General features: G+C 39.9%; 2 long non-coding RNA genes across 2 annotated transcripts; both read right to left on the bottom strand.

Moving 5' to 3' along the window:
• Positions 1-21,174: 21,174 nt before the first annotated feature.
• LOC124147089 lies at positions 21,175-63,778 on the bottom strand. Its single transcript, XR_006862758.2, has 3 exons — positions 63,625-63,778; positions 22,499-22,812; positions 21,175-21,798 (listed from the first exon to the last, which is right to left on the bottom strand). It is a non-coding gene; the product is annotated as an uncharacterized LOC124147089 (long non-coding RNA).
• Positions 52,485-57,594, bottom strand: LOC124147088. Its single transcript, XR_006862757.2, has 2 exons — positions 53,946-57,594; positions 52,485-53,670 (listed from the first exon to the last, which is right to left on the bottom strand). It is a non-coding gene; the product is annotated as an uncharacterized LOC124147088 (long non-coding RNA).
• Positions 63,779-66,732: the final 2,954 nt, after the last annotated feature.

The raw sequence follows: 66,732 nt of genomic DNA, 5'->3' as shown, positions 1-66,732 counted from the left end.
ATGACTCAAGCTGGGGAGCATGCAAGGAGGTACACTGTGTCCCGCCCTCTCACAGGTAGCTTTCACGTGTCAGATACATCCACCCGGCTGCCCTCGTTTGTAATTTGAGTTGACAGAATAAAATTGTAACCATTTGTGTATGGAAGATATTTTAAAACACAACTGTATTACATTCGGTGTATGACGTTTCGGAAACAATGAAACTCACGTCACATTATATGGTTTCAAATGTAATCATTTTCTCTGATCCAAAACAGAAATGACAAAGGTTTCAGCACAATCAGATTTGAAAGCAGAAATTAAGCACCAGAAAAGCTGAATGAGAGGCACTTGTGCTCCATGATGGGCAAAGAACCTTGTGTAATTATAGAGTTACTGTGCATGCATGAGCGATCCTTCCTCATATCGAGTAGCAACGCCGGGAAACAAAAACTTACACGATTTGCACGTGCATATGATGTTATGATGTCCTAATGCAATAACATGTCACGACATTCGGCTGCCGACTCCATAATATTATTAGGACATTTTGCGCAGTTCAAGTAACGTCCATAGAACGGGGCGTTTAGTTGTAGAAACGGATGATTAATTTGTATAACGTCATCAAGTTATAACCTGATTGGCATGCTTTTTTAACCCACAATAAAATATATCGTATAACAAGTAACGAGGCATTATGTCTGGGGGTGTTAATGAATTAAGGTATGTGAGTGAGTGAGTGAGTGAGTGAGTGAGTGAGTGAGTGAGTGAGTATGGTTTTACGCCGCTGTTAGCAATATTCCAGCAATATCACGACGGGGGACACCAGAAATGGGCTTCACACTGAGTACCTATGTCGAGAATCGAACCCGGGTCTTCGGCGTAACGAGCGAACGCTTTAACCACTAGGCTACCTAGACTGCCCCATCAAGGTATGTAGTTGTGAGATGGCAATTAGAGAATCTCACCCGCGTGTCTTTTCATATCAAATATATCAACACGAGTCGATAAAAGATTAAATCTCCAAGGCTTTATCATCCCAAAACATTCTTCCAACATTTTCTGTTTGTAAACAGAATGTACCAGTGCCCTAGATGGGAAAAGTACAACTAACCAGCTTCAGAGGCAGAAATATTTGTGATGTCATGGTAACCGATGACGTCACAATGGTCTACAAAGTATTTTCATGCAGTTTCAATGTAGCGATATCTCCTAGAAGATTCAACCGAAGCGATATCTCCTATGGAAGCCTGTTTGGGATAATAAATGTTCATTAACGCCAGTCAGCAATATTTCAGCTATATATCACTGCGACCTATACATTATCGAATCTAGGACAGCTAAACCAATAGTTGCAGATTTGTTGGACACACGCATTCACACATAATGATTGACATCATAGAACAATTATTAGACTCCGATTTCTCAAAACAAACTTCAATTCAATAACTGACTTAAGTCTAAGTTTTTAACTCACATTTGAGAAAACTCAGCAAAATGCATTTCTTGAAATAAACTGAGTTTGACTTTGAACTCAAACTGAGCCTACGACTGACTGTTTTTCTTTGAGAGACTGGATTAGAAACTCAGCTGAGTTAAAATCTCAAACTCAGTTTGAGATTTGAGTAAAAACTTAAGATTGTTTCGAGGAATTGGGGCCAGGAGTCGCTGAGGCCAAGCATACTAGGTACACCTGCGCACTTGAGCATGAAGACATTGAGGACCTGAGTGGCCAAAGCAACGGGTAAATCTTAAGGCATTATACCATTGTATCAATTTGATAAAAATAAAAGTTTATCAGTTAATACATTCACGGTGAACAGCGCTGTCTCCTTCATCAAACGTATTTGGAACATGGCTTGCATGTCCATTAAGGTAGCATCTGCTTTTGTATGAATATTCAGGTCCTAATCTTGGCGTATTGTGTCATCTGCATGAAGATCAGATGTTGTATCATGTGTATGGCGTTGTTGTATCGTATGCTTGACGTTTGTGCTTGAAGAGGTTTATGCTGTGCTTGACATTGTATCGTGTGCTTTATGAAGATGTCTTGTGTGTACAAGTCGACATTCCATGTGTACAGCTCTGTGTATCATATGTACAACTCGCTGTGTCATTTGTACAACTCGCTGTGTCATTTGTACATCTGTACATCCACCCTACCCATCCGTCACGCTGCTGGAACACACCTGAATAGGCACACAGAGCCATGGGTAACTGTGGAAACCAATACCAGATTTATTTCGCCCTTGTTGCATTTGCCTTGATTGACGGAGGTCACGTGGCTGAATTGTAATCCATGAAGATATCGCGACGCTGCCCGTCGAAGCAGCAGTCCTGCATATTTATCGCATTTCTTTTGTCCAACATCTCGCATTCCTGGTTTATCAGTCAAGGTGCTCGTCGCCTGTTCCAGTGAGTGTTGAATCTGCAACACCGTTGACTGTTTATCTGCCTCATGTATCTGTTACTCACACTGTGACATATTGTCTTGTAGACAGCTTGCATTTCTCTACCCGATGCTGTGAGACGTCGACGACGAAGTGATGTGAAGTGTCTGTGTGAGGGGCACCTGCATAAGCCCGGGAGAAACTGTCTGGGTAGGTGTGTAAGTCGTCGTCGATGAAGTACCCAGCTGATATTACTCAGTGACGCAGACGCGGATAGACAGGATCAGATGGTAGAATACAGCTGACAGGATCAGATAGTAGAATACAGCTGACAGGATCAGATGGTAGAATGCAGTTGACAGGATCAGATGGTAACCTACAGTTGACAGGATCAGATAGTAAAATGCAGTTGACAGGATAAGATGGTAGAATAAATGTTGACAGATTCAGACGTTAAAATAAATGTTGACAGATTCAGATGTTAGAATACAGTTAACAGAAACACATGATAGAATACAGTTGACAGATTCAGATGGTACAATACAGTAGACGGAAACACATGATAGAATACAGTTGACAGATTCAGATGGTACAATACAGTAGACGGAAACACATGATAGAATACAGTTGACAGATTCAGATGGTACAATACAGTAGACGGAAACACATGATAGAATACAGTTGACAGATTCAGATGGTACAATACAGTAGACGGAAACACATGATAGAATACAGTTGACAGATTAAGATGGTACAATACAGTAGACGGAAACACATGATAGAATACAGTTGACAGATTCAGATGGTACAATACAGTAGACGGAAACACATGATAGAATACAGTTGACAGATTTAGATGGTACAATACAGTAGACGGAAACACATGATAGAATACAGTTGACAGATTCAGATGGTACAATACAGTAGACGGAAACACATGATAGAATACAGTTGACAGATTCAGATGGTACAATACAGTAGACGGAAACACATGATAGAATACAGTTGACAGATTCAGATGGTACAATACAGTAGACGGAAACACATGATAGAATACAGTTGACAGATTCAGATGGTACAATACAGTAGACGGAAACACATGATAGAATACAGTTGACAGATTCAGATGGTACAATACAGTAGACGGAAACACATGATAGAATACAGTTGACAGATTCAGATGGTACAATACAGTAGACGGAAACACATGATAGAATACAGTTGACAGATTCAGATGGTACAATACAGTAGACGGAAACACATGATAGAATACAGTTGACAGATTCAGATGGTACAATACAGTAGACGGAAACACATGATAGAATACAGTTGACAGATTCAGATGGTACAATACAGTAGACGGAAACACATGATAGAATACAGTTGACAGATTTAGATGGTACAATACAGTAGACGGAAACACATGATAGAATACAGTTGACAGATTCAGATGGTACAATACAGTAGACGGAAACACATGATAGAATACAGTTGACAGATTCAGATGGTACAATACAGTAGACGGAAACACATGATAGAATACAGTTGACAGATTCAGATGGTACAATACAGTAGACGGAAACACATGATAGAATACAGTTGACAGATTCAGATGGTACAATACAGTAGACGGAAACACATGATAGAATACAGTTGACAGATTCAGATGGTACAATACAGTAGACGGAAACACATGATAGAATACAGTTGACAGATTCAGATGGTACAATACAGTAGACGGAAACACATGATAGAATACAGTTGACAGATTCAGATGGTACAATACAGTAGACGGAAACACATGATAGAATACAGTTGACAGATTCAGATGGTACAATACAGTAGACGGAAACACATGATAGAATACAGTTGACAGATTCAGATGGTACAATACAGTAGACGGAAACACATGATAGAATACAGTTGACAGATTCAGATGGTACAATACAGTAGACGGAAACACATGATAGAATACAGTTGACAGATTCAGATGGTACAATACAGTAGACGGAAACACATGATAGAATACAGTTGACAGATTCAGATGGTACAATACAGTAGACGGAAACACATGATAGAATACAGTTGACAGATTCAGATGGTACAATACAGTAGACGGAAACACATGATAGAATACAGTTGACAGATTTAGATGGTACAATACAGTAGACGGAAACACATGATAGAATACAGTTGACAGATTCAGATGGTACAATACAGTAGACGGAAACACATGATAGAATACAGTTGACAGATTCAGATGGTACAATACAGTAGACGGAAACACATGATAGAATACAGTTGACAGATTCAGATGGTACAATACAGTAGACGGAAACACATGATAGAATACAGTTGACAGATTCAGATGGTACAATACAGTAGACGGAAACACATGATAGAATACAGTTGACAGATTCAGATGGTACAATACAGTAGACGGAAACACATGATAGAATACAGTTGACAGATTCAGATGGTACAATACAGTAGACGGAAACACATGATAGAATACAGTTGACAGATTCAGATGGTACAATACAGTAGACGGAAACACATGATAGAATACAGTTGACAGATTCAGATGGTACAATACAGTAGACGGAAACACATGATAGAATACAGTTGACAGATTCAGATGGTACAATACAGTAGACGGAAACACATGATAGAATACAGTTGACAGATTCAGATGGTAAAATACAGTAGACGGAAACACATGATAGAATACAGTTGACAGATTCAGATGGTACAATACAGTAGACGGAAACACATGATAGAATACAGTTGACAGATTCAGATGGTACAATACAGTAGACGGAAACACATGATAGAATACAGTTGACAGATTCAGATGGTACAATACAGTAGACGGAAACACATGATAGAATACAGTTGACAGATTTAGATGGTACAATACAGTAGACGGAAACACATGATAGAATACAGTTGACAGATTCAGATGGTACAATACAGTAGACGGAAACACATGATAGAATACAGTTGACAGATTCAGATGGTACAATACAGTAGACGGAAACACATGATAGAATACAGTTGACAGATTTAGATGGTACAATACAGTAGACGGAAACACATGATAGAATACAGTTGACAGATTCAGATGGTACAATACAGTAGACGGAAACACATGATAGAATACAGTTGACAGATTCAGATGGTACAATACAGTAGACGGAAACACATGATAGAATACAGTTGACAGATTTAGATGGTACAATACAGTAGACGGAAACACATGATAGAATACAGTTGACAGATTTAGATGGTACAATACAGTAGACGGAAACACATGATAGAATACAGTTGACAGATTCAGATGGTACAATACAGTAGACGGAAACACATGATAGAATACAGTTGACAGATTCAGATGGTACAATACAGTAGACGGAAACACATGATAGAATACAGTTGACAGATTCAGATGGTACAATACAGTAGACGGAAACACATGATAGAATACAGTTGACAGATTCAGATGGTACAATACAGTAGACGGAAACACATGATAGAATACAGTTGACAGATTCAGATGGTACAATACAGTAGACGGAAACACATGATAGAATACAGTTGACAGATTCAGATGGTACAATACAGTAGACGGAAACACATGATAGAATACAGTTGACAGATTCAGATGGTACAATACAGTAGACGGAAACACATGATAGAATACAGTTGACAGATTCAGATGGTACAATACAGTAGACGGAAACACATGATAGAATACAGTTGACAGATTCAGATGGTACAATACAGTAGACGGAAACACATGATAGAATACAGTTGACAGATTCAGATGGTACAATACAGTAGACGGAAACACATGATAGAATACAGTTGACAGATTCAGATGGTACAATACAGTAGACGGAAACACATGATAGAATACAGTTGACAGATTCAGATGGTACAATACAGTAGACGGAAACACATGATAGAATACAGTTGACAGATTCAGATGGTACAATACAGTAGACGGAAACACATGATAGAATACAGTTGACAGATTCAGATGGTACAATACAGTAGACGGAAACACATGATAGAATACAGTTGACAGATTCAGATGGTACAATACAGTAGACGGAAACACATGATAGAATACAGTTGACAGATTCAGATGGTACAATACAGTAGACGGAAACACATGATAGAATACAGTTGACAGATTCAGATGGTACAATACAGTAGACGGAAACACATGATAGAATACAGTTGACAGATTCAGATGGTACAATACAGTAGACGGAAACACATGATAGAATACAGTTGACAGATTCAGATGGTACAATACAGTAGACGGAAACACATGATAGAATACAGTTGACAGATTCAGATGGTACAATACAGTAGACGGAAACACATGATAGAATACAGTTGACAGATTCAGATGGTACAATACAGTAGACGGAAACACATGATAGAATACAGTTGACAGATTTAGATGGTACAATACAGTAGACGGAAACACATGATAGAATACAGTTGACAGATTCAGATGGTACAATACAGTAGACGGAAACACATGATAGAATATAGTTGATTAAATCCTATGATTGGATACAGTTGACAGAAACTATGGCAGAATACAGTTGACAGAAACTATGGCAGAATACAGTTGACAGAAACAATGGCAGAATAAAGTTGACAGAAACTATGGCAGAATACAGTTGACAGAAACAATGGCAGAATACAGTTGACAGAAACAATGGCAGAATACAGTTGACAGAAACTATGGCAGAATACAGTTGACAGAAACTATGGCAGAATACAGTTGACAGAAACTATGGCAGAATACAGGTGAAAGAAACAATGGCAGAATACAGTTGACAGAAACAATGGCAGAATACAGTTGACAGAAACAATGGCAGAATACAGTTGACAGAAACAATGGCAGAATACAGTTGACAGAAACTATGGCAGAATACAGTTGACAGAAACTATGGCAGAATACAGTTGACAGAAACAATGGCAGAATACAGGTGAAAGAAACAATGGCAGAATACAGTTGACAGAAACTATGGCAGAATACAGTTGACAGAAACTATGGCAGAATACAGTTGACAGAAACAATGGCAGAATACAGGTGAAAGAAACAATGGCAGAATACAGTTGACAGAAACTATGGCAGAATACAGTTGACAGAAACTATGGCAGAATACAGTTGACAGAAACAATGGCAGAATACAGTTGACAGAAACTATGGCAGAATACAGTTGACAGAAACTATGGCAGAATACAGTTGACAGAAACAATGGCAGAATACAGTTGACAGAAACTATGGCAGAATACAGTTGACAGAAACAATGGCAGAATACAGTTGACAGAAACAATGGCAGAATACAGTTGACAGAAACTATGGCAGAATACAGTTGACAGAAACAATGGCAGAATACAGTTGACAGAAACAATGGCAGAATACAGTTGACAGAAACTATGGCAGAATATAGTTGACAGAAACTATGGCAGAATACAGTTGACAGAAACAATGGCAGAATACAGTTGACAGAAACTATGGCAGAATACAGTTGACAGAAACTATGGCAGAATACAGTTGACAGAAACTATGGCAGAATACAGTTGACAGAAACAATGGCAGAATACAGTTGACAGAAACTATGGCAGAATACAGTTGACAGAAACTATGGCAGAATACAGTTGACAGAAACTATGGCAGAATACAGTTGACAGAAACAATGGCAGAATACAGTTGACAGAAACAATGGCAGAATACAGTTGACAGAAACTATGGCAGAATACAGTTGACAGAAACTATGGCAGAATACAGTTGACAGAAACAATGGCAGAATACAGTTGACAGAAACTATGGCAGAATACAGTTGACAGAAACTATGGCAGAATACAGTTGACAGAAACTATGGCAGAATACAGTTGACAGAAACAATGGCAGAATACAGTTGACAGAAACTATGGCAGAATACAGTTGACAGAAACTATGGCAGAATACAGTTGACAGAAACAATGGCAGAATACAGTTGACAGAAACTATGGCAGAATACAGTTGACAGAAACTATGGCAGAATACAGTTGACAGAAACTATGGCAGAATACAGTTGACAGAAACAATGGCAGAATACAGTTGACAGAAACTATGGCAGAATACAGTTGACAGAAACTATGGCAGAATACAGTTGACAGAAACTATGGCAGAATACAGTTGACAGAAACTATGGCAGAATACAGTTGACAGAAACAATGGCAGAATACAGTTGACAGAAACTATGGCAGAATACAGTTGACAGAAACTATGGCAGAATACAGTTGACAGAAACAATGGCAGAATACAGTTGACAGAAACTATGGCAGAATACAGTTGACAGAAACTATGGCAGAATACAGGTGAAAGAAACAATGGCAGAATACAGGTGAAAGAAACAATGGCAGAATAAAGTTGACAGAAACTATGGCAGAATACAGTTGACAGAAACTATGGCAGAATACAGGTGAAAGAAACTATGGCAGAATACAGGTGAAAGAAACAATGGCAGAATACAGTTGAAAGAAACTATGGCAGAATACAAGTGAAAGAAACTATGGCAGAATACAGGTGAAAGAAACAATGGCAGAATACAGTTGAAAGAAACTATGGCAGAATACAAGTGAAAGAAACTATGGCAGAATACAGGTGAAAGAAACAATGGCAGAATACAGTTGACAGAGACAATAGCAGAATACAGTTGAAAGAAACAATGGCAGAATACAGTTGACAGAAACTATGGCAGAATACAGGTGAAAGAAACTATGGCAGAATACAGGTGAAAGAAACAATGGCAGAATACAGTTGACAGAGACAATAGCAGAATACAGTTGACAGAAACAATGGCAGAATACAGTTGACAGAAACTATGGCAGAATACAGTTGACAGAAACTATGGCAGAATACAGTTGACAGAAACTATGGCAGAATATAGTTGACAGAAACTATGGCAGAATACAGTTGACAGAAACAATGGCAGAATAAAGTTGACAGAAACAGTGGCAGAATACAGTTGACAAAAACTATGGCAGAGTACAGGTGAAAGAAACTATGGCAGAATACAGGTGAAAGAAACTATGGCAGAATACAGTTGACAGACACTATGGCAGAATACAGGTGAAAGAAACTATGGCAGAATACAGGTGAAAGAAACTATGGCAGAATACAGGTGAAAGAAACAATGGCAGAATACAGTAGGCAGAAACAATGGCAGAATACAGTTGAAAGAAACAATGGCAGAATACAGTTGACAGAAACAATGGCAGAATACAGTTGACAGAAACTATGGCAGAATACAGTTGACAGAAACTATGGCAGAATACAGGTGAAAGAAACAATGGCAGAATACAGGTGAGAAAACAATGGCAGAATACAGGTGAAAGAAACTATGGCAGAATACAGGTGAAAGAAACAATGGCAGAATACAGTTGACAGATTTAGATGGCGCAATGAGATGACTCTCTGCCATGGCCGCCTACAATATTACTTTTTACCACACAACATTGGAGTACAAGAGAACTGCTACTGTTTTAGTCGGTTCTTGCTTGGGTTGCCTGTGTCTCATTACGGTCGCATTTCACCTGAATCATCATAATCAATTATTAACACAGGCAGGGAAAATTAATCACATCCCCAGCCTCTGTTGTTATTTTAAGACAACGCACCGCCTCACTCCCATACACTGACGCTGGGCACGGGATACTGTGCAGTGATTTCTTCACAACCGATTGCATTGTTTATCGGTATTATCTTACATTTTATGCTTGCTTCAGAGGACCTTAAGCTCTTTTGTATCGATTCTGAAACTTATATAATCTAAGTAAGACATATCTCAATCAAAGTAAGGAATACATCCATCCAACTGGCGACAATTTCCATTAACGTTAGTAATACCTCCACCGAAGCAGGGAATGTATCAGTGTAAGTGGGGAATGCCTTGATATAAGCAGGAACTATCTCAGCCAAAGTTTAGAATACCCTACCTAAGTAAGGAGTGAGTGAGTGAGTGAGTGAGTGAGTTGGGTTTAACGCCGCTTTTAACAGTATTCCAGTTATATCGCTGCGTGTCAGCTTAATGTGGGAGGAAAGCCCGAAGTGATGCAGGTCTCAGACGTTTACCACTTCGGTGTAACCCAAGAGCACGGGTATGGTGCTGTCAAACCTAGAAACATAATCGGGGCGAACCTGGATTCGAACACACAATCATAGGTTTCTGGCGTGTCCAAGGGACGCAACTCTGCACAGCGAATCGCGGCGCCTTAGACGACTGGGCCACCCATGCCCCCTGGCATATCAACATTTGATCCTGACATGTGTTTAATTTGTATACGCGCTATTTCAAATGTTCTGACAGCAGAGCTTATTGCTCTATATTTTTCATGGATCCCTTATTCGTTTCCATCAGTATATGCAGTATAACTGAAAAAGTTCTTTGATCAAAATGGTTATGTCATCCGAGGCCTTGTCGGTAGGAACAACTACTACTTTTCCAGTAGAGCAGCCTCACCTCCGATGACAGCTGTCTGGGACAAAGTTGGTTTAGTCCAATTCTGAGTCCTCTTTTTCAGTTTGTGCATTCAACTAATGGCGACAAGGCCCACCCGAAAGACAATAAACCATGAGGGGCGCAGTTTGGGATTTCGCAAATATTTTCAACTTTCACGTCGATTATCTGTCCTATTGTTCCTAATGCCGATTGTCATATCTCTCGATCGTTCGGCCATTGGGGTTGTCTACGTTGCCCAGCTACATCTATTGCGGACAACTCACTTGACACTTCCCTCTAAAAAAAAACGTCGTCGAATTAACCACGTCAACAAGTTGCGAGCGCATGTTCAAATCTCCAGAAATTACGTCATGATAGAACAATGGTTTATCGTGAAATAACCACGCTTCTTTCAGCATTGTTCTTTGCGATTTATCGCGTAGCTGTCTCATATATTGGCATAAAGCGTATTATTTCTACACAAGCGATAACATATGAGAGGCGTCTTTTGTTCAATATGGTCATCTCCAGAGCAGGCTGGGGGATACATATGTGATTCGTTCTCATTGATCACATTGAATTGCTAAGCTGGTGACGTCTTAAGTTTTTCAGAAAGGTTAGCGCCTGTTTGATATAAAGTAAAGACAAAGTATTGAATCCCAAAAAATTGAAACAACCTACATATGTACATAACATTAAAAGTTTGATGATGACGACTGAATGAGTCACTACACACTGCATATAAAGTCTAAAAAGGAGAGGACTTTATGATTGTTGACACTGGCCTTCACTCACAGCAAAAAGTCTGTAGATATGCTATCAATATTAACTTAATTTGGACTCCTGTCGTCTTCTCTGAGGAAACTTCATTTCAAATTTGAATAATAATTCTATAGTCTCCAATAGTCTTAAAGCATGTCTGGCTTCTTTATATATTTTCCTTGCCCTATTCTCTTATCAAATTATTTAAACTGGACGCAGATTTCCTTTCCAGTTTTTTTTAGCTCTGACATGAATACACTCGGTGACCGAGGATTATTATTGATATATAGGTTAAAGGCGATTAGCGAACCATGGAGATGAGAGCTGGCTGATTATATGTCATGGCAGTCGTGCATTCAAACAACGTGTTCTTTGTACAGAGATCAGACACTGTTATGGCTGACTGTGTCATAGCAGTGTCGTCCTGACTGGTGGCATGGGTGGGAATGCTGGGAACTAGCTGGCTCCTAGGACATGAATTACACACTATTATTTTGTCTTTATGCGTGCTTGTTGAGATAGTCACCCAGCTGCTTCTATTATTTTGTGATACAGTCTATCAACGCTCTAAACGTCATTTTGCCATCTGTCGACTGATTTATATAGACACGCGCTGGAGACTTTAATGTTTGGTCCTGGATACTGCTTTTCTAAATGCAGCTTGAACTACTAGGGTATAACAACACGGTAATCTAAGAGACATTTTATATTCTACTCTAGTCAAGGAATCCCTAATGCTAGCCCCTGTCGAAAACGTTAAAGAAGGAATTTAGTACAATTTCACTTAAATCTGTCATGAAATTATTTTACATTTTTCCTAAACTTCCAAAGAGCAGATAGCTAAATGTTTTTTGTTTGTTTTGTTTGTTTTTGTTTTGTTTGGGGGTTGTCTTGGGGGGATTGTAGTGGAGGAAGTTGCGTAATATATTGTATCTTCATGGTCGAAAAGGGAACATTAATTCGTGTTGCTTATACGTCTAGGTTGAGTCAATATGCCACTATTGTTAAATAGCGTGTTTGGTGTGTTATATATAAGAGTCGAAATATGGTTATATAACTTTGTAATTGTTGTTGATGTCAATAATTGTGATAAAATACTGTTATGCATCATACCAATAATTGTCGTTATTGTAAATGATTGTGATAAAATACGGTAATACATCATAATAATATTAATGTCTGTAAATAATAATAATAATAATAGTCTTCACATTCTCCGAAAAGTTTTGGGTCTGATGATCCTCTTGTGAAGCATGTCAAGACTCATGATGAAAACAAGGCATTCCACAGTTTTCTAAAACGAGCCAAGGATGTGGGACAAAATCTCACTGTCGGTGTTGATTTTGTTGATGGTTCTGTACTGTGGCATATCAAGTCGTCTCAGTTTTTAAAGGAGAGGCTATCTGAACGACCACTGAGTTTATGTGCAGTGTGTTGAGATCAGAAATCATGCAGAGTCCTTTGCTTGATACATGATAAATACAAAATTCTTTGGAATAAGCTTGTAAACAGCCTCTGTCGTATCCAGGCCAACAAACCTGATCCTGTCCTTTTTGATAAATCCAATGAAATCATTTATATCATTGAACTATCTGTCCCTTCACGAATGAGATTGACAAGATTCAGGAAAAACATGGCAAATATGCAGACCTCGCTTTCAAAATGTCACGCTTGCATCCCAAGTACCAAGTTGCCCGACTCCCGATTGTTCTCGGTGCCTTAGGTTTGGTACTTCCCAATCTGTTGACTGACATTGGGAGAGTACCCGGGTTTGATACCAGAAATACAGCCCTTCTAACAATCTGGGTAATGCAGAAGGCTGCAGTGTTGTGGAGTCTTCACATTCTCCGAAAAGTTCTGGGTGGGTTTGACTAGGCAGCGCTTCCTGGGAGAAGTCCGATTCGCTGTCTGGGCTGCGTGTAGAGGGGGCAAAGGCCCTGAGCTGATGATGAGCCTAACCATCGGTGCCTTCGGTTTGGTACCTCACAATCTGTTGACTGACATTGGGAGAGTACCCGGGTTTGTTACCAGAAATACAGCCCTTCTAACAATCTGGGTAATGCAGAAGGCTGCAGTGTTGGGGAGTCTTCACATTCTCCGAAAAGTTCTGGGTGGGTTTGACTAGGCAGCGCTTCCTGGGAGAAGTCCCATTCGCTGTCTGGGCTGCGTGTAGAGGGGGCAAAGGCCCTGAGCTGATGATGAGCCTAACCAGCCTGACTGTGGCAGAATCATTCAAACCCCCTTTGCTGCATTTTTCATTTTAATCTGTAAATAATATCAATAATTAATACAACACTTCACTGAAAATTCCTAAACCTAGTAGAATTCCTCTTGCTGACAAGACATATCAGATCTCGATAGATGCGAAACCAACATTTGATCTTGTATTTCTTGAATTTCTAAAAAGTAATTTGCACTTGAATGACCCTTTGTGTCTCTGTTTCTTATTTCAAAATGTGGTGCAAACAAAGTATATATATGTTTCAGAAACACAGATACGAAATTTACATATATTCAAATACATAGATATAATTTACCCAGCAACATGTTACCACAAAAAATATATGCATCAGTGATGACAACCTATCCAAATAAATATTGCATACAGTTGTCATATTAAAGTGGTTGTATTGTTTGTCATAGTGCAATGTACTGGCCGTGCACCAACGTGTGACAAAGAAAGCATTGTTCTTATGATAACTGAAACAGGCTGCGCGCTGATAAGCTGAGTTGTCTGCCCTTGTGGCATTAGCGCTTGGATAATTCAGGTTGCAGGGTTCGTTGGCTCATTGATCCCGCATGCAAGCTGTAATTAAGGCCCCGTCTTCTTGTAAGTCCTTATCAGATAGATTCATGGTCTGATGATGGCTTAATTGTGTATTGGCTTGTAATATCTCCTTACACCGCCTTCCCGGACACCTGTCCAGATCTGCTGAAATGGTAATTCTGAAGTTGGGCACATGTCCTTTCGTTGTGCCGTCTAACCTGGACACCTGTCAATTCCTGTTTCAGTGGTAAGTCTAAAGTTGGGCGCAGCCATCTTCGTTATACCGCCTACCCCGGACACATGTCCATGTCTGTGGCAGTGATAAGTATAAAGTGGGGAACATGTTTCTTCGTTATACCGCCTACCCCGGACACATGTCCATGTCTATGGCAGTGATAAGTCTAAAGTGGGGCACATGTTTCTTCGTTATACCGCCTACCCCGGACACATGTCCATTTCTGTGGCAGTGATAAGTCTAAAGTGGGGCACATGTTTCTTCGTTATACCGCCTACCCCGGACACATGTCCATGTCTGTGGCAGTGATAAGTCTAAAGTGGGGCACATGTTTCTTCGTTATACCGCCTACCTCGGACACATGTCCATGTCTGTGGCAGTGATAAGGCTGAAGTGGGGAACATGTTTCTTCATTATACCGCCTACCCCGGACACATGTCCAGGCCTGTAACAGTGGAATGTCTGAAGTTGGGCACATGTTTCTTCGTTATACCGCCTACCCGGAACACCTGCGTATGATTTCTCCAGTGGTAATCCTAAGGTGATGGGGACATGTCCCTTCGTTATACCGCCTACCCGGGACACATGTCGATCCCTTCGACAGCGGTAAGTCTGAAGTAGGGGCATATCTAGCTGCGTTATACCACCTACCCTGGATACATGTCTCTCACTTCTACAGTGGAAGGTCTGATATGGGGCAAGGGCACGCCAGAAACCTATGATTGTGGGTTCGAATCCCGGTTCGCTCCGATTATGTTTCTAGGTTTGTCAGCACCATACCCGTGCTCGTCGGTTTCACCGAAGTGGTAAACGTCTGACACCTGCATCACTTCGGGCTTTCCTCCTACATTAAGCCGTCACGCCATGATATAATTGGAATAATGTTAAAAGCTCACTCACTCACTCACTGATATGGGGAAAATTCCCCTCGTTGTATCGCCGTTCAGGGAGCCTTCCATCACTGCTGCAATGGAAGGGCTGACGTGGGAGTACTTCCCCCCTCGTTATAACACCTACCAGGGCCATTCTTCATTGGAAATATTAAGATATTTTCAAAACTAAAAAATAGTTGTTCTTTTGTTGATTGTACAACGCGGATCAATGATACAGAATCAACGCTTTTGTACGAAACGACAAAGATGTAGCAAGTCTACTTTATGCGTGTAAAGTTTCTGTATTGGAGATGTGTCTCCCGAGTACTCTGCTTTTATCCATAGCAGACACATCTATTTCAGATGATTAACTCATATTATTTTCATTGCTGTTTTGCGTTTTACCCCCAGTGGAATCTGTTTCGCCGGGGGTCGGTCGGGTAGCCTTGTGCTTAAAGCGTTCGCTCGTCACGCCGAAGACCCGGGTTAAATTCCCGATATGGGTACAATGTGTGAAGTCCATCGCTGGTGTCCCCCGCCGTGATATTGCCGGAATATTGCTTAAAGCCGCGAAAAATTAAACTCACTCACTCACTGATTCGCCGGACACTCAAGACTGGATATTCTCTGCTGTTGACGTTTGTAAATACTTTAACTTTTCTGTTAAAATACTTTTGTATCTCTGTTTCTAAGTTTAATGAGGGACACTCGCGCGATAATATATTTTATAATCGCCACACGGATAATTCATTTCATGTTTTATTTAATATATGGCATCGATTAACAGGACACAAGTTCCAGAAAATCTTTTCTAGCCGACATTAATCCTTTAGCACCTTGCGCCCCTCCCCATGTTCAACCATTGCACGTTCTCGCTTGTGCCAATTTAAAATAACTTTATTTCAAACATGTTATATCGACCCATGAAGATTCGGGGTAGAACAGGTCTTTAGCAACCCATGCTTGTCTCACCGTGAAGATCCGGGTAGAGAATAGGTCTTTAGCAACCCATGCTTGCCGTAAAAGGCGACTATGCTTGTCGTAAGAGGCGACTAACGGGATCGGGTGGTCAGACTCGCTGACTTGCTTGAGCTTGTTTGATGCATGTCATCGTATCCCAATTACGTAGATCGATGCGCATCATGTCAATCACTGGATTGTCTGGCCCAGACTCGATTATTTACAGACCGCCGTCATATAGCTGAAATGTTGCGGCGTAAAACAACAAACAATCAAACATGTTATATCAGTTATACGAAAACATTATTGTAATGAATCTATTCCTGAAATATAAATATATCTATCACATTAATGATAATGTTTGCGGTATTGAATAAATCATTAACAATTCACAAAAATATTCCTAATCGCTGTGAATACACCAGCTGTCCTGGACGTAGCGACAGTGCACAAGAAACGTCATTATGACCATGTCTTTTGATTTTCATAAATGTGTGAACTAATATTGATGTAAACATGCACCAGCAGTGTTTAGGGCATGTTGTTTGCATCGTGGAGAAAGTAATTTAGTCAGCAATATTCCAACTTTATCACGGCGGCATGTGAATATTTAATTTTGGTCAGTTTATTTTACGTATATATTTACGTTATTGCAAAGCAACAAATAAGTAGTTATAATAGGTTATCAATTGGGTGTGATATAGTATTGTTGGCTATCTTGGATTTTTATTTCACCGTGTTTGTGGTTAACTCCCCTCTCCCAGTGAGACTTGATGGACCCATTATGTCCGTGACGGTTAGGACAAATCATAAGCGCATGAAACAAATATATTTCTGTCTACCTCTATCATACGACCTACAATAAACCAACACGTCCTATTTGGCTTAGGAAATATGAAAAAGTTTATTTCCTTGTATCAGTTAAGATTTCCGTTTTAATGATATATTTACTGTTACTTTGAGACTCTTTAAAGCGTGTTTAACTGCAACGATTCACGGTCGCGTTTATTGTCAAACATAAGAGAACATCGCAGAACAGTTGCATGTTTAAAAATAGACACGTTTAAGCCACACGAGATTCACGTGTAAAATAAACAGATGTCCAATCACAGAAAAGGAAAATTACGAATAAACCTATTTACAAAGTATTGCGACAACATCAGGTGTGTGGCATACCATGACACTAGGTGTTGATGGTGCTAAATGTTCGCGGTTACAGGTGTTCCTGATAACAGGTGTTCGCTAAACAGGTATTCGTTATACCAGGTGTCCGCGATGTTACGTTTTGCGATTCCTGGTGGTCGCGATACAAGGTGTTCATGATAAATGTTCGCGAGACCAGGTGTTCGCGATACTGAGTGTTCGTAATTCCACGTGATAGTTATATTAAGTGTTCGCGATACAGTCCGTGATTTTCTCCACGTTCTTTTATAGAGTGAGTGAGTGAGGTTTTACGCAGCTTTTAGCAATATTCCAGCAATATCACGGCGGGGTACACCAGAAATGGGCTTCACACATTGTACCCATGTCGGGAATCGAACCCGGGTCTTCGGCGTGACGAACGAACGCTTTAACCACTAGGCTACCCGACCGCCCCGTTCTTTTATAGAATAACCACACACATTACATTGTCCACTTTATTCATCTGTTTAGATTTTAATATTAACACAACGAATGCATATAAACCATAAAATTACTAAACTTAGATGTGACAACAGGGGAGAAGCAACGTAAATAAACTCTATTGTACTCTGATTGCCAAACACTTGGGAAGTCAAGATTTTCACACAGACTCCATGAACCTACCTGCTCCTCTCAACATTGTCTTCGGCAACAGAGCGTGTAACCTTAATATCCCCCTGCGTCAGCAGAATTGCTATTAACACTATTTGTAGATTTCATTTGTATAATCATACATTCCCGAACACTAATTTTCATGTTAAGAATACAATGCATGCTTCGGAGGGGTCTGTTAACCCTATCGGGGTGTCACTCAAGACTCCGCAACAAGCGGGAGAGATCTATTCAGAAATGGCTAAAATATATTTATTTTAAAATTTTTTACTTTTTCGGAAAACAGTAAAGGATAAGTTGTAATTTTTTTTCAAATGGATGTGTTGTAGTTGTATTAATGGCTGTCTTGGACTCGTATTTCACCCTGTTTGTGGTTAACTCATCTCGCCTACTGAGACTGTTTGGACCGTGCACCCATTATCTCCGGGACAGCAAGGACAAATCACAAACATAATTGACAACTTTAATTGACAGTCGATAATCCTGCACCAAAATCACCGCCTCGTTTCCATGGAGATTTACCAAAACACGAACCAAACGGTTTTGCTGCTTGAGAAAGTTTTTATCTATATTTGATAGCACCACGAAATGTCCCTGATGGTTCCAGACACATGCTGGGGAACAACACAAGAGGAGTGGATGGGTAAACTAGCTCTAAGTTGATTGGTCGTTAATGACAGCAGATCTGAAAACGGGAATTGGATTGGCTGTACTAGCGAGGCGTGACCAAACTATCTGTCTACGGGAGAGATGATCCGAAGAGGGTTACACAGTGCACTTTATCGATTGGTTCTCACTGACTTGAACTTCCAGCAAATTAATGCAATGACAAGAGCAGCATCTCACATCCCCTGTGTAGGAATCACTAGAGTATGGATGTTTGTTTTGTTCAAAGTTTCTCACAACAACAAAGCATGAATATTCAAACTCTTGGGTTCATCTTGAAATAGCACCCTTGACGACCATTTACAGCTTTTCATTAACCACGGACCTATATAACCCAGTAAAGTTTCACCTACCAGAAACATGACTGTGCCAAAATGTGTTCCATTCATAGTCGGTAATTTAGGTCCACTTTGGAGCAAGTCAGTTTCGTAGACGGAATCATTATGGAACTTTCATAGCTACCCTGTTTATAATTTAATAGAAAATATTATGCTTCAAAAGCATTTTAAAAACATACGTCGTGTTTGACAGATAAAAATGAACCTTAATTTTGATATGACGATGTAGTTTGAAAGGATATTGAAACACAATGCAGGTTACCTGTATTGCATTTATTTATTGCATACAAATACGATTTAGAGTATCATTTTTGAAATTATTTACATTTAAAATACATCTGGTATTTGTGAGCTGAAGGTCCGGCTTTGGCAAACATGTGTAAGTTTTGTGGTCTCGAAGGGCATTAAGGACGTGAAGGGCATTGAGGTGATTAAGCATTGCTGCTGGCGTGTGTTACATACAAACAGGTGGGAATATAAACTCACATGACCCACACACATAAATCTATATCTTGCGTATTCGTTAAAAGGTCAATATTACAGGTATTCTCTTCTGTAATATACGTTCATGTTCTGCAGTTTGTCCCAAAAGCGAAAGGTATCTTGGACAACGACTGTAAAATGAGATCATCTACACCAAACAAGGTCACGAAATACCGCAACCAGATTTGATTTTTTTTCTCAACGATAAGGGCAGCCATAGTATCGTTGAAAGGTAACTGCAAAATATTCATATTATGTTGGGGATTGAATTGTGTCACACGCACAGCCTCACCAAAGTCTCGAGTTCCAATTTCAAGGACATTCAGATCACATGGCAATAATACACATGTGATGCCAACAAATGCCAACTTATTGCCCTAAACACCAACCAGGATCATGACACGTGAATATTATCCAATGGAAAAGTAGTCTTTATTGAAAAGAATATATCACGGAACAACAGCTGAGAATGGTCAAATGGACATACAGCGCTAATGTTAAGGAATTAGAGTATCATGACAAGGTTGGCTGCTGGTATGGCTTTGTGTTCACTGCGCAGCTCGAACTGTTGTGTATCGAGTGTCCTTTAATGTCATGTTTAAGTCAGCCTCTCACCCATAGGAAGCGAAGAAGCCTTGTATCATAGACTTAAAGTCAACTCGTCAAATATACCGCGTAATATACCACACAAAATGTGAATTTAGTACCATCTAACGACGGCTTCTACTTTAAGAGTTATGGAACAATTATTTTTCTTTTAAATTAAATAAAGCCGATCGGTTATTTAGCATTTAGGCATAAGGAACAATAATCGATTAGAAATTATAACAGTTAAAGATATGATATCGTTATAAACGATTCAGAAATCTCTTTCAGAAATACCCCGTTAAGATCGTGGTTAGAATTGGTCTTCAGCAACCCATGCTTGTCGTGAGAGGCGACTAACGGGATCGGGTGGTCAGGCTCGCTGACTTGGTTGATGCATGTCATCGTATGCCAACTGCGTAGATCGATGGTCATGATGTTAATCACTGAATTGTCTGGTCCAGACTCGATCATTTACAGACCGTTGTAATATAGCTTAATTATTGCTGAGTGCGGCGTTAAACTATAAACAAACATACAAACACTATTGTGCATGTATGTCATTGGTTAATCACAAATCTCCCGAGAAATCGCGAAGAATAGGATAGATGTAGTTTGGGCAGACACGAATGAGGATTTGGTTGTTATAATGTGTGGCATCGTAACACGAATGCCTTCGATCGTTGCTCTCTCTATCAACTACTCGTGTGTCTGAAATACACTCTTGTCATGTCTGGAATACCACTGACTGGGCCATTAAACAACATGCACTCACTAACAAACCCCACACATCCGAAAACACGATGACTCATCTATAATACATACTACATTTTATTTATTCAGGAGATGTTTTAAAGGAAAGCTGGATTAAATCAGAATATTAAGGTGAAGCGTATAACAATGAAAAAAAATGGGGTTTAGTTCCAATTCCAAACATATACTGCTAGAATGTGACTGGTGGTTATATTTGGCAAGCAGCATCTCGGCCTCCCATTGCTACCAAGACCCACATCGGCTGGCGTGAGAGTAGAACGCCCAAATCTATTGATTGGCTTGCGTTTCTACCGGTATCCATTAATAAAATAAATCGTACTAGGGTCAGTCGCTTACATAGCATGCGGTGCTGAAATTATCTTGGGTAACAACACGCGTAACCATTGGCAACGATGAGCGGGTTCGGCGTGCATCTGCGCGTGACGGTCAAAGACGTCCACGTGCAACCACCATCGGTTAGGCTGCTGGAACTGGAGACGTGTCTTAGAAATGGTTCCTGGAAGTGGATGTTGTTCGTTACACGAATACTGCTGATGATGCGAGTTCCAGAGTAGTCTGTAGCGGCCAGGTGGATGGAGTCGCCCAGAACAATCTACACCATTTCCCTTGCAAAGGAATTCAAGCGTTACTAGTTTAACTGTCAATCAACTTGTGCCAGCAATGTTGTACTGTCGAGTACCCTGAAGAACAAGTACAGCCTTTTAGCTAAAATAACAAATTGCACGATTGTCAATATTCGAATCATAGGTACGGTTCAATAGAGTGTTAGGTAGAATGGATTGAAGTTAGGAATTGATCACACTGTATCCGTTATTCTATAGCCGTTGAAATACAGATCTTGGTATATCTAGCAATAATTTCCACGAGATGACAAGCCACGTAATAACGATTTACTTTACCTTTAAGTGAACGAGAGTCCTCAATGTTAGGCTTACAATAAAACCCTCGTTTGTTGCACGCTCATTCCTACATATATTCATGAACTTACAATGGCCTTCTTTGACAATGTACAGACAATCACAGGTACAGGGGTTCTTTCCAATTAGCAAATTTATAGTTTCAAAGGGAACAAATTAAATCAAGGATTTCCAGACACACTCTTCAAGCCGCCTTTCTTTCCGTAATAACCAGCCCGTACATACGCGCTGGCTCTCCTAATTACATACAATACAAGTTTCTACAGATCTCTGAAATCTTTAACATGTTGTGAACAATCCGCCCTCCTGTTGAAGATAAGCGCGTTTCATTAATACATGTATACCGAATTAAATGCATATTCTTGATTGTTAATCCATTAGCATTCTATGATAAAAGATAACAAAAATAGATTACAAACTAATGAGTTTATAATCCAGATTTTCTCCACAATAAAACCATTACTTTTCATTAACCTTGTGTTCAAATCGCCGAGTGTCCTTCCTTCCATGAGCGGACTCATTCAATGGTCAACTTGATAATTGATGACAAGTTCCAGGTGAATGGGCGCACCTGGCTTGACCCGACGTCCCGGTCAGTCCCAGGTGAACACAGGTTGCCTGTTAAGTGGCCACTGGTCAGGTAATCTTAGTGTGGATCAATCCCAAACACCTTCAAGGCAGATACACCCAAGGCGGGCGTCAGTTGAAGGTAGTCGTCGGTTAATGGTCCCCGAGTGATTGTTGCAGAGCCCGAGGTGTTGTAATGTCGGAAGGAAGCTAGGAAAGAATGCATGGGGCGGTTTCACAACTCGCACTAATCTACTTTCATTACTGAGATATGATAGTTTGCAGCCGCGTAAACTCTATCCATGCGAAAAAGAAATATATTTGCTGACTGACATCAGAGCTATAATTACTGTTTTGTTCAAATCCTTTTGTCTATAGTAATAAATATAACACATCAACGCCTGATAACAATAAGACTCGATTATGTGCCGAAACGTTTTCCATTAGGCATAAAAGGCAAAATGAGGTGACAATTATATGAATGGATCACTGAAATTCTGTAATGACACAAGGTGCATAAATGTGCATAAAGAAGTAAATGTTTGTTTGCTGGTTTGCAATGCTTCTGCGACAAGGGGGTCCTAACCTTACAGTCCAGTGAAAGTGGACCAGACAATCCAGCGCAGCATAGCAATTACTGATTTAGTAGAAACGAAATTCTAACTTTGAATTATTTTTGCTGCTTACAAGTAAAGTTACATTTTATTTGGTTACAAGTGAACATAAATAACTTGTGAGTGAGTGAGTATAGTTTTACGCCGCTTTTAGCAATATTCCAGCAATATCACGGCGGGGGACACCAGAAATGGGCATCACACATTGTACCCATGTCGGGAATCGAACCCGGGTCTTCGGCGTGACGAACGAACGCTTTAACCACTAGGCTACCCGACAGCCCCAAATAACTTGTGACGGCTCTACAAACAAGGGCAACATGGTAAGATTTCAGGTTCATGTATTATGGCTATAATATACCAAGAATTACTTTTCAAAGAAAATCAATTTCATTTGGGTTAAATTATTGATAAATGTCTCAGTAAATTTCGCTGGCAGTGCTCATTTGTTTCTTTACTACAAACAATCACAGCGCAGCATTCAAAGGACAGAGAAATATTTGTCGTGACAAATGTGTGCGTATTTGTCTTGTCCATCGACTCGTACAAGCAATACTGCCAGACGTTGTAGACAATGACAAGTATACAAAGATTTCCACCTGTGTGTTATTAACTCTATCGATAAATAATTAATCCAGGTGTACTGACGCAGCCTTAATTTGCAAGGTAAAAGCAATTTACGTGGATTCGGCCATCTTTGGTTGGTCAGTCATGAATTTGCCAGCAGTGAATTGTCCCTTGGTATTTCTGTTCATGCATACACTTAACGAGAGCTGTAAATAATGGTCACTTGTTACTCGCCCAGGTCGGTGACAGTTTAATTCAACAGTGCGAACATACTGCTTTGATCATACCAAAACGTTCCTTTACAAATATAACAGAACGACATTACCTCTCTCAGGCAACTGTAATAGCCACAATAAAATACAACAGCAAATTTTTTTTTGCGTTGAAAAAACCTCCTAGATAGATGTAAGATTATTTGGTTATAGGTGTCTTTTAATAGTTTTATTGCTGACATTTAATCACATGACATTGGATACAAAGCTGATGCACAGTTTTCGTCGTGTTCATTCTTCAAACGACTGGATGAAGCTGAATATTTGGGTGACTTTGGGTGACTTTGGACGGTTAATTTACCAAGTTAACAGAGGAAGTCTTCTCTGTTTGTTCGTCTTGTTAATCTCTGTGTATAGGTAATATCATGTTATTCACAAAACTGTATAACCATGTCCTACCCAGTTGTTTATCCCTTGCTTGTACTGAGACGTCACACTGAAGGCATACTAGCACATGTACATACACGTCACACTGAAGGCATACTAGCACATGTACATACACGTCACACTGAAGGTATGCTTGGACATGTACATACACGTCACACTGAAGGCATACTGGGACATGTACATACACGTCACACTGAAGGCATACTAGCACATGTACATACACGTCACACTGAAGGTATGCTTGGACATGTACATACACGTCACACTGAAGGCATACTAGCACATGTACATACACGTCACACTGAAGGCATACTAGCACATGTACATACACGTCACACTGAAGGCATACTAGCACATGTACATACACGTCACACTGAAGCCATACTCGCGCATGTACATACACGTCATACTGAAGGCATACTGGGACATGTAAATACACGTCACAATGAAGGCATACTCGTGCATGTACATACACGTCACACTGATGGCATACTGGGAGATTACATACACGTCACACTGAAGGCATACTAGGACATGTACATACACGTCACACTGAAGCCATACTCGCGCATGTACATACACGTCATACTGAAGGCATACTGGGACATGTAAATACACGTCACAATGAAGGCATACTCGTGCATGTACATACACGTCACACTGAAGCCATACTCGCTTATGTACATACACGTCACACTGATGGCATACTGGGAGATTACATACACGTCACAATGAAGGCATACTCGTGCATGCACATACACGTCACACTGAAGGCATACTCATGCATGTACATACACGTCACACTGAAGGCATACTAGGACATGTACATACACGTCACAATGAAGCCATACTCGCGTACATACACGTCGCGCGCACAAATATAACAAAAGCCATCTCGTTTTCAGGAATAGTACAGCTCCAAGGATTTCCTATATTTCCTTTAATTATTCATAAGATGGTCTGTCATGATCAAGAATCAGCTGATGCAATTGAGAGGTAAATGAGATGCCCCTGATCCTTGACTGACATAGAATTACGCACTTTGTCTTAATGAATACCAAAGTATTTTTGCTTGTCATCGATGTTTTTAATCAGATCATGGACATTTTTTCTGTATCTATAGTTCGATCATTCAGTACATCCTAGTCAACACTGTATACGATATTACAATAATAGCTTAGAACCCCAAGTCTTTCATATTTGTTTCGCTATTCACTGCATACGGTTATAGAAACGTGGTAACATTATTAGTTAGCAGCATACTAAACTACTAATTACACTAAACAGATGCAGTTATATGCCTTGTAGCGTATCTTACCGCATATAACATAACGACGGTATATGTGGCTCTTGTTTTTTCATGTAAAACAAAATTATAAATACATAAATTATACAAACACATTTTGGTGGATAGATCAAACCAACTTATATGTCGATAAATGCTCAAGAACAACAGAATTACTTCAAACTGGCTCAATAACTTCCGTCAAAAGTCGAATGTCGGGAAATTACTTATCGGGAAAATAAATACACATTAATATCAAGATAGACATATATAGTTCGTGTAAATGAACATTATACATGTCTCATAAATCACTGATTTGGCTGCATTTTAAACATGTATACCCAAACTGTATGAGTCGTCTGAAAAACCTGATTTTAAAGGGTAGTATATGGGTTTGACAATGCACCCAGATGACAGTAAGGTTTGAATACAGAAAATTATTAACAATTATCCTTCCATTTCAAACGACGACGAGAGAAGTACAGCAGTGCACTGGAGTGAGACAAGGTCATCTATTAAGTCCAGTTTGGTTTCTTCCCTGCCGAACAAACTCCTCTTTTACAGGAGGCCATGTTCCAGTCGGTGGTTTTATAACTGCCAAATTGCTGAAATAAATGTTGCCCGGATAAAGTAGAAAATAGAAGACGTTTAATGATGGCACGTTTACAGGCAGCCTTTATATTCAATCAGTCGGGATACCACCGACCAGTTTGACGAGAGGCCATGGTCCCTGTGTCGTGAACGGTATGGGTCCCTTAGCACCTGGGCCCATGGGCATCTCTTTTCCAAAATAAGTTTATATAGGTTTTATGAGATGTTATATGGCGAATATTGACCTTACATGTATGCCCTACCTTTCCACGTGTTGAATATATGTTTAAAGTAGCATACACGTGTAAAATGTATACATATATTGAATGTATACGTTGTATTTAGCGTGTTTAAAGGTGAAGGAGAAACATGTATGAGAATGTTAAATATATAGGTTGTTTATAACATGTGTTTTAAAATGGAGAAAAATATGCATGCACGTGTTGTATGTATACGTTGATATAATATGTGTTTTAAGGTGAAGAATAAACATGCATGCACGTGTTGTATGTATACGTTGATATAATATGTATTTTAAGGTGAAGAATAAACATGTTTGCACGTGTTGTATGTATACGTTGTATATTATATGTGTTTTAAGGTAAAGGAGATACATGCATGCACGTCTTGTATGTATACGTTGATATGATATGTGTTTTAAGGTGAAGAATAAACATGCATGCACGTGTTGTATGTATACGTTGATATAATATGTATTTTAAGGTGAAGAATAAACATGTTTGCACGTGTTGTATGTATACGTTGTATATTATATGTGTTTTAAGGTAAAGGAGATACATGCATGCACGTCTTGTATGTATACGTTGATATGATATGTGTTTTAAGGTGAAGAATAAACATGCATGCACGTGTTGTATGTATACGTTGATATAATATGTATTTTAAGGTGAAGAATAAACATGTTTGCACGTGTTGTATGTATACGTTGTATATTATATGTGTTTTAAGGTAAAGGAGATACATGCATGCACGTCTTGTATGTATACGTTGATATGATATGTGTTTTAAGGTGAAGAATAAACATGCATGCACGTGTTGTATGTATACGTTGATATAATATGTATTTTAAGGTGAAGAATAAACATGTTTGCACGTGTTGTATGTATACGTTGTATATTATATGTGTTTTAAGGTAAAGGAGATACATGCATGCACGTCTTGTATGTATACGTTGATATGATATGTGTTTTAAGGTGAAGAATAAACATGCATGCACGTGTTGTATGTATACGTTGATATAATATGTGTTTTAAGGTGAAGAAGAAACATGCATGCACGTGTTGTATGTATACGTTGATATGATTTATGTTTTAAGGTAAAGTAGATACATGCATGCACGTGTTGTATGTATAGGTTGATATAATATGTGTTTTAAGGTGGAGGAGAAACAGACAGCCTCCACTAAACGCAACTCTATCAAGTTAGTGCATTCATTTTAGTATATCAATTATATGTTAAGTGCCGTCGTTGTCATAGCCATTATGCTGAAGTATTTCGTCTCAATGCATTAGCGCACTGGAAGGATCTTTTCACACATAGAGCGGTGAAACTCTGCTTTATGGCGAGCTGAATGGGACCAAGGCAGTTATTGCATACGTATTTAAATACATGTCTAAAATATTTCTCCTGTATTTTCATGTCAAACATACATCGGTTGAAACATGACTAGGTATATGGCTTTCACTGAAGTGCACATGCTTAGATTTGAAAATCTCATTTGATACTCTTTTCATTTTGAATGTGCTTGGAAGGTATAAGTAAACATAATGAATAATAATTCTGCCTTGACAGGTATTCAAAACTTTAAACAGGGTTAAGAATCTCTTTTCAACGAACCTGAATTGCACACCCATCCAAACAAACATTAGTATGACCGTGCTGCGCAGGTTGATGTTTGTAGATAACAAAACAAACTCCAAACCTTGACAAACAAAACATTTCTGTAGATTAAGCAAAATATTCAGCGGCTTATCGTCGGTAAATGAAACATCCCACTGTTGACTCCTTCGGCTGGGGAAGCAAATGACACCTCACTGCGATTTTCACATTATCGTTTCATTTAGAGCATTCAGGGTCGTGTCTTCTGACGTTTAATGGGGTAACCTGAAAAGAAATAACTAAAACGCTTAAGCTTGATTTCCTACGCTTCTTTTACAGTGTGTGAGTATTGTTTGAGAACGCTACAGTATTCCAGCTACGTCATGCCTAGGGACACAATGAGTGGGCTTCATTGGATGTTGGGAATCGAACCTCGGTCACCATAACGAACAAACACGTTAACCACCCTTTAATACACAAAAGTTTATGTATCGTGTATTTGTTCTTAAGGTATGACACGCATGCCATTTAGAATAACTTTTAATTGAAGTCATTGATATTTTGCATTGGCCGTCATAGCTTCAGAAGTTCTTCTTCATTACCTAGGAGTGAGTGAGTAGAGTTTTACGCCGCTTTAGTCAATAGAGTCCACGGCGGCGGGACACCTAGAATGGCTTCAGCGTGACGAACGACAATATAATCACTAGGCTACCCCACCACCCCATCAGTTAGTGAGTGAGTGAGCATGGTTTTACGCCGCTTTTAGCAATATTCTAAGAATATCACGGCGGGGGACACCAGCAATGGGCTTCATACATTGTACCCATGTGGGGAATCGAACCCGGGTCTTCTGCCTGACGAACGAGCGCTATAACCGCTAGGCTACCCCACCACCCCATCAGTTAAGATATGTAGATCATATGATGATACATTACTGAACAACATGCTCTGAACAATACATTTGTCTGAACCAGGGAGTGAATAGGAATGTAAAATAGGCTGCCTAATGGTCTTAACAAGACTGCATTCTACATTCTTATAACAACGTCACCAGGGTTTATTTGCTTTCATTGTCACATTTGTGTAAAACATAATATCTGTTAAAATAAAGGTGGCGTTTTTGTTTCTAAACATGTAAGTGAGTCAGTTGTTTTAGCATAATTCCAATGTAGGAGAAGCATCAGGAACGGCTATACAAACTGTACCCATGTGGGGAATCGAGTCCAGATTTTCGACGTGAGTTGGAGCTAGCACTTTGGACTACCTACAGCCCCTGTGAGTGAGTGAGTTGTGTTTAATGCCGCTTTCAACAATATTCCAGTTATATCACGGCGTCAGCCTCTGTAGTGTAAGTAAAGGATGGTCTTCTGTATGAACACTGCAACACGTAAAGGGTGAAAATGGTAATAAAATCACTACTGAAAGGTTTGAATGACAAATTAACAAATCTCTTTTCAAAGACACATTTTCACAACCCTGAGCAGAGAAATGGATAAAGCAGTAGAGCAATAGACTTAAGTGTGGTTTTGTCACCCGCCCATTGATACTTCGTGCTGTAGTTTCCGCATGCATGAACCACTATGCATAAATATCGTCATAAACTAGGCTAACGTAGCAGTATTCACACCCTCAGCGCCGCACAGCGCCACGCCGGGGGTCAGGGCTCTGTGAGGGGGTGGTGAGTTGTAACAAGCATCAAACATGCCGACGCTGCGGCAATTGACTGGTCTGGGACGACGCCAGGTCTCTGAAGTACTTTTACGTGCAATGTATGTCTCACAACACTTGTACAATTCTACCTGTCAGAATGATTTATGTGGCTGTAAACACCAATGTGTATGGACACAATACATATATGTATGGACATGGGTACACGTGTTTTGTTCATCCCGACAAACCGTCGGCATGCTTATGTTGGCCCTTCTGGACAGACACCGCCCTTATCCAGGACCATATATGTCCGATTTAAACAAATGTGCGCATTGCTCTGCATATAATTAATTATATGCAGTTCACAAAACTTAAGTGTTATCGGATTAAATATTCCTGGAAATTATTGTTTTTCCTTCCTTTACCACCCGTACTGTCTTAAGGGGTAGTGGGCTGTCTGTAGGTCAGAGCAGCCATTCGTTAACACGTGTTTGATTGTCATTTATGGTATAAATGCCCAGCTTGGTTATCGCTTATTCTGTTAGCCGTTGCGTCACACCCTGAACACCAGTTCACGCTGTTTAATATTGTTGTAAAACAGGTAGCTGTGTGAAAAGCTTTGCTGTGTTACTTGACATGCAACATCACAGCCTGATTCTCATGTTATGAACTTTGGACTACATATTATAGATGGACAAATATATTGTAGATGACGAAAGTATTATTTCGTAAACCAATTATTTATTTCCCTTGATAATGACAATGCACATATTTCGTGGTTTTCTTTGCCTTCATAAACAGTTCAATACGTATGTGATAGCTGTGTTAACTGTGATGACGCCTTTGAAGTGCTTTATTGCAGCCATCAAGGTAATGTGACGTCTTCGGGCGAGGACGCTCCTTTACAATAAGCCGCACCTGAGACCCTAGGGGCTCATCTCCCTTCCACCCCACTGCACCCCATACTGAGAGCCCCGGGCAGGGGTAGACGTTGTCTCAAGTCACGTGGCCCGAAGACAAATACTTCACATATACCATCATACTCTATATTTAAAATGCTCTCTGCTTGGAAAGAGAGCAAATGTACAACTGTCTTTTTTCGCGTTTTTGTCCTGTCCATTGCTTGAGAGGGCAGATTGTTTGACTCACACCTTACCCAAGGTCTGGCAGATGATTGAGGAGACTTTGAGGGTATTTGATGCGTTGTTATGAAATCTGGTTGAACGTATTTAATTACCTAATCACGAATGTGACAACCATATGCATTGGTTTCATTGTGGGTTATCCGTATGAACCATGCATGGCATGTGTCAACGTCTACCTAATGTTCTTGGTATGAACCATGCATGGTATGTGTCCACCCGTGCCTAGTGCTCTTGGTATGAACCATGCATGGTGTGTGTCCACCCGTACCTAGTGCTCTTGGTATGAACCATGCATGGTGTGTGTCCACCCGTACCTAGTGCTCTTGGTATGAACCATGCATGGTGTGTGTCCACCCGTACCTAGTGCGCTTGGTTTGAACCATGCATGGTGTGTGTCCACCCGTACCTAGTGCGCTTGGTATGAATCATGCATGGTATGTGTCCACACGTACCTAGTGCTCTTGGTATGAACCATGCATGGTATGTGTCCACCCGTGCCTAATGCTCTTGGTATGAACCATGCATGGTGTGTGTCCACACGTACCTAGTGCTCTTGGTATGAACCATGCATGGTGTGTGTCCACCCGTACCTAGTGCTCTTGGTATGAACCATGCATGGTGTGTGTCCACCCGTACCTAGTGCGCTTGGTATGAACCATGCATGGTGTGTGTCTCAAGTACCTAATGCTCTTGGTATGAACCATGCATGGTGTGTGTCCACCCGTACCTAGTGCTCTTGGTATGAACCATGCATGGTATGTGTCCACCCGTGCCTAATGCTCTTGGTATGAACCATGCATGGTGTGTGTCTCAAGTACCTAATGCTCTTGGTATGAACCATGCATGGTGTGTGTCCACCCGTACCTAGTGCTCTTGGTATGAACCATGCATGGTATGTGTCCACCCGTGCCTAGTGCTCTTGGTATGAACCATGCATGGTGTGTGTCCACCCGTACCTAGTGCTCTTGGTATGAACCATGCATGGTGTGTGTCCACCCGTACCTAGTGCGCTTGGTATGAACCATGCATGGTGTGTGTCCACCCGTACCTAGTGCTCTTGGTATGAACCATGCATGGTATGTGTCCACCCGTGCCTAGTGCTCTTGGTATGAACCATGCATGGTGTGTGTCCACCCGTACCTAGTGCTCTTGGTATGAACCATGCATGGTGTGTGTCCACCCGTGCCTAATGCTCTTGGTATGAACCATGCATGGTGTGTGTCCACACGTACCTAGTGCTCTTGGTATGAACCATGCATGGTGTGTGTCCACCCGTACCTAGTGCTCTTGGTATGAACCATGCATGGTGTGTGTCCACCCGTACCTAGTGCGCTTGGTATGAACCATGCATGGTGTGTGTCTCAAGTACCTAATGCTCTTGGTATGAACCATGCATGGTGTGTGTCTCAAGTACCTAATGCTCTTGGTATGAACCATGCATGGTGTGTGTCCACCCGTACCTAGTGCTCTTGGTATGAACCATGCATGGTGTGTGTCCACCCGTACCTAGTGCGCTTGGTATGAACCATGCATGGTGCGTGTCCACCCGTACCTAGTGCGCTTGGTATGAACCATGCATGGTGTGTGTCCACCCGTACCTAGTGCTCTTGGTATGAACCATGCATGGTATGTGTCCACCCGTGCCTAGTGCTCTTGGTATGAACCATGCATGGTGTGTGTCTCAAGTACCTAATGCTCTTGGTATGAACCATGCATGGTGTGTGTCCACCCGTACCTAGTGCTCTTGGTATGAACCATGCATGGTGTGTGTCCACCCGTACCTAGTGCTCTTGGTATGAACCATGCATGGTGTGTGTCCACACGTACCTAGTGCTCTTGGTATGAACCATGCATGGTGTGTGTCCACACGTACCTAGTGCTCTTGGTTTGAACCATGCATGGTGTGTGTCCACACGTACCTAGTGCTCTTGGTATGAACCATGCATGGTATGTGTCCACCCGTGCCTAATGCTCTTGGTATGAACCATGCATGGTGTGTGTCTCAAGTACCTAATGCTCTTGGTATGAACCATGCATGGTGTGTGTCCACCCGTACCTAGTGCTCTTGGTATGAACCATGCATGGTGTGTGTCCACCCGTACCTAGTGCTCTTGGTATGAACCATGCATGGTGTGTGTCCACCCGTACCTAGTGCTCTTGGTATGAACCATGCATGGTGTGTGTCCACACGTACCTAGTGCTCTTGGTATGAACCATGCATGGTGTGTGTCCACACGTACCTAGTGCTCTTGGTTTGAACCATGCATGGTGTGTGTCCACACGTACCTAGTGCGCTTGGTATGAACCATGCATGGTGTGTGTCTCAAGTACCTAATGCTCTTGGTATGAACCATGCATGGTGTGTGTCCACCCGTACCTAGTGCTCTTGGTATGAACCATGCATGGTGTGTGTCCACCCGTACCTAATGCTCTTGGTTTGAACCATGCATGGTGTGTGTCTCAAGTACCTAATGCTCTTGGTATGAACCATGCATGGTGTGTGTCCACCTGTGCTTAATGTTCTTGGTATGAATCATGCATGGTATGTGTCCACCCGTGCCTAGTGCTGTTGGTATGAACCATGCATGGTGTGTGTCTCAAGTACCTAATGCTCTTGGTATGAACCATGCATGGTGTGTGTCCACCTGTGCTTAATGTTCTTGGTATGAATCATGCATGGTATGTGTCCACCCGTGCCTAGTGCTCTTGGTATGAACCATGCATGGTGTGTGTCTCAAGTACCTAATGCTCTTTGTATGGACCATGAAGGTGTGTGTCAACGTGTACCTAATGTTGTAGGTATGAACTATGCGTGGGATATTTCTCAAGTACCTAATGCTCTTGGTTTGAACCATGCATTGCATGTGTCAACGTGTACCTAATATTCCTGGTATGAACCATGCATGGGGTGTGTCTCAAGTACCTAATGCTCTTGGTATGAACCATGCATGGTATTTGTCGACCCGTACCTAATGCTCTTGGTATGAACCATGCATGGTATTTGTCCACCCGTACCAAGGTATGAAGCATACATGGAATGTGTCTCCGTGTACCTAATGCTCGCTGTATGAACCAAGCATGGCATGTGCCAACGTGTACCAAATGCTTTGGAATGAACCATGCATGGTATGTTTCTCCGTGTACCTATTACCCTTGGTATTGACCAAGTATGGTATGTGTCTCCGTGTACCTAATGCTCTTGGTATAAACCTTATGATATGTATCTATCTGTAATACATTGTGAGATTCGATTATTTACAAGCCGCCGTGATGCAACTTTAAAATTGTGAACTGCGGCGAAAATCAACATTCATTAACCTCACTTTGTATCAACTGTTAAAAGTACATGAAATATATTTGTGAGTGTTGTTCTAAATACGTAACTGTTATTAATATGTACCATGCACTTCTTTTACAAGTGGGCTCATGGAAGGCCAAGTATTCCAAGGCGCCGCAATTCACTGAGTGAGTGAGTGAGTGAGTTGGGTTTAACGCCGCTTTTAACAGTATTCCAGTCAAATCACGGCGTGTCAGCTTAATGTAGGAGGAAAGCCCGAAGTGATGCAGGTCTCAGACGTTTACCACTTCGGTGAAACCCACGAGCACGGGTATGGTGCTGACAAACCTAGAAACATAATCGGGGCGAACCGGGATTCGAACCCACAATCATAGGTTTCTGGCGTGCCCAGGGGACGCAACTCTGCACAGCGAATCGCGGCGCCTTAGACGACTGGCCCCCCCGCAATTCACTGAGCTGAATCTTATGATCGTGAGTTCAAATCTCGGATCGCCCCTATTATGTTTTTCTAGGTTTCACAGAACCATGCCCGTGGGCTCCACCAAAGTGGTGAACGTCCAAGAGATGCATCACTTTGGGATTTCCACCCGAATGCAGCTAACACACCGTGATATATCTGAATACTGCTCAAAGCGGCTTTCAACCAAACTCACCCTCCATTTAACACGAGACACTGTATCCCAACTGTTCTAAATACAGTGTAACCTTGTTAATTCGAACGGTAAAACTCCCAGTGAAATCGTCCGGATTAACGAATGTCCGGATTATCGAATTACTAGATCGTCCGAAACGGGATTCAGATTAATGGGATTTCACTACATGTATCATGCACTTACATGTGGTCGTATGTGACAACTGCTACATATATACATGTATGTTCTATGCAGTTAAGTGCGCTGCTCCAAACAAATGAAATAACGAAACAGGTTACAGCTGGCGTTTACGTCTGGCACAATGTATCCGCTGTTCTAGGTAATTACACTTACATGTGTCATTATGTTACACATGCACTTTGCTCTGATATGCTTCATGAACTTAAACATGTCATTATGTTACCATGGCACTAGGTATGCATCATGGACTATATGCGACTATGTTTCCTTGTCACTAGGTATGGATCGTGCACTTAGACATGTCATTATGTTTCCTTGTCACTAGGTATGGATCGTGCACTTAGACATGTAATTATGTTTCCTTGTCACTAGGTATGGATCGTGCACTTAGACATGTCATTATGTTTCCTTGTCACTAGGTATGGATCGTGCACTTAGACATGTCATTATGTTTCCTTGTCACTAGGTATGGATCGTGCACTTAGACATGTTATTATGTTTCCTTGTCACTAGGTATGGATCGTGCACTTAGACATGTCATTATGTTTCCTTGTCACTAGGTATGGATCGTGCACTTAGACATGTAATTATGTTTCCTTGTCACTAGGTATGGATCGTGCACTTAGACATGTCATTATGTTTCCTTGTCACTAGGTATGGATCGTGCACTTAGACATGTTATTATGTTTCCTTGTCACTAGGTATGGATCGTGCACTTAGACATGTCATTATGTTTCCTTGTCACTAGGTATGGATCGTGCACTTAGACATGTTATTATGTTTCCTTGTCACTAGGTATGGATCATGCACTTAGACATGTTATAATGTTTCCTTGTCACTAGATATGGATCGTGCACTTAGACATGTCATTATGTTTCCTTGTCACTAGGTATGGATCGTGCACTCAGACATGTCATTATGTTTCCTTGTCACTAGGTATGGATCGTGCACTTAGACATGTTATTATGTTTCCTTGTCACTGGGGATGGATTATGCTCTTATACATGTAATTATGTTTCCTTGTCACTAGGGATGGGTCATGCACAAAGACATGTCATTATGTTTCCTTGTCACTAGGTATGCATCATGGACTTACATATGCGACTTTGTTTCCTTGTCATTAGGTATGGATCATGCACTTAGACATGTCATTATGTTTCCTTGTCACTAGGTATTGATCATGCACTTAGACATGTCATTATGTGTTGTCACTAGGGATGGATCATGCACTAAGACATGTCATTATGTTCCTTGTCACTAGGGATGGATCATGCACTAAAACATGTCATTATGTCTCCTTTGCTCTTGGTATGCATCATGCACATACATATATCAACATGTTTTCTTTGCCCTGGGCATGTATCATGGCCTTAGACATGTCACTGTTTCCTTTGCTCTGGGCATGCATCATGTACCTCTATATCACACAAATTAGGTCGGCACAGCGCCCCACCACATGTACATGCCCACCTAGTTTGTGACTGATTCGACGGCATTAAATATTTAAATCTAGAATTAGCATCTTTTGGGAAACAATTTAGAATGAATTCACGTGTACGTTATTTCCTCCCCACTCGTCGTAGCTGGTCGAATCGAAATTACAACTGTTCCTGTACCCTCGAGTGAACCAGGACCATCTTTATCCTATAGCTGTGTCCGCTTGAGAGATTGAGTTACCCGTGTGCAGTATACCCCGAGAGCAATCAGAGATACTTTCCCTGTACATCACACGTATTCACCCGGGCCTTCGTCACTGCACTCAGTGTCACAGTGTCAATGATAATCTCGAATGAGCACAAATTGCTGTATAATCTAACGTACGGACTAGACGCCCCTAACTGTAGGTTCGAATTTCACAACAGTCACCGTATCAGCCAGCACTCGCAGCACTCACCCATGCCGGTCTCGCTCATGGACGAAGACTGCAAGTCCCCCTTATAGTCAGATGGGGAGGGGAAGGTTCCGCTGTATAGTTGGATGAGACAGGGCAGTGCCCCTGTAAAGATGGATGAGGCAGGGTAGAGCCCCTGAATAGTGAGATGAGGCAGGGTAGAGCCCCTGTACAGTAACATGAGGCAGAGTAGTGCCCCTGTATAGTGGCATGACGCAGGGTAGAACCCCTGTATAGTGAGATGAGGCAGGGTAGTGCCACTGTATAGATAGATGAGGCAGAGTAGTGCCCCTGTATAGTGAGATTAGGCAGGGTAGAGCCCCTGTATAGTGAGATGAGGCAGGGTAGAGCCCCATGTATAGCAAGATGAGGAATGGTAGAGCCCCTGTATAGTGAGATGAGGCAGGGTAGAGCCCCTGTATAGTGAGATGAGGCAGAGTAGTGCCCCTGTATAGTGAGATGAGGCAGGGTAGAGCCTCTGTATGGCAAGAGGAGGCAGGGGTAGAGCCCCTGTATAGTGAGATGAGGCAGGGTAGAGCCTCTGTATGGCAAGAGAAGGCAGGGGTAGAGCCCCTGTATAGTGAGATGAGGCAGGGTAGAGCCCCTGTATAGTGAGATGAGGCAGGGTAGAGCCTCTGTATGGCAAGATGAGGCAGGGGTAGAGCCCCTGTATAGTGAGATGAGGCAGGGTAGAGCCCCCGTATAGTGAGATGAGGCAGGGTAGAGCCCCTGTATAGTGAGATGAGGCAGGGTAGAGCCCCTGTATAGTGAGATGAGGCAGGGTAGAGCCTCTGTATGGCAAGATGAGGCAGGGGTAGAGCCTCTGTATAGTGAGATGAGGCAGGGTAGAGCCCCTGTATAGTGAAATGAGGCAGGGTTGAGCCCCTGTATAGTGAGATGAGGCAGAGTAGTGCCTCTGTATAGTGAGATGAGGCAGGGGTAGAGCCCCTGTATAGTGAGATGAGGCAGGGTAGAGCCCCTGTATAGCAAGATGAGGTAGAGTAGTGCCCCTGTATAGTGAGATGAGGCAGGGTTGAGCCCCTGTATAGTGAGATGAGGCAGGGTAGTGCCTCTGTATAGTGAGATGAGGCAGGGGTAGAGCCCCTGTATAGTGAGATGAGGCAGGGTAGAGCCCCTGTATAGCAAGATGAGGTAGAGTAGTGCCCCTGTATAGTGAGATGAGGCAGGGGTAGAGCCCCTGTATAGTGAGATGAGGCAGGGTAGAGCCCCTGTATAGTGAGATGAGGCAGGGTAGAGCCCCATGTATAGCAAGATGAGGAATGGTAGAGCCCCTGTATAGTGAGATGAGGCAGGGTAGTGCTCTGTATAGTGAGATGAGGCAGAGTAGTGCCCCTGTATAGTGAGATGAGGCAGGGTAGAGCCTGTTTATGGCAAGAGGAGGCAGGGGTAGAGCCCCTGTATAGTGAGATGAGGCAGAGTAGTGCCCCTGTATAGTGAGATGAGGCAGGGTAGAGCCCCTGTATAGTGAGATGAGGCAGGGTAGAGCCCCATGTATAGCAAGATGAGGAATGGTAGAGCCCCTGTATAGTGAGATGAGGCAGGGTAGAGCCCCTGTATAGTGAGATGAGGCAGAGTAGTGCCCCTGTATAGTGAGATGAGGCAGGGTAGAGCCCCTGTATGGCAAGGGTAGAGCCCCTGTATAGTGAGTTGAGGCAGGGTAGAGCCCCTACATAGTAAGATGAGGCAGGGTCGAGCCCTATATAGTGAGATGAGGCAGGCAAGGTAGAGCCCCATGTATAGTGAGATGAGGCAGGGTGGAGCCCCTGTATAGTGAGATGAGGTCGGGTAGAGCCCCTGTATAGTGAGATGAGGCAGAGTAGAGTCCCTGTATAGTGAGATGAGGCAGGGTGGAGCCCCTGTATAGTGAGATGAGGCAGAGTAGTGCCCCTGTATAGTGAGATGAGGCAGGGTAGAGCCCCTGTATAGTGAGTTGAGGCCGGGTATAGCCCCTACATAGTAAGATGAGGCAGGGTGGAGCCCTATATAGTGAGATGAAGCAGGCAGGGTAGAGCCCCATGTATAGTGAGATGAGGCAGGGTGGAGCCCCTGTATAGTGAGATGAGGCAGGGTAGAGCCCCATGTATAGTGAGATGAGGCAGGGTAGAGCCCCTGTATAGTGGGATGAGGCAGATTAGAGCCCCTGTATAGTGAGATGAGGCAGAGTAGTGCCCCTGTATAGTGAGATGAGGCAGGGGCAGAGCCCCTATATAGTGAGATGAGGCAGGGTGGAGCCCCTGTATAGTGAGATAAGGCAGGGTGGAGCCCCTACATAGTGAGATGAGGCAGGGTGGAGCCCTATATAGTGAGATGAGGCAGGCAGGGTAGAGCCCCTGTATAGTGAGATGAGGCAGGGTGGAGCCCCTGTATAGTAGGATGAGGCAGGGTGGAGCCCCTGTATAGTGAGATGAGGCAGGCAGGGTAGCCCCTATATAGTGAGATGAGGCAGAGCAATGCCCTCTATTGTTGAATGTGCCAGAGTAGTACCCAGCATACAGTGAAATGTGACAGGTTAGTGTCCTCTACTGTGGAATGTGACAGGGTAGTGCCCTCTGTAGTGGAATGTGACAGAGTAGTGCCCTCTGTAGTGGAATGTGACAGAGTAGTGCCCTCTGTAGTGGAATGTGACAGAGTAGTGCCCTCTGTAGTGGAATGTGACAGAGTAGTGCCCTCTGTAGTGGAATGTGACAGAGTAGTGCCCTCTGTAGTGGAATGTGACAGAGTAGTGCCCTCTGTAGTGGAATGTGACAGAGTAGTGCCCTCTGTAGTGGAATGTGACAGAGTAGTGCCCTCTGTAGTGGAATGTTACAGAGTAGTGCCCTCTGTAGTGGAATGTGACAGAGTAGTGCCCTCTGTAGTGGAATGTGACAGAGTAGTGCCCTCTGTAGTGGAATGTGACAGAGTAGTGCCCTCTGTAGTGGAATGTGACAGAGTAGTGCCCTCTGTAGTGGAATGTTACAGAGTAGTGCCCTCTGTAGTGGAATGTTACAGAGTAGTGCCCTCTGTAGTGGAATGTGACAGAGTAGTGCCCTCTTCAGAGACATGAAGCAGAGCAGGGTCCTTCATACAGTGAAATGGGACTGAGTAGTGTCGAAATCCAAGTGTGCTGATAAATGCGTTGTGAAGTATAATAAAATTAAAAAAACAAAACAAAACTACGTGTCAGTTGAGCCATACGTCAGTTGATAAACTGGACGAGTTCCACCTTGCCACAAATGACGAAGACACAAACATCCTATCACACCACGGATACATTTACCGCTGGCTCTACACGTAGTTGCACTTTCCATTATAAAATGAGAAATAGATACAAGTAATACGGAATATGTGATGTCAAAATACGACACAGATCTCACAATACTTTGAAGTATGATTCCCTTTCCCCTGCAGATTCTTCCAATAATTCCCTATTCGCCATTCTACAAGTATGTCCACATTCTTCCTTGTGCTAATTCTGATCACCACAAAGCCATGCACGGAAAGCCACGGGCTTTCAATACACGGACCCCTTAACCAACCACCCCCCTTCCTGTGTTGGTGTAGTGATGGCAGTACACGATGTCACATATAGCTTCAGTGGAGCCCACTGATTCCGCTCGGTGTCACGTGTGTGCTGCAAGGTGCTGAGTTGGCAAAACGCCAGCTCAATTGACATGTACATTCAAATTTGTAAACGGAAGTGTATCGGTGTATAATAGATGGTCGAGCATCAATAAAGTGACGATCACAACAAATATCGCTTCATTTCTTTTTATTTTACATCTACATATCGTCTTTCTGTTGACTGGTAAAATTTCATGTGTTAATTGTTTTCTCGTTACCATTTGTGTTGTTGACTGGGCTATGTGCACGATGTCCGACCTGACAAACGACTTCGGCGTGTAAATCCCGGAACATTGATAGCTAAACTTGGTGGCATCAAGAACACGCTGCGATACATGTTTTATTTATGACGGCGACAAGGGTAAACTGGTGCATCAGTGGTTAAAGCCAATAGCCATACTTAATGGAGTACAGAAACATATGTTGGAAGGGTATAGCTTTCTGTTCGTTAGTCTTCATGATAGCTTGAAGCATAGCATTTTGTGCTTGAGTGATAGCCTTTCATTTGTTGAATATGAAGGTTTGTTAATGTCGGTGCATTCACCTGTTCCTTAATCCTGCCAGTGAATGTAACCATGGCAACTTATCTCAGGTATATATATCTAACATACATAGATAGCCGTCAAGGTTACATAGAGTGCACTGACCTGAAAGGTGAGGATGGAGTTTAATCCATACAGATCAGTTAAAACGCCTTCCCACCCAACATTGACCTCATATTTCATTCTGAAAAGCAATTGTATCCAACACTTGATATAGTGATATCTGAACAGAAGGTCGATTTTAGCGATCATGATCAGTTTAAAATTAATCGTATTTGTACAATTTAAAATAACACTGTTCTAATTTTAACAGTTTTTTAATTTAAAATTGTACATCATGCATCGTGTCTGGATGCTTTGCCCCTTACCACAGATTTGCACCATGCTCAACCGTGTCATGTGACCAGAGACTGCAGCAGGTGCGTGGACTTCTTCATTGACGACAACATTAAGTACAACATCATTGCTACATCCATTAAGGCAGGGCAGAGTATTCATCAGAGAGCCCATCCAGGCAAACTACAAAAAACCAATATGCTTCAGTAATGTAGATAGGAGAGGAACAATAACTATAACATTGATCGCACATTTTAATGTAGATACTGACAGTCACAGTTGGCTGAATATACAGAGTAGTTGGCTGGGTACTCAGACAGTATATATCCATCGGTTGGATTGGGTTTCAAATTTATGAAGTCCATAAACGGTTGAAATGGCTAACAAGCCCAGTTGGCTTATTATAAATAGTCCCTAGGGTAAAACACTACTCTGCCATTGTTACTACATGATGGATGGGATAATAATTATTCTTCATAAACCATTTAAATCACACAGGAAATGTATTAAAAATATTAATATCGGTCATAATATGTAGTTTTGAAATATATATGATTTACAATACTTTAAACTTTTCTTTAAACTTCGAGACTCAAAATCCCAAAGTTTAAATTTAATTTTTAAAAGCATTAAACTTTATTATAGTACATATGTAATATTTAATTATGCTTCAACTTACTTCAACGTATGAAATCGTACATAATGCGTGATGTTTATGAAACACGATTGAACTATACCATTGTAGTAAGGTCTATCTATTTTATTTCTACAGTAACAATCGATGGGCGAGGTTTAGATTAGAATGGTATTGTTATGCCTCATCTATCCTCCACCATCAATCACAGGAGCACACCCATGGGCATGATTATACATACAATATAATCACAACAGCTTGCTTTGAAGTCATCCAAAGCGGTCAAGTTCACAGGCATGAAGTCGGTTCTGTACGTTGAGCTATTTGGGGGATGACTATGCTTGCTTTATATAATTTTACCATTGCTAGCAGTGAAATAAATCCCCATATGTGAAAACATAAAAATTCACGTGGTCAGTCGATGTACAAAAACAATATTTTCAATATCAACTTCATCAAACTTCAAATGAATTAAACATATTCATTACAAGTAAAATAATTCTTATGACCAAAGTCAATAAATATATATGGAATATATTTACAAATCAATAAAATAGTCATAACATATACAGTGTAATATTCAGAGCTAATGCATGTTTTTCACGTGAAGAAAGTCACTGATTCAATTCTGGCTCATACGTAATATTAATATTCATCGACACTTCATGAATTTGGTAGACAGACACAGTATATGGCAGTATACACTATAGATAACACATGACCAACACACAGTAAATATAAAACGTCAACATGATTCTTTTTCTTTCTTTATAAAATTCAAAACGCCAAGCCAGAAAATAATCAGTTTCGATTATTTGCTGAAACAGATTCCATACAGTACAAAAGGCAAAATAATGGTAAACATTATATGAATGGATTACTAAATTTCTGTGATGACCCCGGGTTTTCGCGAAAAGGGTAACCATGATACACCTACTGAATATGCAGATATATATATATATATATATATATATATATATATATATATATATTAACTGACAACTGGAACTAAAATAAAGCTTATTCGGTAGAGGCTTGGAGTTTGCAGCAAGACATCCTTACATATACCCGGTGTCGTCACTAATTTTCAAGGATGCATTCATATATTTTTCCTCACTATTTTGCGATAATCTAGACGGATTATTTCCTGGCGTTTTGCGTTTTGAATTTCATAAAGAAAGAATAAGAATCATGTTATCTCTGAGACAACTTTGACATGACAATTGTATTTCAAAAGAGAATTGTCCAATATTGCATCTTGTCCCTGCTTATACCAACTAATTTCGGTTTGGGTCTCCCTGTCATCATTTATTTGAAATTATATGACAGACTGGAAAACATTCTTTCTCAAACCATATAAAACATGCCAGAATCTTTATCATGTTCCGTGCAACGATGCATGTACCATGAATTATATATTGTTTAGATGAATTATATGCAACAAAGATATGAGCGTCAAAATGAATTATATGTAACAAAGATATTTGAGTGTAAATGAATTATATGTTACAAAGATATTTGAGTGTAAATGAATTATATATAACAAAGATATGTGAGTGTAAATGAACTATATGTAACAAAGGCATTTGGGTATCGATGAATTTATGTATATCGACATGCATAATATAGAGGAGATAATGAATAAATGAAATGCAAAATATATACTAAATGTTAAGCTTATATGGGTAGGGGCAGGATATACTCACGCTTTTGCGAACACCTGGTTTCATCACTACATGATGGTTATTCATAAACACATGCTCATGAAACAGTATGAACCGTACAATCGTCTCTGCTTTTAGCAAAGATTTCTTATGAACGTGGAAAGGGTTTTGTCGCTTTTATTTACAAATCTTTAATACAATTTGACATGTTGTTGATTCGTTTCAGTCGCAACTAGACTCCATCAAGGCACTCAACTGTTCTTTTTTGACACGAGATTGATTGCATTACAAACATTATATCTTTATATCTATGCCTGAAAACGAACCCAATTCATCAAAACAAATCCCGGATATGGTTTAAAACTACAAGTATCTAATCAGGCGTCTGAAAGGGTAGTCTTTGCACAGAAACACTCTGGAGCTTTTTCAGTGTTTCATTTCAGAAACCAGGAAAACAAAAGCGACAAAACCCTTTCCATAAGCATAAGGATTTCCAACTAGATCATTGGCATATGTTTATGACTCACTATCAAATCAAAGTTTAACGTCAATCAACTTAATCATAGAAAATAACATGTTTGAAACAATGTTTGTGTAACCATGGTGACGTATAAACGGCCCATGTAGTAATTTTAAACGTTTTAGTGGGATATTAATTTAAGGTATCCCATAGATTTTATTATATATGTAACGCAGTTGAAAAATATAAATATATATTTTTGCAAGATCAATTGTAGTAAATTGTCACAAGGTCCAATTTACTGTTTTAACTGTACACCATTTCATCATCCCTGTTCATAATTCAACAGCCAACCAACTTACAAATACATCAACAGGCATACGATTTATTCTATATTATATAATATACATTTTACACAACGTTTTCATTTTCATTTTTATTTACAATAGAAACAAGTGAAACAGTGCATATATATCAGTCTGAATGTTGTGTTTGAATGCAGCGTATTTCGTTTTGTTTTTTTGTTTTGTTTTTGCCTTTCATTGAGGTTTGTTAAAAGGTAGCCATGTATATAAAAGAAAAGGTCCACATTGTTATTAATATTAATATAAATTATGCCGTGACGGAATAATACATATTCGTTAATACATTGATGAAAATGAAAGTGTCTTGATGTCTTTACCACGTGGGACAGGTAGTGTGGAACATAATTGAAATTTACAGATGTTATCAATATTATTCGATGTACATTTCATTGTCAGCATTGAAATAATAAAAGGATTGCTAAAGCTTAAGTAGTGTAAGACATGTAAATATATATCATATAGTTTGTGCTCATATTTTATAGTTTGACATGATAAGCAATACTATTTAAAAACGAAAAATATTGTTTACTTAAGCATATATATTTCAAAACTTTTTTATGTAGCAGGTAATTGAAATTTAGAAAATAGATAATTGTAAAGCTTCTCGTTTCAACAGTGGGTGCGTCTGCTCAGGTGGAACACTGTATAACTTATATGTATGCATGACTAATACATTAAATACAAGTACGACATGTTCCCAAGCCCTGGATCTCAATTAGATACGCTGTATGTTGAAAACGCTTTTTAAAAACGAATTTATGTGCCTGTGGATTGTTTGGATATCATAACATATTTGGCGTTTCTCAAAACCCGAAATTGAACAGTGTTGAAAGCACTACTAATCATAATGTTATAACTTCACATTCGTTTAAGTGTATAATGAACTTTTAATTAGTATAAATATGTTCTTCGTTGCCTTGTCCTTCCTCTATATCACAAAGCAAATGGAATAATCTTCTATCGACTGCGAATCAACCATCCTCTCCGACTGAGGCCATCAAGTGTCGCCACAGATATGCGAGGCTTCCGCTACACAGACATTGTCTCACCTAATCACATGATAGCTACAATTGAACAGATCGTTCAGCTTATCAACTCCTGGCACCATTTGCATTTCCTTGTTCCGCTCCACTAACGTTATACATCACTGCTGCTTACTCCATACACGGCAGCGGTACGTGTTCTTTATTGAGGGGTTTGCAGACTAACAGCTCGTCCTCGGTATGATGCTACTATAAGCAGACCAACCATACCTCTTAAACATCCATGTTAAGCCCCGAGAACGTCCATGTGTTTTGGCCAACAGACGCAAATTTCAAAAGGGTTGAAAATAGCAGTTTATCAACTGGTAATATTTAGCAGCCGTTCTGTTTTGTTATAATATCACCAACCTTTATTTTGCATGAGTCTTTTTTCATTCTTGAAGCATCAGATGATTAAAAATGACATGTAGTAGGATAATTTGAAAATCAACATTCATGAGAACTACATCTGATGACTTTTTTTACATTATACCATCCAAGTTACATGTTATAACAATTTTATTTTATCATGTCAGCTACATCTCATACCTAGTTATACTCTATACCATGTCAGCTCTATGGTATAACTATTTTATGCTATTTCATGTGAGTTAATTAAATGTTCTAACTATTTTAATATAAATCACTATGCTCCATGTTAAAACTAGTTTTACATTATATCATGATGCTACATGTTATAAATGGTTTACTCTATAGCATGTCAGCTACATGTTATAAATGTTTTACTCTATATCGTGCCAGATACATGTACATGCTATAATTACTTTACTCTGTAGCATGTCAGCTACATGTTATAAATATTTTACACTATATCTTACTTGTTATAACTGCTTTACTCATTATTACTAAAGCATAATAAAGTAAAAGACACAAACTATCTGACTGAATAAACATATTCTCAATACAATGTGGACGCAGTTTTGCCGCTTTTATTTATTGAATTTTTTAAAATCTTATTTTTATATTTGTATGAAATATGAGACTGTGTATTTTGGAGAGTTATTGCATTAATTGCACAATCCAATTAACACTTCAAACACGTAACTTTACCTATGTCGAAACCATAACAAATTGATATTAAAAGTGTCCTCTCTGTGTTCTGAATAAGCGTAGTATCTATTTACTGTTACTTTATTCGAAGTAGCATCCTTAAACAATTCCATTTCCATCTAAATGGCCGTAGATTGACAGTCCTAAAACCTGTCCACAAACTAGCTACGACTTAATGCCTTCAGTAACAACCAGTTGCCATAGAAACTGATTTATTGATCATTTAATCATATTGCGCCTCCCTCAGTCCGTCGCGCATGCGCAGTCTCTTATGCTTTATTCACAATGAGCTAATCAATAAAAACGACGACAGCCTTGAAAAACATTAGTTTTCAAAATTCACAATGAATGATCATTTTAGCATTAATTTTACGGATGGGCGATTTCAATAACTGTCGACCACTAATGAACATGGCAATTCATTGTTCCATTTGTTAAGGGTATTGCTCGTAACGACGGCAGTATGATGTAATAATTACCCGGTGCAGGGGTGCAATGTGCACGTATATTTGAATTCGAATGCCATAAGCTCAACACATTTTCAAATAACTGTACCTATTTTAAGAGTGTATGTACCAAGAATAAATAATTACTTTTAATACAATATTGTGAAAACAATAATGATTGGAACAGATATAATCATTTCTACGAAAATATGTGTTATGGTTATATACTCCGCTACACTGTACCCAAAAGAGGTGGATATAAACGCTGAAAAAATGTTTTTACACATATATATGTTAAATTGCTTTTTTGGACCATAACGTTATAATACATTATCTCCAACGCCATTAATCCATGCAAGAAGCTATCAAATCAATATAAGCACAGCTAATACGGAATATTTATGTTTATTTTTTTTCAGGTGTTATTTAACATTTGGGGATTTAAATACGGAACTGCTTCCATATCAGCATATCAGGGTTATTTACATAGATACAAAATGTTTTTCAGGAAGTATGTTTGGCTTGTCGTTTTAGTGATGTATGTTATCAGTGAAATGCACTTAGACATGGTGGCCTGAGTCATGTTCCTACACACATAAAACAGGCGTGAATATTTTGATACGTCCCCGATTCTATGTTCAAAATGTAATCAAGGATGGTGTAAAATTCAAGTAGTTGTGTCTGCCATATTCATATACACCGATCTTTGAAGGGGATATAGTTTTGGACAACTGTACGTTTTTCCCAATATTAGATCTATTTACAGCCGATATTGTGTACGACCAACCAAAAAAGTACATCTTTCGATTATCCAGATTATATTGACACTGTCCAAAGTCAGCTTCTAATTTTTACACAGTACACATCCTATGAAATAATAAATATGAAGCGTGCGAACATCTTTCACTGGGAGAAACAGTTTGACATCCATATAACATTTATTTTTTCAAAAAATATTTTTTTCAATACCACACACAAAAGCTAAGATTAAGTGATTTAAGTAGCTAAAATAAACTGCCTGGCAAAGGAAAATATTAACCTGAAAATTGGATCGGACCAAAAAATCGCATTCGTAATGAAAACATTCCTTGGCTGAAAGCCGCCCCCGAAACAGTGCACACTTCATGTCCAAGACATAACTATGATACCCGTATCAAATACATTGCAATCGAATAACCTTTTCTCATTTGTTTTATTTTTAGCAACCATCAAAGATGGTGTCTGGCAGTTTATATACAATGTAGCATCAAGGTATATCATTATAACACACGTAAGATTGCTTTCAGTTTATTATTTGTATTGATATTTGCTTATTTATTACATCCTTTGCATAAGCATAAAAACGAACATAAAACAACAAGTATATTCCTGACATAAATCACATGAGTGATGCGCGTATGAAGCGTTATCCTTCGTATAAGCTGGGGGCGAAAGTCATACGGTACCGTCAAACCATATTTTCCAGTGTCTTACCGACACAAGAATATTTGCCAGCATGGCAAAACGTCTCAGTGTTAGTGCTTCTATGAATGTAGTGTTTGTTGTAATAATGAAAACTAAAACACATTGTACACGTATTACATATTCTGTAGTTGTGTCAGTGACTGGTCACTTGAATGCCGTTGTATATGTCAAGGTTGGTTTACATGTATCGTAATTGCTCGGTTGACTTTCTAGATTAGGCCAATCACATACATATTTCTAGCATAGACATATTGGTTAATGACCCCCTAATATCCGATCCCTCAAATAACATACAGTGCATGCTACTGCAGCAGATTATATTGAAAAGGTATGTTTGAAGCAAACGCATCGCATTACTTGTCAGTGTTATCTTGTACGCGGGTATATCGCGCCATAGTGTATTACATTGCCTACCTCCATATGTTCTAAATTATATCGTCCAGGTTGAAATGGACATGCATCGGGCCATCTCATCACCATGAAAAAACAACTGTTTCCTTACAATGTATGTTATCGAGATATTATCTTATATAATATAAAACGTAAACGACAAATAATAATCAGTCTCCATTATCTGCAGAAACATATTCCATTATGCATAAAAGGCAAAATGGTGGTGAATATTATGTGAACGGATCACTGAACGTCACGTTTACTTATGCACCTATACGTAAATATGCATGGTACGTGCTGAACATGAAATAACCCATTGGATTTACCAAACCCTGTATTGAATCTGGTGACCAGAAACTAGAAGAATTTATTCAAGAAATGTGGGGATGCCATCGGCCCATTACCCATATGGGTTGAAAACATATCGTATTGGAGATAGATAATACATGTTATGAAACTCAATATGGTAAATTTATTTTTCGTGGCTTCCTGCACTGAATTAGATTGGCCTGTTATAAGGATACGGGTGTGAAAAAAGCATATTCTTGCTGAAGACGATATAGGTGTGTTGTAATATTTCTTTACTCCTGTTGTACTTAATTTACCGTTGGTGGATTATTGAGACATTTATACCGTTATTCTCCAGGGAGAAATATATTGGCAACAAGACTACGATCCATGAATACCTCAAATACGCGCCACATAGAGTTTAAACATATTATGGAATAAATCTGTGTTATTACTTCGTAAGATTTTTAACATCTATATTTTGAGTGTCTGGCATAGCATGATCCTGGTCTGTTCAGTGCACCTGTGTATGCTGTCACCGAGCCCTCTTCATGTGAGTGTGTCCCTCGTGTTATTTCACTGTTGCACATTAGCTCCATTAGTTTCTACATCATTATCTTAATTATCAGCAAGTATTTTGCTGCCAGGAAAATGTTTCAAATTCCAGGCTTCTTATCAATGCCTTCCTTCTTCCTTTGGTAACCATGAAAGAAAAAATGTGAAGTATGCTTTATAATATTTTTATCTAAATATATGTCTATTGTAAATTTTCACTTTAATATCTTTAAAAAAACCATGTTGTCACACAATGCCTTCCTAATATAGTACCGGGCTATGCAAATACGTACTGATGGATCAAACTATGTCATCCATTTTACATCCAAACGAAATGTATGTGTATACATTAAGTGTCCTTTGAGAAGACAGATTATCATATTATGCGAGTCGCTTTATATCTGTTGCCAGGTTTATGTTTGTCTGTAATTCACGCCTAAATGCCCATTTTCCTTTTCATCAATTGATAATTCTGCAAATGGAAAATACTGTAAGCAACAGCCGCTTTCAACACGTTTCTTTATGAGTGAAGACGGAGTGTGTACTCTCGTTACAGCGACACACACGAAGATCGGAAACCGTGAACAGCTCTCTCACTGACTCACTTCTACCCATTACGACATCAAAGTCGACTCGAATTTAATCAGTAAAATATCAACGAAGGCCCCTATCACCCCTCTGTCCTCCACCTCCCCCAAAAGCTGGAGAAATATCCCCCAATTTAAATGCATGAGTTTCTCCTCAACCGCCCCAATTATGTTAAATTCGATGTAAAATTGAATTATCACATAGAAGAAGGGGGAGTGAACCGTGAGGTGGGGGTGGGTGGTGGTGTGGTGGGGGGTGGGGTCGGGCTGATGAGCCACGTGCAGGTCTCTCAAACACAGAGAAATTTAATGGTGAACGGTTTGAAATAATTTAACAATGAAGTATTTTAAGGCTGAAAATGATGAATGAAAGACGGGAATCAATGGATATTTATGCACTCAATGACACTGCCTTGAAGTGGTTTGTTGTGTCGTTGACGTATTTCGTATTGAACATATGTTAAGTATTGTCAGCACAGTCTTATGTAATGAGACAAATGTTCAAAATTGGCTACATGTTAATAATAGTTTTGTGTTCTTGCACAAATCGTACACGTCGTTCATGTCAACACAAATAGTCTAGAAAAATACCCCCATACAAACTTACAGAGATGCAAATAAATAAATAAATAACGTTCATACGTTAAACAAACAGGAGAAGTGTGCAATGCCAGTTATTATCCAAATGAGAACTTCTATCATGTTAATAAAAGAAAATAACCTATGCATAACATTATTGATATTGATCAGACCTAAGTGTCTACATTGCCGAAAGGTACAACCAAAATTTAACTTTCTCTCAAATTATCAGTTTTCAGTCAACTTCATCATGGTAATCATATAACTAATCTATTATTGTAACATTTTTTATCAGTTATGATAACATTATAATAGCGTTTTTCTCCAATCATCACTTTAAACGCTTACAATTTTTAACAAACATGTCTTTGGTTTCTTTTCGTTTTGTCTGCGTGCAAAAAGTTCTAAATGTAAACTATCTCATATCATCAGGGATACAAAATAGCGTAACAGATACAGGGAAATATTGTGGCACATTCCCTCGAGTAATTAGCTAGCATAATACACCATCTCACAGTGGAGTCATCTGCTCACTAAGTGAATGTCAAAGTAGACTAGCTATGTACTGAGGAGGCGAGGTTAATTGCCAGTCGAAAATGTTATATATAGATACACTTATGATGGATGAAAAGGGCTTGATGCAATCGACATGACCACGTGACGTCCTCTCAGCCAATAAGAGAACGCCAACGGCCGGGCTATATCATACATAACATGTGGCTTATGATCCAAATTCCCTTTGATGTTGCCGCTCCTGCGCGGTTCAGATGCGCAGAACAGGAAGTTATAAAGTGTGGGACCGTAGTCACTCTTTGAAGATTTTATATATTTTTTTCATCGTTGCTGAATAGCTCAAGACACATATCAATAACTTGACACAGCACAGATGTTCTGTCGGTTCCACCAGCCCGGAGCAGCATGAGATGAAATTGACAAAGTTTTGATAGAGTGTTGAGGGTTACTGTTGTGGGAGGGGTGGGGACGCAAGCCCTCCTCTCAGCGCGAATGCGTTTTTTGTACGCGAAGAGACCCTCAACACTAAACAGCCCCACTCGATTGTACTTAGACGCACAAGCATCTTCACTGAATACATTTTGCAATTTTCTGATTGTGGAAAATTTCCATGCATTGGTTGAATGAACCGCCAATTTATTTACATTATCTTACATTCCATACACATTCGAATTGCTTAATTCAGAAGGATTACTGATAATAATTAAGGATAAACACTTGGTGAACATTAAAAATATTGACACAAATTGACTGTCGAATTGCAAGCTTAGAAATATAATTTATTTTTGAATTGTTATAGCAATTGAATGTGTTTGAAAATGTGACATTGATGGAGTAAGTCTCGAACCCACGATAAAGCTGTTCAAACTGTCCGTTTATAGTACATGCGTTCAAGACTAAACTCTCCCATAGAAAATATCTGACAAAAGTAGTTGTGTGTTGAGTATTCAATAAATACAATGTCAATACATATCGCAACAACGGTTCGAATTTATTTCAAAAGAATACTCTCAAAATAGTCATGCAAATGTTGGCTCGATATGAATAATTCATAAAACGTAATACCACAGTATTGAAAATGCAATTTACTCATTTGCATTTGAACAAGATTCATAGGTATACATTGCGTTACAACATATATATCCCACAGTAAGATCCGTTCCCGAGACGGGAGAAAGACAAAGAAAGTGTACATATAGTCAATGAGAAATTTATTCATTTTGATTTTTTTTCAAATAGATAATACAGAAAATTGTGAAATTTTATATAAAACAAAAGCTAATTTAAAACTTAATTTCTCGTCATCTATATTCAACAGTTCTCGTATAAAAATTACTGAAATCACCTAACGTTCTTAGTATTTCTATGAAATTAATTTTAATCAATTTTGTAAAAGCCAAATAAATAATTCTGACGAGATCAAAGTGTTTTAATTGACATAATACTTAGAAAGGGAATTAAAAAATAGTATTTTAAGTATTCTATGGAAATAAAAAATGATTTAAATAAACACACCTGTTCCTCCGTAATCTGTTGCTGAATATGGCTACCATTTTTGCCTTTGGTAACCTAGCTTTATGATATTTCAACAACAATCATACAGCTAGATAACCAAAGACATAAACAGAGCCTTCGTCTTGACCACAGTTTCCAGGTACTAGACCTTCGCAAAGATGAAGCAGGTGCCCGTGAGTGGGAGCAGATCCCGTGGGGTGGGGCAGGTTCCCGGGGATGGCAGCACGGTAAACTCCAGTCATGCCGGGTGTTACCAGGCGTGTGTTTTCGCATCACAGGAGAATTCACATGAGGACAAAAACACCGCGAGCGATAATCCAAATACGTCCAGCAATATGTGCAAATGTCGTGAGATATCCTGGCCCACAGCCGATGTTGTCCAGTAGGGAGGAGACAATGGACTCGGGACTAAACCGTCTCCCCCGCTGTTCTACTCTCGACTCACTTCTAGCAGTCTCGACACAGAAAAAAGGCCCATCAGTTTACGAGAAATTTAGACTTGTTGAGTTAGTTGCCTTGGTAACTAGGGGACAGTCGGTATGTCCGGGCAATTTGCACCTCATGCCTTGACGATGTTGCCGACGTACATCACCAATGTCTCGTTCTCGTCCGATCTCAGTCCAATCTCCGCCAGCATCCACCTGAAATAATAATGAAGAGAGTTAATAAAATGCCTCACCTGTATCTGAAACATAGAACTGACCAAGACAGAGCCTTTATCTCCCGCCTCCGTCTGCACCAACACCAACGGCCCTAACACGGCATACAACATCGACGGCCGTCTGCCTCTTACCATACGCAGTCAGCTTGATCAAATTATTTCTGCCGTGATATGCTATCCAATACCAGCGGGTGACGAAACGCGCAGGCTCTGTCGGGTAAGTTAATTAAACACCATCCCAAGACTGTACAGTACCTAACGGTGACCAGAAGTGGACAGGGCACGTCCAGTCTCGGCGAGATCCGTCTGTGTTCTGGCGCGGTCTCTCATGCTGCCTGATGCTCTCTGGCCGGCGGACTGACGGAGCGAATCAGCTCTTCGCCTGCCAATATGTCGGACGATTCGCATCTAAGACCGATGACCTAAATATTAACACAAGCCACGCAAGAGTGAACAAGCTTTCATATCGACAAGCGCTTCACTCTCTCCCGTCAGCAACGCTTGACGAGTACAGGCGCGGCAAACTTGCTTCAAGATTGGTAGAGTAAAATGACATTACCGCCTGAATATCTCACGATCAACAGTTTCATCGGCTCTAGCAGGATAGTCCTTTTCATAGTCACGATATAGACTCGTCAGTCAAATTTTCATTGAAAAAAGGGAAACACGGTTTGAATCTGAGCCTTAATATGTTGCGGTGTTGATCTTGCACACACGTGTTCAATGAATTATCTCAAATGAAAGCTATCCCCTTCCTATCCACACTTGATAGATCTCCCAGACATAAGCCAGGCGGCCCGACGGTACACACGGGGTAGCACCCGTCCGCTCGTCCCTACACATCCCATAGCCAAGTGGTAATGGGGAAAGCCTCAGCTTTTGCAAATGAATAAAACGGAGTTTTCAAAAGCATATGGGAAAAGTACGTAGGCGAAGGCTGTAGAGGCGCTTGGATGAACACAGCATTTGGGTAGAAATGTAAAGGTTTCTCAACTTCACAGGGAGGTGGTTCGTCGTGCACTGACTACAAGTCTTTCAACAAAATCTGAGCAGGAAATAGTAAAAAAAACTCGGGTAAAAATGACACGTCGATTCTTTTTCTATTCTTAATAATTGCATGTCAATATGTTTGAAGAACATTATATGTTCATGTATATATGATACTTGGCCCCTGTTTCTTCTACCCGGTGTGGTGTCCCTACATTGAATGACTAAGTATTAGTAATGGCGATGGCGTAATCATGGATTCCGACAATTGCCGATTCATCTCCTACCACTCCCTGTACTCGAAGCAGGACGGAGGAGGGGGATGAGGAGGAGGAGACGGCATCTTCTGTGTCTGCTGCCACTGGGGTACGTTACCAGGTCGGGGACATGTGGGAACATACTCAGTAATAGAAGCAACAGACATAAAACATATTTTGAGGAGCTCTAGGGGAAGCCTTGCCCCACTAACCCCTCTCCCCCCTACCCAGATGAATGACCCGACGGAACCACGACCTGGCGATTTCATTCACCGCTTTCAATGGACCCTCTATAAAAGGAGTCCAGTGAACTTGACTGATAAAATTAGGAAGACCAAGAATATTTGCAGTAAAGAATAGAGCGGCTTCGTGTATCCTAATCCACCAAATACCGCCGAACGACGATCCATGAATTATTGAATAGATCCTAATTAAGAAAAGCTACTTATAATAACACATTTTATATCTTAATTTATCAAATAGCGCCGAACGACGACCTATGAATTATTGGTTTGTCTTAATTAAGAAAAGCTACTTATAATTATCGCTATGTTCGTTCTAGTTAAATAAAAAATCAAGTGCGAATATTCAGACAATCACGCAAGTACACTTGGTAACCTCAAATGGTACAAGCATCTTTAAGACCAACTGAATTAACCTTCCACCCATACAGAATGGTGGCAGTGACGTACGGTGATTGTAAATGTTGCCGTGTTTCTTAATATCATCTGCACAGCCTGTCCTTGTTGTACAAGGACGAGCTAACACACCTATTCAGGCAGTATATGTAGATACAAGTATGGAATGTTTGATGTGTTCAGCTACCAACAATGTCCGGACACGTGTATGTCAATGCCTGCTGCATCATAAACCCACGGGTATGTCAGTCACTGATACAATATACTAATCTTCATAGTTTCCGAAAATAATACAGCTCAAAGTAATTCAAATCCTTTTGACAAGCCACTGGATGAAAGCAAAATGTGTCAAGGGTTGTTCGAAAATATTGCCCTTGCCATTGTGTGGACACTTTTCATATGACACATAGCACTGTCGCTGAACAATCAGGAGAAAAACCCTATTGAAAGTGTTTTGAACGGCCGATTGTAAACTAACGAGTTATATATAGATAGAGGTGAAAAGGCTAGCTAACATAGGAAGGAGGGAATTGACTTATGACATGGACTGGGTTCGTGACACTGACTGATGCGCGGCAAATACCACGTGGAGTAAATGTCATTTAATGACACAAGCATTTTGTTACGACCTGTTTGATTGGCTGGTAATTCAGAACATTATCAATATGAGCCAATTATATCAGTGGTTAGAGTTTAACTCAAGAACAAAGAAGATGAAGCATCGATTGCATTGTAGTGAGTGGATTTCAAACAATAATAGTTCATAATCCAACAAAAAAACACCATTTAAATTAACGATATAGTCAAGACTTGTATCAATTCAAAACTGTAAATGTTTGGTAAGGCATCAATACGTTTTGTTTCTAATATTATTCTTCATGCCCTAGTTATAGGTCATTTACTTGTGTGCTCTCTAAACCCCTCGAGTAATTATAAATATTCACACCCTCAAGTAGCTGACGGTGGTGCTAATGTAATTATGCATACCTAGATGTTTAGTGGTGCGAGTCCTGCACGAGTCTATAGCAAGCACTGGATGTCGGTAGTTACCTAAGGTGAAACATCATCAGTTGAACCTGCTGCGCAAGGTTATGCACCAAGTCTATGATAATTTGCAGGAATTTCCCAGTGCTCGAAGAGCTATGCATTCAATATCGCAGGATAACGGGCTTTTCATGTGAACTTTATAACCCTCGTACGAACTGATATCGTTTAGAATTACGGCCAATAAAGGGGAGCCATACACTAGCCTTACCAAATGACCTTTTAATATCGTGTAAAATTAATGAAAGATTATTTGATAACCCTTTCCTTAAACAACTGTTTACGATCCGTCGTAATAACTCAGGTTTTTTAACACTTATTGAGTGGCAAATTGCCCATATAATAAGCATATGCGTATGTACGGTGCTCCAGCACAGGTATCGAGTTACAAAACCACATTTAGAGTTACAATCCATGCAAAATTCTTGTCTGATTGCATACCATTTACAAGGAAGAACTGTCAAAATTACTGAGGTTGTCAGCCTAAGCTTGCACCAAATAAGCAAGCACCAATAGAACAGTAATCTTTTATTTCCATGGGAAGTTCGACCCTCTCGTTCAGTACACGTCTCCGGAAGCTCCGAACACATGACAACCATGCACGGCCCTGCCCCGACTGTCAGCTAATAAACTACTTAGGCCGCTACAAATCTGCGTACCACAAACATCATTGAGAGTTTTGGTCGGCTTGAAATCTCGTACGACCTCGCGGAAGCCATGTTATGAAGTACAAATCTCGCGGTTTCTGTTGCACAGCGGGACTGCAGGCAAGTGACATCCAAATTGGCATGCGCAGTATGAAGGTAGGCAAACATGTCCGGAAGGGTCAGGCAGCTGTGCACAGCCTCATGCCGGTTGTCAACTGGCAGTTTCATGCAAAATTACAACTCTAGCTGTTGCAGCTTAATAAAATTCAGTTCTAAATATAGAATCCCAGATCCCAGATGTTACCAGGTTGCCACTATATGCGGGTGTAGTTGTCTACCGTGGTGATTGATGATCCGAAAATATTGTCTTAAATAACATTCTTCATTAGATAATATCCTGTGTCGAATTTCAACCCTAAGCATTTCGGAGTATTTTCACATGCCATCAATCAATTAAATATTTTGGCAAATAGCCACTAATATGTCACCAATATCATAATTACTTCTGTGGTAACACCATCGATTCAGAAGTTATGTTACTTTGCGATGCCAATTAACGTTTGAAATTAAATTTACAATATGAAAATGATGCTAGCAGCTGCATTAGCTGAGAACATCTTTACACCGTCAATCGAAAGCAGTATCCCCGCGAACGGCGACCATGGGTATATGATTTACACCTTCTTTATGTCCAATGACATTGCTGTTCCTCGACCCTCATCGGCTTTAAACTGACATCAGAGGAGCAGGACGGGACTTGAGAACAGATCGAGCATTAATGCCAGTCATAAGAACACTCCGGTATTTTGATAGCTCTGACAGCAGTGGAGTTGTGTGCACGGGGCTGCACCATACATCGCATGTGCATGTGTCAACTGGGTGTGCGCAGATGTGCACGTGGGGTGGAGGGGAGGGGGATCCGTGTTGTTGCCTCATCCCGTCCTTCTCTCTAGCATCACTCCGCGGTAACTGGCAGTCATCATTAAAGACTATCTTTAGTGGTAGGGCACTGACTGCACCTTTGGTAGGGATCATGGGATAAGGGCGGAGACATTCTTGGGGCGCTTTAACACATCTAACTTCCTCCATCAGCCATTCGGGGGCTCTAACCTATCACAGCAAACGTGTTTCTACTATTGCCGTTTCACTGCCCTATATACCAGCTTCTGTGCCTCTTTAAAGGGGTCTAACGCATGTAAAATACACTGGAAGTGAATTAGCAGTCGTGCATATGTTAGTAAGATCATTAGTTGAAACATCTGAAGGCCATGGGACGATGTAACCTAGTGATCATGCATCACAGTACACCAGTTACATCATGAGGATGTGCACATTCAAATGATCTATAATGATATCCACTACTTTCGACTTCCATACACAAGGACAAATATTTCAAACTGATGTGAACAAAATCGTTTATCACTTCCTCAGATTAATCATCTTAAACAGGTGACAGAATAGTAATGGTGTCCCTTGTGTGCTGTACGATAGTGTAGAAATTGTTACATATGCTGGGGAGGTGGGGTAGACCTGTGGCTAAAGCGTTCGCTCGTCGCACCCGGGTTCGAATCTCAACATGGGTACAATGTGTGTTGCCCTATTTCTGGTGTCCTCGGCTCTGATATTGCTGGGATATTGCTAAAAGTGGCGTAATATCATACTCACTAAATTACATAAACGTATGTATGTCGGGCGTACATAATACTATGTAAACATCAGCGACCAAACCGTTGCGGCTATATTAGCTATATTAAAACTTGCTGTGAAATAGTCTATATTGTGTACTGTTTCCATGTAAGCGCATTGATGATGGACGTTGAGACGGATCTCACACAACCAGCGTGTTACCACCACCAACCCACCCATACACCCCTCCCCCCTTCCCAACACAGATCCGGCGATTCAACTACACCAATTATATAAACTCCTGCAATTATCGACTTAAACATCGCCATCAATACTTTTGTAATTGCATCGCTCTTTTTCAGTGGAGCTATTTTATTAATTTATGACCAAAGCTTTTAGTCCAAGCAGTACCGCAACTAGCCCTGGGCGATTGACTGATATGATATTATTTCCCCTAATGAACAACTGTTACATCCCCTGGGCCCCCGGGCCATATTTCCCCGACCCCTCCCGTTACGGGACACCGAAGACAATTGTGTCTCCAGGATGTATGCTGGACAATGCATATCATCAGACAACGGACAGCCTTTGACACCCATCACACTATTGCCGGTAATTATCATAATGTAACGCTTGCATTGAAAAAAACGTTTCATACACATTTTAATGGCAATGGTTAATTGCATTCCAAGCAGCAAGTTAGAATATACAAATTATTTGAAAAACTCATGGCTCCCAATTATGACGCCAACACCGTGTGTATGTTGTAACGTGAGAGTTTCAGACTTGTAACCACAGCTCGATGAGGTCTTAGAACAGGTCATAAACAAAATATTGATGTCTGCATTTTGCCACAAGTTATTATACACAAGCTGTATGAATATTTTTTGACATTACAGAAACTAGCTGACAAGTTGAGCTCACATTATCTTCCGGACTAAGAAAGATCTCAGAACCCTAGTCACCGCTGTGGTTCATACATACACTACTTGTTTAAGACGTCCTTTACACCGTGTTATAGGATTCAGTAGATTATAACAATGGTGCTACAAGATTGTTAATACTGTATGGTGGCCATGAGGACGCCATTTTATAGGCCCCCTGTACCCCTCCCCTCCTACCCCTCAAGACACTGCGGTGTATATGAGGTTGTGTGCATAGCATATGAGTTGGGGTTGTTGGGGTACATGTAGTGTCATGGTACAGAGAACCCGGAATTCGGGTGACACTGGACGCAACTGTACCTACAGTGCTACGTGTGTCAACTAACGAGCAGTAGTATATTGTGCCCTCGACGATCTCTCTTTTATGCCGCTCATTAATTACCACAGCTATATAGTGAGCACCCATCAACACATAAACTCCCGATTGCTGGAGATAAAATATCCATCTCGGCGCATATGTACAGGCGCTTTACACCATCTTGTAGGCGCGTTCGTTTTGAACAAATTGCTTATGTGGGCGTGAATCGACCTTTGATGACCTCTACCTCTCACCTGTCACTTGTTTCCTTTCATCTTACCGACAGTGCTATTGATTACAGGTGAACTATGGACGAGTTGATTGCATATATAAAAGTAGATAGGTCGAATATGTGGTACACGTACGGAAAATAACACATGCAGAAGAATGAACGTTAGATCGAGTTTTACATAACACTTACACAGGTATGTTCAGATCTTTCATGAATACAAAACATATCTGCTCAATGTTTAATTGAATGAACTGGCGTACATTTATATTGGTACAAAGCTCAATACATTTACGCAACACCACGTTCAGATTGAATAATTTATGTCAATTTCATAACAGCACTGGCAGTACTCGGTTAACAGAAACGTACCGGCTTTGACCGCTCAGTGGGAAATTACTGAAAGATAATTGCAAATGTCTAACAAATGCTTACATTCCAGCGGTGGAGTACAATGTGGCAGTGACTTGCGGCCTTGGTTTCAGTGTTGCTTGGAAATAGTCGCTCTGCAATACCCCAGATCGGGATACAAAAATCCACCAATCAGAGGAGAGAATTTCATTAGCGCCGAATAATTACGTGATGCACCAATGCATAATTCTAATGCATGATATTTAGGTGTCGTCAGTTGGAGCGTATATCAACATGTCTGTATGGGGTGTGTAGTTGGTACTGACGAGGTAGAGAAGACATCGGGTATTCAACAAGTTTCCAAGCCGTCTTTTGTGACAATTCAAATCTCAATCTTTGTGTTGGACCGAGGGGCACCGGCAAAGCATTCAAGGGTCGATTCGAAGCGAATATAATTCTCAATACTACATGGGGTAATTTAGTGAAGATTTTGTGGCGCATTCAAAGAATAGCTGATAGCTCATAGGGCCTTGTGTGCTTGTCAAAACTCCTTTACATTGGTTTGAAAGACAAATTTCCATCTCCCACTTATCCAGGCAAACTCCGTTAACATGACTTGTAAAGACGTTAGCGAGCGCCTTAAACAGACAATCTGCCAGACGCCATTGATACGAGTCAATGTGGGCGGATCCCGAGCGAGTCAGACAGTACTTCAATCATACATTGTTTCATATTGGAATTTAAAATTATTTCCAAAATTTGCGTCTTGATCTTGAACTTTAAGAAACCACATTGTACAATTTATGTTGACGGCGTTAACGCGTTTTTGAATCTAACATTTGATGCGATTAAAAGGATTGAATAAACTAGTTCGTTCAATTTAAAGCGGTATATTACATTATAATAAACAGGATGAACGAAATACGATCGTTAAAAACAATTAGATTAGATAATGTTCAATCGTAATCATTTCAGTAATAGTGTTCACTCAATTCAAACTGAGTTAGTATATGAAATAGATCAAAAGATCTCCACCAACTTACCGTGAGACTGGAAAAGCTGTCAGAACCGGTGATTTTACATCAAGCATATTCCCCAACAAATATCAAAGAAAACTAATCTACTTCGGTTTTCAGCGCAGCTTCATAAAGCATGTCTTCTCGGGGATACCATAAACTAAACTGCAGGGGAAGGCAACGCTACGAGCGTGCAATATGAACCTGTAACATTACTCGAATATATACAACATAACGTTACATAATGATATCACCAGTCCCCATCTCACCCGCCACCCCCACCGCGTTCCTGCCCTGCTCGTGAGGCAGCGCCACTCGTGTCCCCGTCCTGACGTTATTCCTCTATCTCAACACAGTATCAAAACTCCCATTGAAAACATGAAATATGAACCATCTTAGCGAGGTAGGGGACAACTAATACGGTAAATCGCTCGCCCATGTGATGTTCTCCGTTATGCCGCTATAGTCACTCATTTAGTGCACTTGTAATTTGTATTTGGTAGAGAATAACCAAATTGGCTGGTAAGCCCTGACACTTGGAGAGATAAAGTTTTGACACTCACGCTGGAGGCCGGATCTCTTGATAAAAGCTATGAAGAAAGGAAATGTGTTTCTTGTAAGGTCGGCTCAGGTTTATTTCAAAGTTCAGATTGAGCTAATTTCGTTAAGAATCACCAAACTCGGTTCAGAGGCATGTACGTGCTGGAATGGACAGTGGGGCAATATTTGGAAATATTTTTGCTTGGGAATTATTATTTTTATATACGAACCGTATGAAAGATAAGTTTGAAAAAGTAAACAAAACTTAATTATAATTATTACCAAATCCAATTTCCTGTGTGATATAAATTAAACCAAGTACTGATAAAATAAGTTTTAGTTTGCTTTTTAATACGAATTATTAACCTATCAATAACCTTTTCTGACCTATCAATAATAAATTTAATAGTTATAGATATGATTTAAGATTTGCAAATAGATATCACTTGTTTAATGCAGTGGGATAATGTATTCAGTTAAACACTGTAATGTCTATCTATTCACTTCTAAATAAATTTAGTTTGTGGTATATTACAACATTGACAATTAATCTCTGAATATATATTGAATAATAATGTGTTAACTTACCTCTTAATATACTTGGTATTTGATATCGTTCACTGACTCATTGTACCAGGTCATATGTAAATATAAGACCACCGAACACGTAAGTAAAACATTCAGCAAGACTTGTTCAGGTAACGTGTGTACCATCTATACAACTTCAGGTCAGGTAAATGAATACAAAATTGAAAAAGAACCCAGAAAACTACAGATCAGCTTGCAAACTGGTATTAATTGTTTAACATTATAATTAATTGTTTAATTTAATAGTTATAGATATGATTTAAGATTTGCAAATAGATATCACTTGTTTCATGCAGTGGGATAATGTTTTCAGTTAAACACTGCAATGTCTATCTATTCACTTCTAAATAGTTTGTGGTATATATATTGAATAATAATGTGTTAACCTACCTCTTAATATACTTGGTATTTGATGTCGTTCACTGATTCATTGTACCAGGTCATATGTAAATATAAGACCACCGAACACGTAAGTAAAACATTCAGCAAGACTTGTTCAGGTAACGTGTGTACCATCTACAAAACTTCAGGTCAGCTTGAAAACTGTATTAATTGTTTAACATTATAATTAATTGTTTTATTACAACACTACAAAGTTGCGAAAGCTGTGTTCAGATGCCTTCATACATCCTTGTCATGGAAATTTTCCACACATATAATACAGCATGTGTGAATGTACTGCAGTTCAATACATGTAGAGAATCGATTGAAGAATAAAGGATATAAGTAAAGATAGAACACCTGTCTCTAGGTATAACGTGTTACTTACCTCAAGGTCCGTGGTAACGCAAGGAGCCCGTGTGCCCGACTGATATCGACAGGTAGCCAAAGCGTTTATATACCCGATTGACGTAATTGTACCTGTGCAATTATTGTATTATCAACTCAGGTAATTGCTTGGCCACGTTATCAAACGATGCTTCGACAGGTTGCTGCCAACACCGGGAGTGTTTGGACGTGATTTAAAAGTAATTTACATCCCCATCCTAAATACCTCTCCAATTACTTTGTAATTTAGATAATTGCTTCAGCAGAATCTTATTTAATATTTTTGTAGGAATTCCATACGATATGTAGTTTAAATTTTCTTCATAATCATTTCGCTTTTCGCTTTTGTGATTATCAATAAGATTTTGATTTCAATTATCATAAAGATTCTGCGCGTTTCATCCACGTTTGAACATGTTTAAATAAATCCTGTGGAAAAATTTGTTTGTTTCAAGCATGGATCGCTTAGAAACGACATTTCCGCCCCGCTGCTAAAGCCACGCCTACTTAAAGTTAATTGGGCGATGCAGGCCCAGACTGAATGCTGATTGGTTTGCGCTGTTTGAGGGCAGCTACCGACATCTTTATCGTGCCTGCTGCGACCAGCTGATGGCATGATAGCGGTCTTTCTACACCAACTCAAGTCTAATTAGTTTCATCGATAGATTTGATAAAAGGTCAATTTATCCCAAGGATAGAGCGCACAAATGGAGGATGTGCAAAGTAAATAGAATAATTTACCCAGTTAATCGGCGATAGTCAAACATCATCAATTCTTTTCACATGCGATATGTACTATTCTTTTATATTCTTAATTTCGACGAATATACAACAGAAATATATTTCAAAAGGCTATTTACGAACTTAATGAGGAATATTAATTGATTTTTAAAAATTGTTATTTTAATTTTTTTTTAATTGAATTTGAAAATTACTTTGACGAAATATAAATTATATATATCTTAGAACAGTTGAGATGAAGTGGTAGGCTTACATGAGTACAAAAGTGACACGTGTCGCATAAAAGTATGAATAGAAACCAGTAAAAAGTCGATGTATTTGTTTTCTGGTGACAAAACATGACACATGAGTATACAAAACGAAGAGATTAGATGAGCTAGAGTCCAGAGACAGACGGTTATATTGTAAGAATCAAATAACATCATACAAAAGAATTTCTGTTACAGATCTCATAATCTATGCTCTGGCATAATTCGAGAATCTTTTACGGCGATGGATAATTTGGAAACACGATGGGATGTGCATTCTCGAGCATCATGTCCAAATTGAAAAATGACTCCCGTTGACTAATGCGTATTGTTTCCTTCGGCGTTTGGCTCACAATAATTGTTTGAACAAGAACACGATAACTCGTAACAGAAACAGTTCATTGTTTAATAAGCATGTACCACAAAGATTATTCATGTCAACTATTCGTTTCATGTAATTATTGACTGTGTCAGTGGTGAATTTGTCAGTAAATCATCAACAGATATTGTCGAGATGATTTGACAGCCAGGTGGTTATAGTTAGTGCATAAATCACTCATTTATTGATGTTACAAAATTTCTTTTAAACGTAATCTTCCATCATGATAATATATCAATAGTTTTATGACAGTTTCAGACACCTATTAATCACAATATTTATGACGAGAGGACAAAGTACTAGTATTTTAACGAATATGGAAAGAGGATGCATGGACCTATTTATTTACTCATATTTTAAAATAATACCACGGATGTAGAGATATATTTTCAAATCTATACTGTCGCATTATTCCAACATACAAAGTTGATGTTTGTATCTTATGTTTTTCAGTTTAAAGACAAGGATGAGGACATTTGTTTTGATTTCAGGCCTTTCAAAGTTACTCAGGCAGTTTGGTTAAATTTAGCATCCACTTTGTTTCAAATCATCGTGTTATATGTATATTTACCACAATATGTTGTATGTAAATGTGATATCTTTGTAAATCTTACACAGTTTAAGCTTGTTTATTAACTACTGATTGTACAAAGTGCTACAAGAATGCGAGATCTATTAACCATTAAATTTTAAGAAATAGCTACACTTAATATATTTGGTAGGAATGATTTAAAAATTTCTTGATCCTTTTCCATAACACTCAAAGGGCAAATGTGTGTGTGTGTGTGTGTGTGTGTGTGTGTGTGTGTGTGTTTAATTACGAAATTCATAGCACTTAATTTTGACAAATCAAAATGTATAGCGAACTGCATGAAAACGTAACAGGCTGCCTGCCTGTTACTATCTTCTACCATTCGTACTGCCCTGACAGCTCAAATTGATTAAATATCCGCCATGTTACCCCCCACAGAGCTCGCCGTCGGGTACCCGTCCGTCTCAGCGGGAAGACAAATTCACCGTAACAGCTGGCTCTAATTTTATTTGAAAAATATTCGTCGTTTCAATGCATAATATTGTATTTTATCCACATGTCGAGGCAAATTAGCTATCTTTATTTTCGCATCACGCCCGTCCACCTATCAGTGAAAGTCACATCTGTACGCGAATGCATGCCATTGTGTCTCGTTGTATTGATCTGGTCCTCAACACATGTCTGTCACATCAAAGTATCCCTTTGCAAACTTCTTGCTACCACAAAGGCAACCGGAATAAACAATCATGACCAAATATGTTGCAATTTAATTTTCAATGATATGCACATATGTAGACACGTCATTGATTAAACACAGAGAATGTTCTGATATAACAGTAACTTACGGACAGGGAAACACAAACTAACCACACTGTTAAACTCCCACGTGGACACAACAAGTAGTATTATCTTAAATTATATACGACCTCTAATCTCAGATTGTAAAATATATTCAACACAAAATAGACTTAAATGTTTCATACCGATGCGTATACAGCTGTGTCAATGGTCTCAAGTGAAAAGAAGAATAAAACTGTCATTTTCTAGTTTAGTGAAAACCTTTAAATATTTCAGTATCTTGGAATTCCCCAATCGCTCCTTCTGTTGGTGAGAATCAATCTTTGGTCTGTGCCGACGTAATCAAGGTGTGTATGTGTCCCGTTCTCTATCACCATAGGGGGGCCATGACGGTACGTGCTCTAACGCTGC

This window comes from Haliotis rufescens, unplaced genomic scaffold (assembly GCF_023055435.1).
Source record: "Haliotis rufescens isolate VD_foot unplaced genomic scaffold, xgHalRufe1.0.p SCAF_1, whole genome shotgun sequence".
NCBI lineage: Eukaryota > Metazoa > Mollusca > Gastropoda > Lepetellida > Haliotidae > Haliotis > Haliotis rufescens.
This window is presented reverse-complemented; position numbering and strand designations above follow the sequence as displayed.